This window comes from Glandiceps talaboti, chromosome 4 (genome assembly GCF_964340395.1).
Source record: "Glandiceps talaboti chromosome 4, keGlaTala1.1, whole genome shotgun sequence".
Classification (NCBI taxonomy): Eukaryota; Metazoa; Hemichordata; class Enteropneusta; family Spengelidae; genus Glandiceps; species Glandiceps talaboti.
Window position 1 is genome coordinate 10,098,109 of NC_135552.1, and position 66,585 is coordinate 10,164,693.

Consider the following 66,585-nt stretch of genomic DNA (forward strand, 5'->3'; position numbering starts at 1 on the left):
TGTAAATGGAGTATTAATTTTTTTTGTCTGACAACCAACAATATATTCACTGAAAATTGCTGAAATACCAATAAATAGACATTGTGCATGTCAGTTACATGTAGAGGTCTATTTTATCCATAAGTAGTGTAGAAACAGGTTGAAAATGTGAATACATTGGGTCACTGATTTTGGGGTATGGACCCAAAAATCAATTTGCTTGGATTTACTATTCTCTGTTTGTAATGACATAAATATGATTCAATATTGTTCAGGGTGTACGATATTACGATTAAGTCATTATATCTAATGACAATTTTTTTTTTTAAATGTTGTAGTTATGTGCAGTGTTAATCAATTTTATTGATGCTAAATCTAGTTATATAGAATTTTTTTTTAGTCAGTACATTTGTACTGGTAGGAATATTAATATAAAAACTCAATCAAAATATAATAAAAATGGTATTTTGTAATCAAAATAATATAACACCAAATAATATTCCTATGGAAGATTGTTTCATTTTCATGTGATAAAGCAATATTTGTAGGTGATTCAGTTTCCAAAAAGTGTAAAAAATATAAATGAAATAAATTTGCAATGTAATAATAAAATTATTCAGTGTTACATATGTGAAACATCAGTTTGCAGGGCTGAAACAGTAGTCCTGTGTCCATAGACTACCAATTCTTGTCATGTGGCCACCGTAATTTGCAGCTTGTAGCCCACTCGGGCTACCGGTATACCACTGATTATGTGATGATTTAAAGGATGGAAGATTATTGAGAGAAAAGTATTTTAATAACACATATTTCCAGTAGAGGAACTCTGTTTTCAGTTCAGGAATATAGGACTATTGTTGGTCACCATCCTTTGGCTACCAATTTCTGAAATTGGTCTCCCACTAGGACTACCAAAGAAAAAAGTTAATTTCAAGCCCTGTGTTTGGTTGTCTACTACTGCTTGTATACATGTATACACTAATCTGATGATATATCACGACTTTGAACCCCTATGAATGTGTTGGTTCATTAGGTCCAATAGCTGGTGAAAGGGCAGCACAACAGATGGCAGCACAGCAGGCACAGAAGCAGGATGGGGGTGGTAAATCACGTGGAATGATGAGTTCAATTTTGCCTGTCTATGCTATCGGTATTGTGGGTTATTTTGCCTATATTATGTACAGGGTAAGTATTTCCTTTAATGACAACAACCTTTCTACCATACTCAAGCCAAGTTATTGTCTATGAACAGAAAATATGGATTTATATACCCTGGTTTTTCGAGGTCACAACAACCCAATATATACATCATTGATACTCGAAAATATGAGTCAAATTGATCAAAATCACCAGTATTTTCCTATATATCTTAAATTTAATAGTTTGTAAAGTTCTTATTTTATTAGTCTGCAATATTTTTCTTTACTCAACCAGAAAATACTCATGATGTAATGGTTTTGACACGACTCCTATTAATAACTCATGAATTGCTCAGCTGAATGAAGATAAATAATGGGAACTGATATATAAAATTTAGTAGTCATAGATTTGGAGACTGAAATCTACACTTTTGATCAGTTGTGTTCTTGTTGTTAATTTGTAGTGACTAGCAGACTTGTGACTTAATGATATTAAGGGGAAAGGATACCTTGGGATTTCGCTATGCTCAATAGAAACTGGGATGTGAAATGAGATAAAACGTGTTGGTTTTTATTCACTTTCACTTAAAAATCAGTATCGAGCTGGCATCATTCAGAACTTATCGTAAAGTCATGTGATGTGTAGGCCTTGCTGGGTAATTTCTGGTAAATGTGTTGTCTATTTCTATTGTCGTAGTAATTGCATGACAAAACAACCAGTCATCAACACTTTTAACGGAAAGTTCTAACTGATGCCAGTTCCATACTAATAACTAAAAGTGAATGAAACCAATGTATATTGTCCCGTTTAAATCTAAATTTTTTATTAGACACAGTTAATTCAGAAGGTATCGTTAAGTTTCCCTACATTTTACAATTCTAATGATGTAGTGCTCACCCCACAACTTAAACCTCCTACTCCCATACAGACAACATTTTTTTTCCATTTTGACATTACAATGTAAGTTAATTTATTGTGCATACTGCACGCTTATTTTCACTACTATTTTTTTTATCTGTGATTGATCTTTAAATGTGTAGGCAGTATAGTAATCCCAGTGGAAAACATCACATTTCTTAGTACAGTAGAATATGAAATACAGGCAGCTGCTTCTGTTATCAGCTAAAAGGAAACTCCTTGAAAACGAGAGAGATGGAAATACATGAATAATTCATTTGTCTGTCTGGGACATGGCAGGTCAAAATGTTGATAGTACTGTGTGTCTGTGGTATATGATCATATGGAACCATTTCACATAATTTTCTACGAAATGTAGGAAAAAAAATGTTTTCATTGAAACTCACTTTGTTACTCAGAGTATGTGACAGTTCATGAACTAAAAATCTGAGAGTTAAGTTTTCAATTTTGTGTTTTACACTTTGAGACTGCAGAGGGACTGAGTAGAGTATATATAATCTTATCCTAATTAAAATTGACCTGCCTTTTCCGAATATTTTGAATAGATTTTGGAAAATAAATTTGTAGAGGTATCCAACAAAATAAAGAGTCTGGTAGTAGCTGGCACTTTCTTCTATGATTCAAGCTATTTAGTAATTTGCCATGAACATATGTTATATATACTCCACTAATACAAGTAAAAAGTGCAAACCTTAAACCGTAAACCTTTTGCTGTTACTTTGTTCAAGTAAACTTAAGCCCATTCTCAGTTAAAATCAAGAGAAAAAAATCAGGGTCATTGTACAGTTTTGTTCTTATAGATGTCAAAATGACAAAAATGTTAGTTTCCAATAGTGCTGCTGAATATTGTGTTAAATTTATGGAAAACTAAAAGATTTTGATTTCGTTCAAAACCAGATGGTGAACCCTAAATTTCTTTCATGGTTTCAAAAGGATCAGGAACAAGCTCTCATATGACAAAGTTCAGAGAGTTTTAAGAACACCACACCAGGAAATGGAGAAATTTTCACAAAATGTGTGCTCTGAAGAGTCATTTCATGATGTTACATCACTATTCCTGAGTGCCTATACCCTTCAGTGTAACATAACTCTCATAAATATTCAGTGAGCAACTTGAATACATTATTTCTTCTGACTCCCATGATGCAATAGGAGATAGCACAGATACCATATAAAGGTACAAAATCAAATTGAAGTTTTTCTGAAATCGCAAGTAATTGTAGGTGATGTAAAATCACTCTCCAGAAACCATAGTTTATGAAAATGACTTCATTTCCTGGAGTGGTGCTCCCCTTTACGAATGTGAAAATTGGTTGCCAAGGTGCATTCTACCCCTATATAATTGGCTAAAGCCTGATATGTAATAATGACAATCATACTTTTAAATTTCCATAGATTTTCTTCAAGGAGCAGGACCAGAAAGACCCTCTAACTGGACAACCTGTGCGAGGTGCATGGACTAACAGACAAACCAGCGTGTATGATGACCCAGTAGAGGAGAGGAGAAGAGAACAAGCAGAAAGTCTGCAAAGAACTCTACAGCAAGATTTACGCGGTGAAAGACATAGGGAAACCAGGAAGACACCCAAAACTCAAGTTCCTAGCAATAGTACGTCCTCCTCTCTTGTATTCAGCATTACTGTAAAGGGGAACACCACTGGAGGAAATAAAGATATTTTAATAAACTTTTGGTTCTGGAGAGTCGTTTCATGATTTCACCCCATAGAAATTAATACCACGAAACACCAAATTAAACTTTTTTATCACCTCTATTGCTCTAGCAGTACTGTGGTACACTGTTGACTCAAATGATGCATATTCATGACCATTTATCTGAAGGTAATAAGCAGTTAGGAGTCATGAATATTCATTGTTCATCTAATAGATGTTTGTGTCTGCTAAGACCTGTGAGGCAATGGTGTTCCACTGAAAGAACAATGAAGGTGAAATTTTAAAGCGTTTCAATTTGGTGTTACTTGGCAGCTGAGTGAAATTTATGTGATGTGAAATCATGAAATATCTCTCTAACCCAATGTTTATGAAAATACCTTTATTTCCTGGAGTGACATTCACCTTTGTAAACACTAAAAAACTGTGATACAATGTGTACAATGTTGAATATAAATCAAATCAGAATTTTACAACAAGTGGTTCATACAAATGAGTAGATTGATTACAAACTGTCATTGTTAAAGTAATAAGTGCCTTGGATATAAAAGTCAGAAAACTCTGAGCCAATTTTCAGTTAAACTCAATTTTCTTTTTAAATGGTTGTCAAAATAATATTAAAAGTAAGTCAATATGCCATGGAATACTATATTAGTTCTATAGGAAAATAAACGTTGTTGTTGAGTCTTTGAAAAGAAGAAGGTGGCCACCAAATTTCTTGTATTATTATATATAAGAGCAGATTCAGCCACAAGACTTGAACCTATTTTAACAAAATTTAACATGGCTGCCATAGCAAGCTAACAGTGACAAGACGGAGAAGAAAGCCTTGCAGGCTAAAATAATTACTTGTTTCTCGTTAAATTTTGTAACCATCTTCTTTGATTTCATACTTCGTGTTTCAATCCTTTTGTAGATGATGATGAATCAGAAATTGTTGGACTCCAAAAACGTCTTGAAGACACTGAAAGAGCTATGCAGAAGATGATGGAGTATATGAACAAGATGGGTGTAGCTATGAGCCAGGTAACAGAACAGATGGCCCAGAATGAAAACCCAGACAAGAGTAATTCAGCTAGCCACAAAGGACTGGTAGATGCCTACATGAACAACCACGACGAGGTCTACCACGATGAAGAGGATTTCGATGAGGATGAAGAATATGAGGAGGAAATTGTCGTTAAGAAAGTTCCCATCCGTAAAGTTCCTGTCAGAAGAAAAGTTCCTCCAACCAGGAAAGTAGTTGGTCGTAGAGTAAGACTCGACCAAAGCAGAGCCATGAAAACCAGGGATTATCCTAGGAAAAGAGTCGTATATGTGCGGGAGGTGGATGATAATGAAAGTGATGATATACAGGATAAATTTGATGACTATGTGAAGGAAGATAGGTATGTTGACCATGATGAGGATGATGATGATGATGGCGAGGATGAGGAGGATAATCAGGTGGCGTATGAGCATCCAGATGAAGATGCCTATGAAGATGAAGATGATGACATGGATGATGAGGATGAGAGAGAAGATGGAGATGATGATGATGATGATGCCGATGTTGAAGAATTAGGTAGCGAGACTCTCTTACCTGAAAGTGACTCACAAAATGTAGAATCGGAAAATCTACGGAAAAGGAAAGTTCAAGCTAACTCTCAGGAAAACGATGATGCATAATTGTAAAAGGTAGTCCTAGTCTAGTATTAGGCTTTTATTTTCTGACAAAAAGAGAATGATTTCACCCACCAATGGAATTTTTATTCCATTTTCATGATGCATTGTATAACTGTTTGGGTATGTACTATGTATGTAGTACTGGGCAGTCAAATCCAAAATTGTTTGTCTTAGTGTTATGAATATGTTAAGTAAAGCGCCCTGAGCTGTAACGGAAGTATTATTTGTTTTGATCAAACAACTTATTATATATTCACTGAAAATTGTTAAAATACCAATAATTAGACATTGTACATGTTAATGAGAGGTCTATTTTATCGATAATAAGTATAGTAGTAAGTTGAAATTGTGATCATGGGGGTGGAGTGGGGATGATGCTGATTTTTGGGTACGAACCCACAAAAAATCAATTTCAATGGTTTTATTGCTCCATACTTTGTGTACTGCTACACAAATATATTTACCCACAGATGATTCAGGACGAATTATGTTATGAGTAATATCTCTTAACAAACTGTTTCAAAACACATTCCAGTTGCAGCTAGTGCAGCTTTAAGACATTGATGTGTGTCTTTCTGAATATGCTGCAAGGACATATTTTCTGAACTGTGTGCATGCAGTATGCTACAATCTGTGCATGCACAGAAATATGTTCCGAAATATGTGTAGGTTTGAAGAAAATGGGGACTTGAAAATATAGTGAGATGTTAACATAGCTACACGTCTTCCAGGATAATGCAATGCATCATGGGATTGGAAGGAAAATGAAAAGTGAACACTTTTTTTGTAAAAATGTTATTACTCTGGTCATTGAGACCACAGTTTACTAATAAGATAGACACAAACTAAAACTATTTTGGTTGACAGATTACACAAGTAGGGGATAGCTGTTCCTCTGCTGTGCGATTCTAATCACACTGTGAGCAAGATAGTGTAAACATTGAAAGTCCCAAAACAGTACACTGCAAGTTCATGGATCTAGTTTTCAGAGACACCTCCCTACTGAGACTATAATCAAACCAACTTTCATTCAATGCTTATCACTGTTATATCAACATGTTACTACATTTGTTTTAGTTTGTGTCTAAGTTTGTGACTGAGTAAATGGAAACCTCCATTACTAGAGTACAGTTGTAATAATTAAAAATCAGTTCTGATAAGACAACCAAAATGTTATTCCCCAGGTACATGTACCTGCGAAAATGTTTCACCTGTTCACAGGGTTCATCAGAATGTATATTTGCTTGTTCTATTAACAGAAACAGGCAAAATATTACTTGTAGGTAATATAACATTTTGTTGTGCAATCAGAACTGAAGTAAATTATGTTTTACTGAGCTGAGGAATATACTCAGCTGTATTCAATGAAATTTAAAAAGGAGCTGAAAAACTAACACAGTGTCAATCTTTGCAGTGGTGTTATTTCTAAGGACTAACAGCACCAAAACCATTCTATGACATTGAAACATGGGATGAACTAATTGTGTACATCACTGAAACATTGGGTGAACTAATTGTGTATCAATAATCCGTTAATTATGCCAAGTACCAAAATGTAAATATACTTAACGGATATCTAATATTTGGCATTCATTATAATGGATTTTAATTGATTTTTAATGTATTTGACATTGAGCTTGTCATGTTTGTTTAACATTGAACGCCTGGGTTTTTAATCGATTTGTCCATTTCGCATGCAGTGATATTGTTGATTTCTTTTGATATGCTCTTCTCTGAAAGTATATAACAGTATCACACATTGTGTGTTTCTTATTTCATAACTAACAATGTAGACAAAACTAATGATGTAGTTTTCATATTTAGGAATAATTGTGTGTGTGAAGTAACTGTGTGCAATAAAAATCTTATGGTACTAAACCAGATTCAATTTATAGCTAAAATTTAATGTACAAAAGACATAACATTAACACTTCCTGTCATATTTATTGTATTTATTTCTGTTAAGTAGGAAATGTGCAATTTTTCGTCTAATAAGCATGTCAAAAGAATGAACATTTTCTTATACAGGCATAATCTGTACACTCGTTATAGTAAAAGATATTTGATACTGTCAACAATGACGCTTTTTAGCACAACTGACCATCAGGCATGCAATTAAAAGTGTTTGTGTATGTATGTATGTATGTATGTATGTATGTATGTATGTATGTATGTATGTATGTGTGTGTGTGTGTGTGTGTGTGTGTGTGTGTGTGTGTGTGTGTGTGTATGTATGTATGTATGTATGTATGTATGTATGTGTGTGTGTATGTAAAGTGGTGTCTTTAATGTGTATATGGGTACCGATACTAACATTTAAAACGTTAAAAATGAGCATAGCAACTATAACCAAACCCATAGTAACAGTGTAACTAGGGAGGAGCCAAAGGAATGTATCATTTCTATTGGTAAATAATTCCTGAAGTCCCTAGTAGTAGTCGCCATGAGGAAGATCATAACTCAATCTGAGTTGTAACACAGATTTCAGTATACTAGTCAGTTGTGCTACAATGCAATTGGCAGTGTTTAGTAAAATGTTGGACAGACCATAGAGTGAAATGTTTTTAATGTAACTTACAGAACAGTCTAAAAGTTTTGTAGAGATTTTTAGAAATAGTGTAGTTTAACTATAGTGTGCCACTTTTAGTTGACATGTATGCAATTTTTGAAAGTCTAAATTTTAATATAATATTTATAGTACTCTTGCCGTGCCTGAATAGTAATATTTTAATTTGCGTTTCACTTTAATAATTCCCGCTTGTATATTTTTCTTATTGCATAGATATTTATTTTTAGGTCAAAGTTCAAGGTGTGTTTATTTTTTTTTCTTTATTCATATATTTGAAAAAAATGAATAGAAATGGATTAATTTGTCTAAGAGTACAAATTTGTTGAGTTTTTAATTTGATATTGTGTGATATGTACCTAGTAGTCTAGATTCCATTTCCTTGTTAACATATATGAATCTAACTCAAGAAGAAGTGAAATAAAAGCAACTACAGGCAAGTAAAGACGAAAACCAGTGTATCGTTGGTAAAGTTTTGTGGTTATGAAATACAAAATTTCAATAATGAGCTGTGTGTTTGTTAACGTTGAGGGCAGTATTTAGGAAAATCTAACAGTTCCTCGGGTCAGTGTTTTGTTGGGGTTCCCTACCAAAATCAGGTATGAAAATCTACTGATCAGAACTGAGTTGTACTAGTCTGTAAGGTACGCTGTATGTGACGGGGCGCCCTCACACATCAATCAACCCCTTTCATGGATAGAGCAGGCTGGTTAGGGCAGAGCAACATGAGATATCTTACAGTTTAAAGTTATACCAGATTTCCTCCCCTTTTTCAAGGGTCCCCAACCCAAATTATGGTATGCACCAGGTATGAAAATCCATGAAAGATTTACCAGATTTCTTGCCGCTATTAAAGGGGAACATGACTCATAAACTAGGAGTTCTAGACGCACCACCAAGAGGATGCTGTAAATCACAGCCTCATTTACAGCACCATCCAAGACGCACCACCAAGATGTTGGTGTAAATCACAGCCTCATTTACAGCACCGTCCAAGATGCACCACCAAGAGGATGCTGTAAATCACAGCCTCATTTACAGCACCATCCAAGATGCACCACCAAGATGTTGGTGTAAATCACAGCCTCATTTACAGCACCATCCAAGACGCACCACCAAGATGTTGGTGTAAATCACAGCCTCATTTACAGCACCGTCCAAGATGCACCACCACCAAGAGGTTGCTGTAAATCACAGCCTCATTTACAGCACCGTCCAAGATGCACCACCAAGAGGATGCTGTAAATCACAGCCTCATTTACAGCACTGTCCAAGACGCACCACCACCAAGAGGTTGCTGTAAATCACAGCCTCATTTACAGCACCATCCAAGACGCACCACCACCAAGAGGTTGCTGTAAATCACAGCCTCTTTTACGGCACCATCCAAGACGCACCACCAACAAGAGGTTGCTGTAAATCACAGCCTCATTTACAGCACCGTCCAAGATGCACCACCAACAAGAGGTTGCTGTAAATCACAGCCTCATTTACAGCACCGTCCAAGATGCACCACCAACAAGAGGTTGCTGTAAATCACAGCCTCATTTACAGCACCGTCCAAGATGCACCACCAACAAGAGGTTGCTGTAAATCACAGCCTCATTTACAGCACCGTCAAAGACGCACCACCAAGAGGTTGCTGTAAATCACAGCTTCATTTACAGCACCGTCAAAGACGCACCACCAAGAGGTTGCTGTAAATCACAGCCTCATTTACAGCACCGTCAAAGACGCACCACCAAGAGGTTGCTGTAGCAGAAATATGGGCTTTGACTTGCCAGAATGAGGGACATGTGCTGGCACTGAAGCCTTTTTCGACAACTGGGTGCACATATAAAACAAATCTAGTATTGGTTATAACTGAGAGATACATGGCCTGAACTACATCAAAATATATTGTTTACACATGACTAAATTTGAGTTGACCTCGGGGTTGAATGAATGAATGACCTGCCATGGTATACAATAACTTTGTATGTAGCAGTGAATTGGATTTCAAAGTGCTTATTGCTGACTTTATTTTCAAAACAAATGAAAATTTGTTCAAAGATGTGTGAAATGGAAATGAACACTCGGATCCTTTGTGACTAGACTGCAGATTGATGAATTCCTTGCCTTGGAAACAAGATGGTGAAACCCCAAATTTCTTTAATTTGTTATTTCCCATATGGCATAGTTTGGAGAGAATTGAATATTGTTGCCCAGATGGTCATGTTATGGATAATGAATTTAGTTAATAAACAATGTTTATTAACAAATGAATGTTCATAGACTCTGGGCTGACAAGATGTCAGCTAAAATTTGGGGATTTGTTTTTAAAGATATTTTGACTATGAGGAGAAATTTGTTTACCTGATATGGGCACATTTATCAATCAGTGTTCAATGTATGGCATACGATCTAGCGATTTCCTTTGGATGTTATCATCATGGCTCCATATGCAGTCAGGGTAATTTGTATGTTCAATTCCTAGCTGTAGGATTTCATATGCACAGTGAAAGATAATGTGCATACACTCTGTGTGTGTGTGTGTGTGTCATGTGTGTGTCTGTGTCTGTTAGTCTGTGACCCCATGTGCATGGGTTTATAACTTGTATTTGCATGTCATTGCTTGCTCGCATCTTATAAATCATTTGACAAGAACCACTGAGATAGCATCATTTTTGCTTGGTGCTAAAGTGCAATTTAAGCAGAGATGTGTAAATGTTGAGTTGTCCATACAAGACGTAACATATGCTAGCTTGATAGCAGGAAAAGATAACTATTCTGTGTAGTGTGGTTAAACTATTGGTGTATGCTAGCTATAAAGTTCAAACTGCCCTTTTCACTATCTTTAATATCTCAATACAAGAACAGTTCTTCAAATTTTTTACAATGCAAAGGTTGCATCAGCGTTACTAGAATTTACAGATGAGCTTTCTTCATCAAAGCTCTGTGTATTTGATAGTATAGCATTGAGTTTTTGTTGACCTAATCAAAGTATGTTGGTAAGAAGGTTAGAATTGTAATTTTAAAGACTAGTACATGTAGCTGTAACACAAACTGTTTTTTTTGTAACTTGTTATTTTCTACTTACTTGATTTATCCTGTACTTGCTGGAGCATGTACATATGACTGCTCGTAAGCTGTAAGATATATTTTATTGTTCTGCCCTAACCACTTTCTCTCAAGTGAGTGCTGACAGAGAGGGCAGTACATCACATTGTATCTTACAGACTAGACTGCCTGCAGATTTTACATGTTAGAGTCTTGCAACTGTACCATTTAGTTGGCAAACAATTACATGATCTGTGTATCATTTATTTGGAGTGTTTACACATGGACAGCAAGCCTGTGTATAAAGTACCATCAACAAGAAGCAGTACTGTTAGGTATTGCTGTCAAAATTGTCTGTGACCTGGCTGTTATCAGAATTGTCTGTGACCTGGCTGTTATCAGAATTGTCTGTGACTCCATTGTTAACTAAAATGTCTGTTGCTATGTAAATTGTGTGTGACCTACAAAGGGTACATGTAGTTGCTATCTACAATGAACAATCGAACTGTGGACAGCTCTTCACACATCAACACTAAACACTATTAATACAGTTGATTAGAAGGTATAAACCATTTCCAGGAAAGGTTTGGTGTATTTTTTAAGTAAAAAATTAACAACAGTCTTACGAGTGTATAATAAATAAGGCTGCTAAAAATATACATCAATGTTATTGTGGCGGACTTTACTACTAATGGGAACTGCAGTACTGAGACGATATTTTTGTAATCCCTTCAACTATGTAGTAATTCAATTCACCTTAAAACTGTCTGTAGTGCTGTAGTCTGCAGTGAGGAGTGGACTCTTTAGAGCCAAGTTGTAGACGTTTGTGCATTTTGCACATCTTGTTGTTCATCATGCTATGTAGTTATTGAGCAATCCTTTGAAGATATTATACCACAGTTCATTTTTTGTTGACATTAATATCACAGTGTGCAAATAACTGAACTTATCATTGAGGTCTCTTTTCCCAATGATAGCTTGATCAACATCTACACTTCCTGTTTGTTTCATTGATTAATTCCAACCAGTTTTGTTTTGAATTGACTGGAAATGCAGCTAGCACATTGTAATTGTAGAATTCCTTCAAATAAAATATGAACTTATCAAAATAGTTTAAAGAACGTTCCAATTTACTGTGTGTCAGAGGAAGATGAGAGTAACCTATCACTCAAGAATTTTACACATGCTTAAATTTGAATGAATTTGTTTCCTAATGGTGTTCATCTTGAAATTATTGGACGGTCTAGTTCATTGTTCATAAGTTTAAAAGGGAATGTCCCTCCCAGATGTAAAGGTATATATTTTTCTAAACTTTGGGTTCTCTGGAGTCATTTCATGATTTCACACCACATAAATTTCACATGATTAAACCAAGGAACATCAAAATTGAAAGTCTATTTCACTTTCACTTTTCTGGCAGGGGTCCACTATTGCACCATGGGACTTAGCAGACATACATATCTATTACTATGACATGAACAATGAATATTCATGACCCCTAAGTGCATATTACATTCAGGTAATCATGAATATTTTATTGACCATCTAGTACATATAACATGTACATGTCTGCTAATAGCCCTGTGAAGCTAAGGTGGGCCACTGGTAGAATGGAAGACTTCCAATTTGGCGTTTCTTTACCATCACACAAAAATTTTGTGATGTGAAATAAACAGATGACTCTCCAAAAAACATTTTGTGTAATACTTTTTATCAGTCTGTTTCGTTAGCGCGTTTGCAACATTTACAGTAATATTAGACATGGTTTTAACCTCAACCAAAATAGGGTACGCGGTTAATCAGCCATCCACCAGTTGAGGGCTGGTTAAATCCGCCCAGGGCGCTAACCTGCGTCAATACGGTATAATGTATACATAGAACAGGAAGTGTCAAATCATCAAACACAATGACTTAATAATAATTGTTATTTATACTGGATAGTTAAACACTTGTCTCCCAAGAAGTCCTGTGAGGGCCATCCTTCATTGGTTAAGTGTTAATGCAGGAGGAACCGGAGTACCCGGGGAAAACCTACGTTGTTCAGTAGAGTCAAACTGAACGACACTCTTCTTACTTTAACAGCGTGGTAAATTTAATCGAACCCCAAACCCCGACCACAGTGGTAAGAGGCAAGTGGTTTAACCACTTGGCCACCGACAACCTAACTTCAGTTATCAAAATCTACAAGTCATTGAGAATGACATGTAGTCCCCGCTATGATTGGGTTTTAAGGAACTGGCAATTTATGTTGTCATTTTCTTGATATCACTACTCTGATCATGCAACAACACTTATGAACCTAAATCAAACTGACTTAGATATGTTGTGTCTGCACGTGTTGGACATGGAACATGCCTACTCATGTTGTGTCTCCTTGTTGGACATGGGACATGCCTACTCTTCAAGATGACGTCATGGAATAAACCATTCAACAATAAAGGATGGGTCGGGTATGGGGGGGGGGGGGGACCTGTTCAAGCATGACTGACTTATGGCTTTGGACATGAAAACTGCGCCAACAAAAAAATGGATATGCACATGTATGTCATAGAACACTGTCCTAATACCAACTTTTGAATGAGATCTGTTCAAGCATGTCTGAGTTATGGCTTTGGACAGGGAAAATTTGCAAACAAAATGGCTGCTAGGCGGCCATATTGCCCCTGTACCAAGTTTGAAAAAAATCGGTCAAGGCATCTCCAAGAAACGGCCCTGGACGGACGACGGAACCCAATCCATAAGTCACTGTCCCGGACTTTGTCCGACGGGGACTAACAAACATTATAATTTGATCACCATTCCTGATTGTTTTATTTGAAGGTACTCGGCTCTTAGGAGTTATGAATATCCATGCTCTGACTCCCATGAGACAATGCATGTCCATTACAAGGCCCTCCACTGAACAGGGAGTGGGGGAACCTGGGTCATTTATTGTGAATACTGTACATATGTTGTAAAAAATCGTCCCATGACTTTCCAGAACCAAATGTTTAGGAAAATGCCTTTATTTCCTGACTGACTGACTGACTTCAATTCCCTTCTCTCTTAACATTACCATGCAAAACAAACAAATTAGACTGCTGGTAAATATCAAAATCTTTAATATTAAAGTTTATTCAGAATAGTGTTCAATAAGAAGGTACATATTCAGATGATATGACTTCTAACAAAAAGCCTGGGTGGAAACCTTCAAGAAGTCATCACAAAGACTGTAGCCTAATTTAAACTTTGCCCCGGTAATGTGGCTATGTTTAGCAGTTCGTTTACTGTACATTTCATCAGGTGATGGTTTTATGAATGAGGAAACAAGCACTTTATGTAAAGGTTGGACTAAAGGAACTACCATTTCATTATTGGTGGACAGCTAAAGGCCTGAAGAAGTTAACTTTTAGTTCGGAAATTGTTAATTTACTTTATAAATTTGTCGGTGTCTGGAAAATTGCAAGAAAAATTCAAAGTGTTGGCTCTTGAATTCGGATGATATGACTTCTAACAAAAAGCCTGGGTGGAAACCTTCAAGAAGTCATCACAAAGTGTAAGCCTGATAACTTTACCAAGTATGTATGTGCACTTCAAAATCTGATGTACGAATACTGCTTGATATCATTATTTCCTGCTTATTTCCGTCATATATTGTTTTTGATTTGTTGTTCCGGGAGCAACCAAACACAACAACATGTATACTGTAATACAATGGACAACTCAAGCAAAAAAAAAATGTAGAAATGCTACTAGTGAATAAATAGCTGTCCAGAACATTGGATTTTAATCAGACTGGGGCACTTCATGAGTTCAATCTACCAATGTTTTTTAAAGTTAGTTGCATAAACAATTGAAATATTAACAGATCTTGTTGCCCAAATGCAATAAATAAGATAAATTAAAGTCTTTTGATAAAAATAACAATTCCATTCAGTCAATGAAAAATAACACCACTAAAACCCAAAAATACAAAACCAAAACCTTTGAAATGATATGAAAATATCCCTAAAAAATTCTCTCTTGCATTACACTTGCAATTCATGACTTACCCCCTTCCACTGATATGCTTGCTTGGTACATTATTAAAGCCTGTCCAATCAGCTGAACAGAGTAAACGGCTGGATTCAAGTTCAAAGTCACGTTACCCTTATTTTCTCCTCTTTCAGACTATTTACAGTACATGTACACAAAAACATTTTGAAGACACAAAAAAAACTCTTACAAGGTTCAAGAGCTTCATAATGGCTCTAATCCGCGCCCAAATTAATACTAACACTAGCACCACTAAATTTGATCAATTGAATTGTACAGAATACCGCAACCAAAACGATGAACTTGTACTTGTACATTCTACATTGTTGCATTACAGGATAGGTTATATTTCCTATATCACATACATGTACCTTACGCTTGCCATCCTGTGGCCCTTCTCAAAATAAGACAATGAGTAGCTATTGTATTCATAACATCAGCAGCTAGCTGGCGCATTAACTTTGGTAATGTTCACCCATCTCCAGTAATGAGAAACATGGGAGAATCAGCATGGGATAGCTCTTACTATTCTGTAATTACTTAGGATGTGCTATTTTAGCACAATTCGCTCTGACCCTCAAAAATGTAAATAGGAGAAGTAAAGTCCTAGTATTTGTGACAATATTTTATACTTGGTGCATCAAGTGTTTAGGTTGCATGTGATTTTCCATGTGAAGAGCCAGGTCTATGGAATCAGAGAGCCAGGTCTATGGAATCAGAGAGCCAGGTCTATGGATCAGATCAGTCTGCTACAATGATATATTTGTAAGGTTTGATTGAAAGCATAAACAATCTGTGACATGGACTGCAGAGTCTTGCACTGGCCTTTGTGTTTGGAAGATAAGTGTATTTCATTAAATTGGGACTGGTGCACAAATGATACAAAGGAAATAGTGCTACAAATGACCTATTATACAACATATCGTCTTTTTTTTTCTATTCAGTAGCTAGTTATTTCATTGTGACTTCACCAGGGTCTTTGAACGCTATGGTTTATATTGCTAATCTGAAATTGAAGCTACTGATGAGTAAAGCATGCATAACACAATATTTAGTGCAATGTGGAGCATCAACATTTTAACATAGTGACAAAGGTCTCATTTTCAAATTGGTAAGACTGGGTCTGTGAACTTAGAAGTTAACAGTAAAATTTTGACTTTATTTGAACCACTTTCTCAAAATATTTCCCTTCATTAAAATTGGTGTCAGTTGTATATGAAAATCTGGGCTTGTGCGATGTTCCCAGTGAGAACAATTTTGCACTGGTTGAAGCTAGCAACAGAGTATTTATTTAACTGGCCATATACTGTAATGTCCCAAATCTCTTTCTCAATTTGCTGAAGTTCCTAAAAAGTGGTTTAGGTAAATGTTTATTGTTTGCCAAATGTACTAGTTTTACCAGTCTCTGTATTACAACTTACCGCTTTGTGCAAAGCAGTCTACGCAACATCATTGAATATTATTGAACCTGTCATCATTTTTTTCCCTTTGTGACCATTTTCGTTTACTGGAAGCATCACTGAAAATACATGTAACATGTATAAATTACGAGTATTTGGGTACAGACAATGTAACACATATAGGCGTGGCTTATTTGGTGAAGACACTATTTTGAATAATGACTTGGACATGGGGTTTGTACGAGATAAGACCAACTGTTTCTGGTATTGAAAGTGTTGTGTCTGTTATATAACCCTAATTAATTGGTACTTCCGTGAAATCATGTTGCACTTAAACTCGCATAATTACTACCGGACTCATAAACAGGCACCCAAGCTCTAACTGAGCGGTGCTTTTAAATAGAAAAAAAAATTGATGGTTGGTACGATTCTAATGATTTTGAAAAGACTGTACTTAGCATGAAACTATGATCTCAGCTGTAATATCACTACACTGCACTACCAATAAGGTAGCATCCTGCTTAGATCTAGATTAATGTTTTTTGTGAAGGGTTATATATGTAAGCATGTAAAATCTACCTGAGTTCTTTGTCTATTTCACTGAGCTTCTTAACCAAAATCATGGTGTGGAAATCTACACAAGTTTTACCAGACTTCCCTTCTCTTTTACAAGGGTTCCCTTAGCTAAAAACACTAGATTGTAAGTAGCTGCTACAAAAATGCACTCTTGAAATCCCATCTCAATATTATGCAGCATTTTTAGCTGGACTCATCAATTCTTAATCAAATTGATACATTTCATGCAAATCATTTGAATTTTAATCAAGACAAAGAGTTTTCCGTTTTTTTTAAAAAGAAAGAAAAAAAGAGTAAATCTCATGCAGATGGCAAGTTTAATTACTCACCATATGCTAAAGCTGCTCTACAAAGTAGATGTACAAACATTTAAACCCAGTAGACAAATGCCCTGCCAAAATACATCACTTTTTTTTTTTTTTTACATAGCATTATGTTTTAACAGCTGTCAGAAATGCTGGGAAATTCATGCATACAATAAATAGGAAATCAGTCTGTCATCATATTTCAGTTTCCATTGCACTTCCTGCATTTTATATTTTAAATAAGATTTCAACATGTCTTGATAAAAATTCTGCTACAAGTGTGATTGCACCCATAATGTTAATATTTCTTACGTTCTTTCACTGCATCATTAGAATGCCTTTGGAGCTTGATGAATTCCATGGACAAGAATCTGTTTTGTCTTTTTCCCCAAGATGATGAAATTTCCAAGACTGTCATATCTTGGAGTAAGGTCACTGGAATCGTAAGAAAGTCTGTCCTTCAGAGGTTTGCTGCCCAATGAATTGGCAACGAGTTCTTTTCCTGCTAAACGTTTCCGAGGATTTTGCTAGTTTTAGCTTTGTGTTGGTTTACTATGGCAGTGTGATTGTGGAGTGTTTTCAGCCTGAGTTATTGTCCCTGTTGGAGAACATACAAAGCTACTGCTGCTAGTTGAAAGACTGGCCATATCGTTAGGATTTTGTATAAAAAATCCCTGATTTCCAACTCCTGGACTCGTCACATGAAGGGATGTAGTCTTTATGCCAGCTACTGGGCTCACACACACATTGCCCATCGCTTGGTTTTGTGGACTGACAATGTGAAGATTTTGAACGGTTGGTGACTGGGGTATAGGTATGGGTATTGGAATTGTAATTGTCTTTGGTTCCATATTTTGAGTGGTATTGACAACAGATGAGACAGTACTGCTGCCAGGAATAGTCAGTGTAAGTGGTTTATTGTTTAATGTCTTTGGTTTTTGTCCTTGTGTTAACACACTAGATGCAGCAGGCAAAAAGGAAATACTTGGTACTTTATTAACAGAGACATTACTAGTAACTGACTGTGCTTGTAATGGTGCATTTCCATTCACAATTTGGACTACAGAGGGAGCACTGGCAGTACTGCTAAGTGTGACCATTGAGGGCGTTAGTGTAGAGACCACAGGTGTTACACTGGTAGCTGGTATACCCGCCGTTGACTTGATTTGTGCCAAAGTTTGGTTTTGTCTCAATATCGGTATTGTCTGTGGACTGATTGTAGAAGCAGTATGTGATGCCTGGCTAGTGATGGACTGCTGGAGTAATTGTGAACTGATAGTTTTTGACACTGAGGGCTTCACATTGGCCAATGAAGTTTGGTAAGATTGCATGGGCTTTATTCCTGTAGCAGTAACCACTGAACTGCCACTCAATGTGCTTGTAACATTTTGAGGGGTCACACTGATTTGTTCTTGGACAGTTGGTTTTTGTAGTGTTGGCACGATTGGTTGCTTCCCTGTAGGTAGCTGCAGTATCTTGAGATTTGACTGACTCAAGGTGGCAAGGTTGTGTGCAGATCCAGACCCTGTGCTGCTAATTAAATACACCGATTTACCAGGTGATGCAGTAGATGCGATGATTTGTTGTAAAGGCATATTAGTTACAACATTACTGGTGACTGGCTGTCCTGGTAAACTAGCTACTGATCTTTGCGTGCTTGTTGGCAACTTAACAATGCCGGATGGAATGGTGATAGTGTTAGCACTGGGTGACAACATACCAATGCCTGCCGTTGCTTTTCCAGGTGTTGTCGGTGTTGTGTTAATAATTAGACTTTGTTCTGGAGCTTTACTGTGCCTTGGTGGACTGACAACCACTGCTGTACTAGTAGCTGCCGGTTGAGATGAAGCAGGTGCAAGTAGTAACTGTGATTGCTGGATCTGACTGGTACCTGGGCTGACTTGTGATACACTACTTCTCTGTGGACTCTGACCTGTTGAAGTTTGTGAAGTCAACATAATTTTCTGTGGTTGAGCCATTTTGTTCCCTGTCAAGATGATGTTGTTTGGAAGAACTAATTTACCTCCACACTGAGCAAGTAATTTAGGATCTATTCCAGTAATTGTGACCATTTTGTTTCCAATCATGCCTGTAACTTTTGTGCCACTCGCTGTGGTACCGGTAGTAGTTGTTTGTATAATTGGAGATTGGGGAGTCGCAATTGATGACATTGGTACTGTCTGGATTTGAGGTGAGGCCAGAGATACTTGTGTCGATGGTAACTGTTGCGTTGGTTTTTGGATCTCTGGTGATAGCTTGATTTGTTGAGTTTGCTGTTTGGCTGGCACTGGACTTACTACCTGTTTCTGTTCTTTTGTTATTGTGACTGTCGGCTGTACAGTTTGGGTAATTTTCCTCTGTGTAACTACTGCTGGTGTGCTGGTTTTCGGAACTTGCTGAACTTGCACTGCACCTGTTTGAGGTTTGACATAGTACACCAAATTAGTTGACTGCTGTTGTTGTTGTTGTTGTTGTTGTTGTTGTGGTTGCTGCTGCTGCTGCTGCTGTTGCTGTTGCTGAAGCTGTTGTTGTGGTGGTTGCTTGGTGCTGGTTTGTTGCTGATTGATGATTATTTGCTGTTTTGGTTGTTGTTTTAGCTGTTGCTGGGGTTGTGCGAGGCCTTGTATTCGTATACCCTGTTGTAAAAGTGATGCATAAGGAATGAGTTTACCACCTATCAGCACATACTGTGGAGACTGAGTTAAGGTTGAAACTTTCTGCGAAGATATCTGCTGACCTGGCTGTACTTGTTGGGTAGACACCTGTTGCTGTTGTTGTTGTTTACCAATTACTGCTGTAACTATGGGTGTTGCTGCAGCAACAGGAATTGCTGATGCACTGGTAGAAGCTGCAGATGGAGATACAGTAATGACTGATCCTATATTGCCAACTTTAGTAGCTCCTGTAGATTTGATAATGCTAGTATTTCCAATCAAACTTGACGAGTTTGTTAAAAGATTGGATGTTGTAGCAAGTTGGGTGTTTAGTTGCAATTGTTGAGTCGGTAGCATCTGTAACAGCTGTTCCCTCCCTTGCTGCTGTTGATTAGTAGTGGTGTTTTGCGACTGTTGCTGTTGGGATTGTGCCAATACTTGCTGCTTTTGTTGATTCACTCGTTGACTTGTTTGCTGCAGTTTCAGTTTCTGCTGGGCCATGGTTACTTGTTGATTCTTCAGTTGATCTTGCAGTAACTGAAGATGTATAAGTTGTTTCTGCTGAGAGGTCAGTTGTGGTGACTGCAATAGCTTCATAAGTTGATCTCTAGCGACAGGATTGGCTTGCGGTTTGTCTGTTTTGGTGTCTAACACCAAGTTATGCAGAGATTTTACAGGACTAAGGGTACTTTGTTGTTTCTGGGGTGATGACCCATCAGAGCTCGATGCCTGACTTGTGGGAAGACTTGCGGTACCAAGCTGGGGAGATGATTTCAATTGATCATGCTCTCCCTGATCTTGCTGTAGTTGCTTTTGCATCCTCTGTATCTGTAACTGTTGTGCCACAGTAGGTGCATTAAGCGTGACAGTTGCTGTGTTTCCTGCTTTCGTCACCACTTGTTTTGTGGGTGAGAATGATGAATTGGATATAGGCAGAGTGGACATAACAATCCCTGAATTAACCTGTGTCACTTTTGTTGCTGTGACTGGTTGGTTGGCAGTGGCACTAACCACTGGTAGACCTTGCAGTAATTGACTTGCAATACTAGATCCCGTAGTAGTTACAGCCTGTGCATGTGTGCTTGATGTGGACTGTAGTGACAAAGGCCTGGTAGCACTGACTGGTGCAACAGAAATGGTTCTTGTGGCAAGAGTAACTTGTGTAGTGTAGGATGCAGCAGGTGCTGTTATAGTGGACTGTAGTGTAGTTATTGGCACTTGAGGTCCTGGTCCAGCAGTTCTTGATACTGTTATTCCTGGCTGAGCTCTTAGCAAAGCAATCAAGGATGTCAGACTCATCTGTGTTCCAAGGGAAGTAGTTGGCAGAGTTATAGTTGTGGTTCCGCTAGCAAGGGCTGTAGATATTGCACTCAGTAGAGCAGCTTTAGCCTGTTCCTGTTCTTGTTTCTTCTTTTCTCTTGCTCTAGCAGCTCGGATTCTCCTCTTTTCTCTCTCTTTATTTAGTCTGGCTTGCCTTCTTGTTGTGGGTCGACCATCACCTATTGCACCATTGACTATACCTTCTACTACAAGACTATTGTCATCTGTTTTCATGGCAATACCGGGAACTTCATTGTTCACTGTGGCAGTATTTTCAGCCTTTTCTTCTTCTGGAGCATCACTTGAATCCTCATCACTATCATCAGAACTGTCTTCATCACTACTATCCTCACTAGATGATTCTTCACTGGCCCAAACATCTTCCACTGTCTGCAAAGGGTAAGATGAACAAATAAATTATGAGTTTCATAGGCCACTCCTTTCAAAGCATACAATGTATGTTGACACTAATATGTATACGTTGACAGTAATAAGTACATGTATTAGCAAAACAAGTTGTCAACAGTTAGTTAGGGAACTGTGTAATTTCAAAAAATTCCAAATCTCCTTTAGATATGCATGTAGTCAAGTATACAAGGAACACTGCCATATGAAAGCTAACTAGTACTAGTAATGCAGATGAAGAAAGACAATGCAAGTCAATCTCAGAATATGCCTTTGAATACTGTACTGTACACACAATGATAAACTTCAAAGGTTAATTTTCAAGTTTTATTCTTCATCTTTACATGCATTTTGTATTCTTTTAAAGTCACACAACACTTATTAACCATTTCACATAAATCATGAAATATGAGTCATAATTCAAAGAGAGTGAAAGAAACTACTTCCATATAAATGAGAGATAAATAAGTAAAGAAACCAACTAATCACTACATATAAACTGATCAGTGCACTGGAAATACATTTTTTAGTGTTTTACCTCAGATGGTGGAGGTTGGTTTCTGAAGTCGTCCCATTCTTTCTTCAGTTTCATCCTATTTCTGCTGACAGCTTTCTCTATCCTTGCTTCCCAAGGCTCAAGTTCAGCTAGTAAGTTACACAGCACTTGATATAGTTCCACTACACATCTCTTTCTTGCAGGTGGTTTCTCTATCTGTTGGACGACACAGATTTAAGATTAGAAGACTTGGGACTTTGTATAGCACTCAAATATGATAACCATGCTGTTGGAAAGCAGTGCTTTTGTTCAGGATAGCATGTTAATCTATCGCAGTTCCTCAGTCATAATACCGGGATTCCCCACCAAAATTATGATACAAAAGTATGCAATTTATGCAAATTTAACCAGATTAAAGTGACTATATGGATAATGATTTGGTATTTATTTCAGATTTTTAATTTACAAAATAATTTTATCATGGCTTCCTACTTGAATATGAAACATTATAAAAATTTTTTAACTTGCAACAAATGTATAATTTCTGAAACTGAAGCAAATACTCATTCAATTTCATATATTCTGACTTATCACATTATCAACATGATCTATTCATGATGATCATCTTCTGAAACAAGCCCAGGGGTAAGTAACAAATATAAGTCTAGAGCACGATCGATATAGTGACAAGTACAAATATAAAAGTTGCGGGAAAATTCTACATAGTACCTGGTACAAGTCGTTTAGTTACAAGCAAAGTCTATATTGCAAAGAACACAAAGTCCTGATTTTCCCACCGTCCACTGTGTATTCAACATGGCGGCAAGTAAGATCGACAATCCTGATGGTAAGAATCAGTCGATTTCTACTACTAAAAATCGAAAATACGCATTCCTATAGCGTGCGTTCTGGGAAGAATTGGTTGGAAGAACAACAGGGAAAATTTCATTGATTGATTCCACCGTTTGTTGGAGGAGTTAGCGAAAAACTTTTTCTACCGACGGATGTCCTATTCTAAAACACACGTCCCTATACATGACATTCACAAACCATTAGCGGTCCAAGTGCAACAAACCTGCGGGCTTGCCTGGCGAAAACGGGTGTCATAAAAGTTGTTTGCATCTCTAAAGCTGTTTGTAGCGTTACTTATAATAGCCTAATAAATTGATAACAACTGATATAAGAAGGAGATAAGGTTTGCCTCAATTGCAGTCCATGCAGACGGCCGAATAGAGGTTTTACAGCTGTTTACTTGTGTTATGTAAGAGCCCATCATCACATGTGTAAATATTAGTACTCATTGATAACATGTAAACTTGCTTGGCTAATGGCTTGTCCCAGTAATGATGAATGCATGTACATACGTATATTGAACCACTGATCTTCTATCAGCGTACTGTGGGGTTTGTTAGCTGGCTGGCTGTAAATATTGTGTGCATTACTTTTTACATAGAATTTGCAGGCAACATATGGGTTTGTTATTCTGTCTACATAAAATATAGTACTACTGTCAATATTGTACATGCATTCGTATATGGACGTGTGTTTAGAATAGGACATCCGTTGGTAGAAAAAGTTTTTCGCTAACTCCTCCCACAATCGGTGGAATGTCCGAATCGATCAATGAAATTTTCCCTGTTGTTCCTCCAACCAATTCTTCCCAGAACGCACGCTATAGGAATACATATTTTCGATTTTTAGTAGTAGAAATCGACTGATTCTTACCATCAGGATTGTCGATCTTACTTGCCGCCATGTTGAATACGCAATGGACGGTGGGAAAATCAGGACTTTGTGTTCTTTGCAATATAGACTTTGCTTGTAACTAAACGACTTGTACCAGGTACTATGTAGAATTTTCCCGCAACTTTTATATTTGTACTTGTCACTATATTGATCGTGCTCTAGACTAATATTTGTTACCTACCCCTGAAGCCATTTCTTGGTTATTATCAAAATGCTTGGCACAACAATCTCTTCAATAATAAACAAAAGAACATTACATGTCAAATTTCTTGGACACTTGTCACAAATTACGAACACATCTGTAACTATCAATTTCATTGCATGTTTCATTTACATGTAGTATCAAAGTTGAAAACCAATAAGTGCAAAAGGAAACAAAATATGTGCATTGATTAACAGAAGTTTACCTTTTTCTTTTTGCCTCTTCCAGTTTGAAGTGTTTCTGGTTCAGGTTCCGGTTCAGCAAATTTAGCGACGAATTCTTTTAATGAATCTAAGCCATCAACAACTAACTCAAATGGACCAATTTCAGGTAATAATAATTCTTCCTGTTCCTCCTCCTCTTCTTTTTCAGCTTCTGGTTTGGTCTCACCATCTCCGTCTTCTGGTTTGGTCTCACCATCCCCATCTGGTTTGGTCTCAGCATTTGCCTCTACTTTTTCATCAGCATCAATTTTTTCCTTACTTTCAGATTCTTTACTTCCTTCCTTTTCACATTCTTTCATTTTATCTTCATTTTCACACAGTTCAGTATTTTTCACCTTATCAGTTTCAGTCTTGCACATGTCTGTAAATGTTTTCTTGTCATCAACATCTGTTTCACATTCTTGTTTTGCACTGTCATTTTCAATAGTTTTTTTTTCATCTTTCACACAATTGGCAAGACTTTCTTCTGTTTTGACAGTTTCTATTTTTATGATATCCTCTTTCTTTTCACTTTTAACTTCAGTATGACAGTCCTTTAGTTCACCAATTTCCTTGCACTCCTTTGAATCATACATACTTTCTTCCTTCACATCTTTATTTTCTTCACCTGCTTCCTGTTTGACATCATCACACACAACTTTGCCATCACGTTCCACTTCACAATTTTTATCAACTACTTCTTTATTTCCTACATTCTCATCGTCTCCCTTGTCATCTTTATTCATCTCCTTCTCATCACTATTGTCTATTTCAGAAACTTCCATGTCACTTATCTTGTCACCATTTCCTTCAGTTTCATCTTTCCCACTCATTCTATCATCATCATCACCATCATCATCATTATTCCTTTCAGGACTCTCACAGCCTACGTTATCACCCTCACTGTTTGCAGACTCATCTATATGTTTGGTCTTGGTCTTTTTCCGTTTCTTTTTACCTTTTTGTTTCTTGTGCCTTTTTTTGTGTTTAGCACTTTTACTTGGTAGATTACTCGTATCTTGATATTCCTGTGTTTCTTCATTTGACTGGCAGTTTGGTCCATTAATTGTATGATCTGTATCATCTGGCTGCTTGGACTCTTCTTCTGCTGCTTGCTTCTTTTTCTTGGAGTCCTTCTTTTCTTCCCTTTCTGAGGTAGTGCTTTCATAATCCATCATCTCAAACCCTTGATGCACAGGTTTAATGACAGGGATAATTCTCTGAAAAAAGACAAAGTCATATTCAAAATTTCAGAACAGTTAACAAAATAATGCGCACAATATGACATACATAGGTGCATGTATACACATGTACTAGTGGTATTTGCATTGTATTATGATGCATATTACACATTACTGCATAAACACTCAGTTACATTTTCACAAACTTTGCTTTTTTGATATTACAGCACACATGATATTAACAGAACCCCTTCACTCATTAAAGTACTGTTGCTGTCAAAGACAAATATCCCTGAGTGTGACACGCTGACCGTCATGCACAATGGAGTGGCATTATAGCTGATAACTCAACAGAAACTGTTATATGCTGCTACAGGATAAAATGAGCTCAGTCACTAAATGTTTGAGTTTTTTATGTGTCAATGCATGCATCTCTGGACCTATGTCCATGTCTCCAGTCCTTCTTTTTGAAACTCTATTCACCCTCCATAACTTGTAGCATATAGTATTCTTACCTGTCGTAGTCTACTTGGTCTTTCCCTAACAACAGGTGTTACTGGTTTAGGGGTCCTTTTCCTTCTCACTTTGTGACTTTTCTCTTCTTGAACCGGTACTTCTTTCTGCAAGGGTGACAAGATCAGAGAAGGGTACATGATGTGATCCTGAAACTATAATAATCTGTATGGACAACATTTGGCTTCAGCAAACCAAGGTTGTTTGGTGGGTGGATACAGTCAAGTTTGACCAATATGTGTACCTTATACAATATTAACTTTATGAAAACAATAACACATTATCTTGACTTATTAGCCCTAATGAAATGTACACTTTTCAGTTTTCAATGGTACTCAATTGCCTCTGATATCAGAAAATGTACACAATCTAGTATGTTTATGAAATGTGCACAATACAGTGTTCATTGAAACTTAGTCATCAAAGTGTGTCTGATATCATGAAATGTACAGTGTTCATTGTAATTTAGTCATCAGAGTGTGTCTGATATCATGAAATGTACAGTGTTCATTGTAACTTAGTCATGAATGTATGTCTCACATCATGAAATATTCACACAACCTAGTAATCAAAGTGTCTGATATCATGAAATGTACACAACCAGTGTTCACTGAAACTCAGTGATCAAAGTGTGTCTCATATTATGAAACTGGCTACCTCAGTGACAATGAATAGTAATGGATACGATAGGATATAATTCTAAAGATTTATGACCACCCTAGACTTTATGGCTATCACTAACCTTCCTTTTCCTGCCTCTCTTTTTCTTTTCTTTTTCCTCTTTCTTCTTTCTTTTCCCTCTGGGAGGTTTAGCAAATGGGTCTGGAATAGGGGCCTGTCTGTAAATCCGAACGTCGGCACCACAGAAGTGAGGGAAATGAATGTATGTGTTACCTTCCTCATCATGACCCAGTGTTATTGCATGAAGTTCACTTAGTGGTAAAGAATTGATGCACTCCCTTATTGCTTGGTGGTTATCCTGTCAACAGAAAGGAGATTAACAGTGATAAAGTCGCACAGCACAGATTACAAGCCTGACCTTATAACCCTTCAACTATCATGACACAGTGTAACTTAGTCCGATAAACCAAAGCATATACTTGCAAGGTATGGGTCTGACTATCTATAACTTGAGAAAGATTTGACCAGTGGTAAAAATATTCTGTGTTGTAGGAGGTATTAAATGTATGCCTGTGAAATAAATGTCTGTACATACCGTAATATGACATAACCCCATGACATGCAAGTGCAAGAGTGGCATATTTGGGATATCTGTATAACTGCTTGCAGCGTTCTCTGCGGCAATACTTTCATGAGTATAATGAGTGAAATAGAAGCAGAAAACACTGCAAGCATGAGTGCAAATACCCCTGAGTACCCACACTGGCACATGCGCAGCATGGGTTTCTGTAATTATTACATATGTTTTCCGAAACAACAAATTTCCATAAAAATGACACTATGCAATAATACACTTTTATGCAGAACGAATAATCCCATCCTCAGTTGCATGCTGGTTCAAATACCACTAGCATGCATGTACGTCTGTGCAAATAATCTCTGGTACATACAGCTATAATAATGTAGTTTACTTACCACTAAAGTTTCTATAAGGCTTTTTATAATCCATACTTTCTGGTACAAGGTCAATTCATGAAAACTTTGCTTATCTAGTTTGAACCTTTTGCCAAGCACTTTGAAAAAAGTGGCATCAATTCCAAGCTGTGCGGCAGCCTACAGAAACATAGGAATGCAAAAAATAGATTACATTACAATGCATGTAGGATAACAAGAATATGCCATGGCATACAAGTACAATAAGATGTCATATATATCATATCCTCTTTTTTTGTCTCAAACAAAAAGTCACAACACTGCAATACCATATAAAATATTATGACTGATTTGCTTACTAAGTCTTTAGTACATTTCCGCTAGATTGCTACTGTAGTACTCTATGTAATAATCTACACTACAGATTACCACAATACCATCAACAACTAGTATTTTACAGTCTATACTGTATATACTCAAGTATTTTTGGATTATTTGGTCAAACTTTGTTGTGGATACCACAGACCCTACAGACTTCATTTTCAGTATTCTATGAAATTTTTATTCAAGCAGTCAGTGAACAATCAATAGTTATGATCTTAAGTATGTATTACCATCAGTGAAAAGATCATGAATATGGATTGTTCAACCACTGCATAAACATTTCTGCTGACTCCCACTATGACTATGAGGCAATGTGGCTAACAGCAAAGATCCTCAAATTGGGGACAACTTCACCTAGCTGTTTCTCTACAATCACTTGGAATGTCTTTGATGTAAAACCATGAAATGACTCGCCAGAAGCCAAAATTAATGAAAATGCCTTTAGTTGCTGAAGTGACATTCCCCTTTTAAAGCAACACTGACAGTCCTTTTGTGATACACATTCACTGCTTCACACACCATATATTCTAAATTTTTGACGACATTTTGGTAACAGTACAGTACCTGAATAGTATTACCAGACTTCTGCTCTACCACCTTATACCATTGTCTTACTCTCTCTCGTAGCTTAATTGCCCAGATACCATAAGGCATTGGTGGTTTCTTATTCAAGCTGGAACAGAAGGAAAATGAAAAAATTCAAACCACACACAAAATCCAATAAAACAATGACTAATGAAAATTGCATACTGAAAACACCTGGGTAAACTATAAATCATGACTTTCTAATTGCATAATGAAGAATTGACTCTTTAACTTTTTACAACAGCAGCAATCGAGGTTTCGGCTTACTAGAGTCAGACACGAACCAAAACTACTGATGCGACATGACATTGATATAAGCTATTGAATGGATGTTGGTTTAATTTTACTCTCAAAAGGGTGGCATTTCTGATAGCTAGTTTTTCTCAGGTAGCCACACATATCTTGACTATAGGATGATTATACACAAGAGACACCATTGTTGTCACCCCTTTGTGTTATCTATTACATCAAAGAGTAGTTCAGTTTGTGTCTAACTTAGTAAGTCAAAACTTAAATAAGTCACAAGTTTGCTTGCTGTTGTAGTATGCTATTACTGAAGGAGTTTACTGAAAATGGGAATGGTTCATACACAGCAGAGCTTTACATTATACTTTTTGGATTTCCTAGTAATATGAAGAATTCAAACAATGAAACCCTAAAATTTCAAAGTAGGACCACCCCCACCCCCACCTCTGTAAAAACCACAAAAGAAGATAAACCTAAAACTACATATATAAATGAAGAATTATACAATGTAACTGCAAGAACTCATAGAAAGATAAACATCACAGAATTACAGAAGACAAATAGGACTGTCTTCCTGAAACTAAAACACAATGCTGTTTAATATTCAGAGCCACATAAAACAATCATCTTGTAGACGTTCAGATTTATGAGAACTGTACTAACCTTAATCTTTGGAACGGTGTACTCAGTAATGATGTAATCACTTTGGCAAATGATGAACTCTCTCTAGGCATCATGAAACCCCTCTCTAACTCATAGAAAGGAATTTCACCTACATTTAACGCACTTTGGCAAATGTACAGAAAGTGACCTACTTGGGGAATCTGTGAAGTGGAAAGAACATTGGGTTAGATGTTAAATGTACTCTTCTTTATAAAATGCCAAATATACAACCTTGGCATGCCTGCTGTAAAAGCATTCAATTCATACTGGCTTGACTTAGTGTTCACTATTTCATCACGTTTCATAGATTTTGATTTTCAGATTTAGTATTGGAAGAAGCCAATATCATGTATCCTAGAATGACAATTTGAGAAGGTTCTATTTTGGAGATTTGTTCATCAGTGAATGATGAATGCATTGACAATACATTCATGATTGATACCTTGCAATGCAAGGACATGATATTCACAACATTCGGATTTCTAATCTTGTTGATGAAGTACATAACATGCTAAACTTCCAGGATCTACACTATCCAACACTTTCAACAGTCCGCAATCAAGCGTTTATACACACATCCTATTTTTTACATGATTTGTGTTTACTCATGAGCAAGTTCATTTCATTGTACATGTATGTGTCACTCCAAAACGTTCCATTTGTCATGGCTGAGACGCATGATAACAGCCTATTGTAGTGCATTCCTGCCAATGCTGATCAGAGACATCAGCAAAAATTTGAGATCCACTTCCAAACATTATTTTGACTGTGTCAGTAGCAACATTCATTTGTAACTAACTGTATCTGTGATGATGGAAAATGGAACCCACAGTGCCTCTCACCACAAATGTCATCAAACTTTATGGATAACATACAAACCTCCCACATTGACTTAAACTGTGATCCAGTTGGTTCTTCAAATAAGCTTGCCTCCCAGTCAATGCTCTCGTGGAATATTCTGGCAATTTCTTCTTTCTTTTCTCTTTCCCTCTGTCTCTTTTCCTCAATTTCCCTGAGCTCTTCTGCTTGTTTAATGTAAGCTATAATTGGAGAGTGCTCACTATTGTCAAGACCGAACAAGGAACGGGTAGCAGATCTCCTTCTCAGGCCTGAAATAAAAATTTAATGACATACATGTACGTAAATTTGAAGGGTGAAACAAATATCAACGAACAGACTTCTTTTTTTTTAATGTCACAAGTTTTTGAAGGATTTTCCTTACATGAGATGAAAACGTACATGAGTCACAACCTATGTCAAAAGTGCCATTTCACCGTGACAACAAAATAATGATAAAACAAGTGATACTTGTCTAAGGCTGTTACATGATATACATTGTATGTACAGTACTAAAAGCTTATGACATTGTCTGTAATGTGATAAGGTGTAAAAAAAAAAAAAAAAAAATTGTGTGGTTCCGATTACATTCAATTTTACAGTAGGTGGGGTAGGTAGATTTTTAATTTAATTTTTTAATTTTTTTTTTTCATATGTGTCTAGTTCAGGTAGTTATGTTTTTCTGTTGTTTTCATATGGTCTCTGTGTTATTGGCTACTTCTCATCAGATGTACACCCATTACAGATTGAAAGAACAGTTTATATTGTCTTTTTTCAGTTGATGTCAGTTTCCACATCCACTATTTCTTGTGAGACTTCACAATTTTCGCGATTTTCTTTACTTTTTTTCTCGAATATGTGAAAAAAAGTTTAGGGTCGGTGTGAAAAACTAGGTGGGGTCGGGTAACCTGAACCACACAACTTTTTTAATTTGGCCTAAGTGGTTATTGAAGTGTTTGTGTATTGAATTCTTATGTCTATAAATCATGGGTAGGATGAGTATTTACCAACCAACACTTTCTATCATTTACTCATTAATTGACAAATACATGTAAAATCTGTACTTGTATGTAGGATTTTAATTTGACACTCCCCAGTTGTGAATATCTTACATTTTTATCCATACTATTGTTTTCAGTAAATCATGAGGCAGAGTTCACCACTCTATCAAAGCCAGAGGACAACCCGATTCATATTCTGTGAAAATTGAGACTATAGTCAAGGTCTATCTTTAAGACTGCATCAGCATGCCAACTTGGTGGGAAACTGACTTGCGGCAATTTCTTGTGGTGTACCAAAATCTAGTGTTCTCGTAACTCACAAGAAAAACCCACTTTTTATCACTTTGATCACTGCAATAATATTTTCCTCATTAGTGAACATACAGTATTGTACTGCGTCATCATCAAACCTTAACATTTGATTTTAAAACTTGTGATATCTTGTTAAGGTGTGTTTATAAATATATTTTTGTATTCTAATATCACTGGTAAGGTTTCAACCATAATGTCAGCTGGATAAAGTTACAATGAATCAGATTTAAGATCAGTAAGTTTTCATTCAAAATGACTGCTATATATTTCTGCTATAGCAACCAAAGTGAAATTAGATAATCAGGCCAAAAAAAAAAAAAAAAAATTTCCTGTCAATATTTAAGTTTTGCAATTGTTTTCCTTGATTTTATTAAAACACACAAATCTTAAATAGCTGGAACTATTTCACCACTATAAATACCTGAAGGTGTATTGTTGGACTCGTCTTCACCATATCTGCCATTGGATGTTAAAAAGTGAGTGGTCTTCTCCCTGATATGTCTGCAAATTAGGAAAGAAAACCAAGAATTATACATGTAAATGTGGTATACCAAAACTATTTAGTATTAGCAATACTTTGTATCAGATCAACATTTAAAGTACTGCATTTAAATATTATTCCCCTCTACTTTCCTTCACTCAGCCAGGGAAATTATGAGTGACACACGGGGCTTTGTCATTACTTGTCGAAGATGAGTCACAAAAACCCTTGTCACAACTATTTCCTGGCTGAATGAAGAGAAATTTTGGAGAATAATATTATTATTATACATGTGCAAGTTCAATATTAGTTATTTAAGCAATAAACCACCCCCTGGGAATGGTATACCACTCGGTTGAGACCAGTGAACAAAATATATGCACGAGCGATAGCGTGTGCATATATTGAGTTTACTGGTCAAAACCGAGTGGTATACCATTCCCAGGGGGTGGTTTATCGCTATTATATTATACCAGTATATTGAAAATATCGGAAACAAGATAAGGCGCAACATTTTCTGGTTTCACTTGCCCCCCCCCCCATCCATGCAAGGACTACAACGTTCTAGACGAACAGTGAACATCAAAATTTGGACGTGTGCCAACTGTGCATTACCGCTCATTTTAGATGCGCTAGTTTGATGTCTAGACCAATCAGATCTCACGATTTGCGCCATCAATATAGTGGTATAATATAATTACTCATATACCACATCAGCACAGACACTGAATCAAATTTGTACATTATACACTTTTCACAGCCTCTCAAATGTGGTCTCTTTATTTCTGTGAAAATGGAGTGTGAATATGTAAGTGTATTGGGAAGTAGACAGCACATACATGTAGATCTCAAGGCATAGTAAAAACACTCAGACTGGTTTACATAGAAAGAACTTCATCAGGTCAGTAATACCATCATTTACTTGCATGGAGCATGTAGGATAGGAATCCATTGATACACTGTGATATATTACCAAAAACCTGATTGCATTCTTGACGCTACTTGCATGTTGTATTCTACAAACGGCCACTTATGCAAGCCATCATGCATCAAGTTTTTTTTATCATATTCCTTTCATTTTTCTACTTTTCCTTCTCAAAATTATTCCTATGCACTATGTACAGTGTTTTCACTAAGGTTGGTAACAGAAAGGGAGAAAGGGGGTAAAAATGGCAGTGTTCCCCTATAGACTCTATGGTAATTTTGTTTCGGAACCCAGGTAAAATGACATGGGAACCCAGGTAGATTTTACCTACTTACCACCCTTAGCAAAAACACTGATGTAAAAACTGCAAACCCTACTATGAAAATTGATGTTCAAGTACATTTGTATAATGTATTAGTACTACTCATGTTTGTAGTATTTTCTCTTTTACTTTCCCTCACTACTCATTACTGCATGTTGCTTCATTGGGAAGCATTCGTAAATTGTTCTACGTCAGATTGCAAGATTTTTTCAATCTCAATGTCTTTTTTTCAGTGGCGTGAAGAAGACATGCATGTATTTGCTACGACAGTAAAATAACCCAAGTTTTCTAAAAATGACAAAGAACCTACTAGAACAGGAGAACTGAAAATCAATGAACCCATACTAGCACAGATGATAAATTTCATAATCTTTAACAGCTTATAAGTTATAGTAAATTAATATTACATTTTCTCTTTTTAACATGATTCTCAAAATGGGTTAGGGTTTACTATGCAGAATTTGCAGCATCAGTATTTTTGAATATCTCAGGTAGCTTGCGTGCTTTCAGTTTTAATCTTCTGTCTTGCCTTGCAACATACTTTGAGCTAATAGTTAGTATCAGGGTTCATTCATTTTGATTTTTACCAAAATTCACAAAATTATGAGAGGTTTCATGTCATTTTCTAGGACACAAAGGTTCTTGTATTCAACTCATTTTTCTGGTGCATCTCAATAACTAACAACCATTTGATGTTTTGGCAGTGAAAAATTTACTTATAAGGCAATTTGAATCTTCAACATTTTATTGCAGATCAACCCATAAATTTCATTTTCAAGGAGTTTCCAAGAGTACCATTAAATTTTTTCTCAAGTCATGCTGGGTAGTTTGCATTTCTAGGACATTCCAGGATTGCATGAACCCTGTGTGTACATATCACTTACCTTGATTGTAAATTGAGTTTTTGTTCCAGGATTCGCTCAAGTTTGGTGCCTTGCTTTGATACCCAATGATCCATACTATTATATCTGTAGCAATTTTCAAGCATCAGTCTGAAATCCCTCACAAATTCAGTAACTGAATTATACTCTCTGTTCTCAAACTTTGACTCCACTGAAAAAAAAAGAAAAAGAATTTACAAGTGCTCTGTTTAGTTTAGTTTTTTTGAAAACAAACCCAACAATTTTGATTCAATGAAAGACATTTTTCACAAAAAATTTCCTTAATTAGTTATCATTCATGTGAAAAAAAGTGACAAATGATGATTGCCACATGAGTACTGATGATCAATTAGCATGCTTTCTAATTAACTAAACATATTACATTTCAGAAACTTTTGATCTTGAAGTTTTATATGATAACTTCAACCAACATCAATTCTATGAGCTGTCAGTCACACAAATATAATATCTCTTTCAAAAAAATTCAGACACATAATTTTGAGAGAATGGCTTTTCCTAAATGTCAGGGAATTGGTCAAAATTTACTGGATCCCCCAGGTTAATCAAACTTTGCAGAAGGGGCAATCCCCAATGTTGCTGTAAAGTTTTGCAACCACATTTTCACCAAGTTTTGAGGGATTCATATTGCTTTGTGGATATTGTTAGATAACTTCTTGACAAAATGTCCATCATGACTCAATGACATTTCATGTAATATGCTGAACATGATTCATGACCTTAGTATAACTAAACAAACAATACAGAGCTAGGAGGTCTTGTTTTGAAAAAACGCCGGGGATTCCCTCCGATTTTCGATTTCAAAAAACACGATCCTTTTCTACACGCCTACTCATCAGGCGCCATATACATTCAAAATGGTGCTTGCCAATACATCATTGGCACACTAGGGTCAAAATAACACACCCCACGAAACAAAGTAACCTTACACTTGGAGTTTTACTCACTTTTCCTGAGCCACATGGGTTCCTTGATTCGCTCGTGGTAGTCCCATAAGTTGTACTTCTCAACATCGACTGGGTCTAAAAATGGCCATACAATGGATTTGCTAGTTGACATGATGCTTAGTAAAAGCCGATAACCAGTTTGAAGTTCAGGACTTAGTTCAGGTTTAGGATCCTCAGTTACAGTAGCCATCGTACTTGGTACCTCGATGGCGTCCCAGTGTGGTGTGGGGATGTCCAGATAACTTTCACCGACGTCTAAAGTCGATAATGGTTGAAGACTAATTTCTTTTTCCACCTGATGATGTTCTGGCACAGACATTGTATCTCCGGGAGTCTCCATTGAATAGACAAGTCACATATATGAGCTAGGTAGCCGTAATATATGTCAAAATATCCTCGAGTCTTTCATGTGTTTGTAAATAAAAGTTTTTGACGGGAAGTGACTCTGCTCCACGACGAGTACGAGGGAACTTGAACGAACTTGTGGAAACGATGAAAGACAATGAAAATTCCTCAAAATTTGAGAAAAATATTATAAGCGACAGAATCGCCTCTGAAAATAGAATAAAACTCTATAACGAGCTCAAATTTTAAACTATCGAAGCATCTTAGGAAAATTACCGTCCAGACACGACAGGAATTGGTTAAAATTTGACAAAATTAGTAAAATATCCGTATTTCGCGAGGAAATCACCCTCCGCAGCCTTTTCGCTCGTATGCTATGATATTCATCCGCATAGCAGATACCGTTATCTCCAATAAATGCACATTTATTTTAGATTTGTTTCAATTTTAGTGAGCATTTACCTTTTATTTCATATTTTACCAAATTCTGAATGGTTATTTTGATATGCGTGACTTTAATATATAGAAAATAAGTTAAGTAGTCCTATGCGGATGAAAATATGCTAATTTATTGAGTTGTTGGCAAGGTCACGTTACCAGCGCATGGAGATCTCGTTTACATGAAATGTAGATGGTTTTTATTGAAATTATTTTCTCTCCGACAGAAAATTTCATTTATAATCATAACACGGCACTTTATCCCTTGCATACAAAAATTAATTTTCAAAACGTCATCACTTGTTTTAGATATTACAGTCCATTGTAAAATTGTGTCGGGGCTTCAACCCCCTGCGTTTGAATAGATTTTTCGTATAGAGCGCCACCATGAAGGTGTCAGAGAGATGGGTGTCAAGTTAGGTCAACTTGACCCAACACCACTCAAGCTATATCAGTTTTCCATTCACTCATATCCTACACGTAGTTTCTAGTCTGCGGAAATGGAAACATTAATTTGACACACCGGGATTTCCATGTGGTTCTTGCTGTAGCCATGTCATCGGCGTATCTAAGAAAGCATATCGATTCTCTGGCTGAAGAAGCCCGAGGTTTGTTTTGGTGCAGTAAAAATTATTGTTCAGTTTGTTGTGCATTGGGGAAAACATTTCATAATAACTTTTTATAGATCAAAAAAAGAAAGAAAAAAAAGCCCACAACGTATTGTTTGAAATATTACTGGTGCCTGCATATCTTTCTATAGATATTGTATCGTCATCCCTTTCAATGAAATATTCATGTAATGTATAATATCTGCATGACATTTTTTTTTCTGAGTGGGGAGTGTCTAGTTCAGGTTTTCCATTGTTTTCCATATGGTCTCTGTGTTGTTTATTTCTTCCTATCAGATGTACAGCCATTGGAAGAATAGTTTTATATTGTCTTTTTAAGTTGATTTCAGTTAAATTTCTCGTGATACTTCACACATTTTTTTCGATTTTATTATTTTTTCTTGAATACTTAAAAAGGGTTTAGGGTCGGCAGTGAAAAACTAGGTGGGGTTAGGTAACCGGAACCAAACAATTTTTTTCTAGGCCTAATAAGCTATCACAATCGAATGTATTTGCAAGTAACAAGTAACTTTCATCCATCTATTCATTCATTCATCCATCCATCCACCCACCCATTCATTCATTCATTCATTCATTCCATTAAATGTATTAAATTCCTCCATCCACTTGTTCATTTGTTCATTTGTTCGTTCATTCATTCATTCATTCATTCATTCATTCATTCATTCATTCATTCATTCATTCATTCATTCATTCATTCATTCATTCATTTATTACCTGTGCACCCACCAATAAAACTTCATATGCACAAAAAAATAATTTATGTAGTGTGTAGCAAATTAATCAACTTACACCATGGTGGAAAAAGTCTGAAATTTCAATCCTTCATGTGATCCAAAAATAAGACTGGAAAAAGTTATGATTGATATTCAGTGGTATGGTGGACACTTTCAAAAAATAAAATAAATAGGTATGGACGTTTTTTTAGAACAAAATAACAGGAGTAGTATACTAGAGTCTGTTTATCAGTTGGGTGATTAAAGCAAACAGAACAGCCAAATAACCTGCCATAGGCTCAGAACAAAAAGTACTGAATTTGCCAAACCTACACTAGCAATTTTTTTTTTTGCATTCACATTTAAAAGAAATAAAAAGTGAAATCTCAAATGAATGTGTAACACGGTGATCGACAGAATCCTGACTGGATGACATTGCAGCAGTCTCACCGATTTTAATTATTCACGAGCAATTGATGGGTAAACAATTGAATCAGCATAATTGCTGACAACTACTGCCAATTTTGAAGTTGCCGCAAAAGTCGCCAAAACTGAGATTTTGACAATTAAGTACCGTTTTATGCAATCAGGCAAGATTGTGTGGTCACACAAGATTCATTACTGGGACAAGCCATTAGCCAAGCAAGTGGACTTGTTATCAGAGTACCAATATTTACACATGTGATGATGGGCTCTTACATAACACAAGTAAACAGCTGTAAAAGTGTAGTTCACAGCGTAAGATCATTTCTAAGGAGTGAGTCAAACCTTATCTCCGTCTTATATCAGTTGTTATCAATTTATTAGGCTATTATAAGTAATGCTACAAACAGCTTTAGAGATGCAAACAACTTTTATGACACCCGTTTTCACCAGGCAAGCCCGCGGGTTTGTTGCACTTGGACCGCTAATGGTTTGTGAATGTCATGGAAGTTTTTTATTTGATATTTTAAATATAGAAAATTACAAAAATTTGAGGGGAAAAAACATGATTCAGTGGCAAGCGTACCTTACAGCTACTAGTGTGACTTTAATGTAATTTTATTGTCATTTTAGCAGAATTGTATTTACACCATGATGTTCCTGTTATACCAACACCACCATCACCACTAGGATTTCACAGAGAATGGGTATGTGCAAACCGTCCTGTCATCATAGAAGGTGCTATAGATGATTGGCCAGCATTGAAAAAATGGCAAAATTTACATTATTTAAGGTAGGATTTGTTAAAATGTATTAGACTTTATACATGTATCCCAAGAGATATTTTGCCGTCATTTCGTAGTTTTGAATAAAAGTTAATTTACAAAAATAATGAAACATTGTGTACACATCATTTTGCTGATGTCCATGGTAAGAAAAGGCAGAGAAAAGGCAAAGGATACTAAAATGAAAAATGTAAAGCCACCTATGAGTTGTCAGTGGTCAAGTAGTTAGCTCATATGCCTCTTACCTCTAGAGCTTTGCATTTGAAATTAAAATAATAACAGAAATAAAGAAAAATTCTTTCTGTGCTCTTGTCTGCTGTGTTTCCAAGACATGTACTTGCTTCTTGTTAGACTAGTAGCTACTTTGTCCATGATACATTTGTAAATCATATATACCAAGACATGGCAGGAAGGTATTCTCCCATCTGGGCTGAAGATACCGCTGTCTTAGATGCTCCAAAGTTTGTTACAGCAAGTTTTGTCCCATCAGCCATCAGATTGTTAAATCAATGCTAAGTTGTATTTGTGTACTAAGTGTATTTGTATTTGTATTTATATTTATATTTATATTTATATTTGTATTTGTATTTGTATTTGTATTTATATTTATATTTATATTTATATTTGTATTTGTATTTGTATTTGTATTTGTATTTGTATTTGTATTTGTATTTGTATTTGTATTTGTATTTGTATTTGTATTTGTATTTGTATTTGTGTCGCCTGGACTTTTGTGAGTTGTATACTACATATCCTTGAGGACCAATAAATAAATAATAAATAATAAGGGACACATTTTCCTTTCTTGATAAATTTTCTAATCTTTTTATTTTTGATAACTTTACTTTTTTCAAAACCCTGCTTTGAATGCATATGTTGGCAGGTCACTAAGATACAGTATTATCTAGTAAAATTGTAAGGTATGTTGTGATGGGGCATCCTCACACATCAATCAACCCCTCTTATCTTACAGTCTAAGTATTATCCAATTCTGATAGCATGGCATTTTACTTGTGCCAATTGGCAGACCAAGCAAGTAGTCTTAAGAACAAGCAAATAGACAGCGAGGCTATCAATCAGAACAGGCAAAACTATACTTGTAGGTAAATGTCATTTTTTGGTCTGCTTTCAGATCGGATAAAGTGAATTGGATTTTCTTTCAGGAATAAAATTGGCGAGAAAGAAGTCAGTGTAGCCGTCACACCAAATGGTTATGCAGATGCTGTGTATAAGAACTACTTTGTTATGCCAGAAGAACGACAGATGAAATTTTCTACTTTCTTGGACATTATCGAAAAGAAAATAGACTCAAAAAGAGTTTTCTATGTTCAAAAACAAAACTCAAATCTGACTACGGAATTTCAAGAACTCATTTGTGATGTTGGGGAGGATATTCCGTGGGCTACTGAGGCATTTGGGAAAGATCCGGATGCAGTGAATTTCTGGATTGGGGAAGAAAAAGCTGTAACATCAAGTAAGAAGTGAGGCTGTTAGATTTGTCATCAGTCACACTTCCTTGAGTGTGTTTATTTATTGTGGAGTGTCATAAACTAGATGTACATCCCTGGGAGTGAGGTTGTATGGTGGAACAGCCATGAGCCATCTGGCCTAAATTGCCAAAATACACACCTGTGATATACAGATCTAATGTTTCACTATGTTTTTTTTTTCACAGATCTGCCCATATGTCTTTGTAATTTCTGAAATTTTTTTTTGGAATGTTGACATTTGAATGTTGACATGGCATTTGTTGTGGACATGTCAAGGTGTGATGACCAAGGGAAATCCAACATGAAAGATTCATTGTATAAATTGATACTAAATATCCATCTTGAAATTTGAAGGCCACATAGCAAACATCTTATAATGTTGCACAAAAAAGATGTATTTTTATCGTTATTTTGAAAGTTAAGATTGTCAATATCAAATGTTCTCCTATTCTAGAATGAAGTCACAATTATAACTTTAATTTTTATTTTATCTTTAGTGCACAAGGATCATTATGAGAATCTTTACTGTGTTGTACGAGGACAAAAACATTTTATCTTGCTTCCACCTACTGATTTGCCATATATTCCATATGGTAAGTGTCATACACTGATCTGCCATACATTTCATGTGGTAAGTACCACATACTGATATGCCATATATGGCAAGTACCACATACTGATATGCCATATGTGGCAAGTACCACATACTGATATGCCATATATGGCAAGTACCACATACTGATATGCCATATTTGGCAAGTACCACATACTGATATGCCATATATGGCAAGTACCTCATACTGATATGCCATATATGGTAAGTACCACATACTGATATGCCATATATGGTAAGTACCACATATTGATATGCCATATATGGCAAGTACCACATACTGATATGCCATATATGGCAAGTACCACATACTGATTTGCCATATATGGCAAGTATTACATACTGATATGCCATATATTCCATATGATTATTACCACATACTGATCTGCCATATATTTGTACTAGTACTACACACTGATCTTCCATATTATTTCATCTGTTAAGTACATGTGTACCACAAAATATACCATATAATATGGTAAGTAGCACATACACTGATCTGCCACATGTTCTATTAGCACCACACACTGAACTGTCATATGCATATATTCCATATGGTAAGTACTACACACTGATCTACCATATATTTTATATGGTATTATAAAAGTTACCAGTAGTTATTTGATAGAGGTTTTAATAACAACTTTTAGATAAAATGTTATTTTTGCAATAAGTTAGAAAATATCTTAACCAAACAACTAAACAAACTGAAAAAAATTACTATGTACCCAAATGAAATATGAAATACGCATAAATCATGATTTGTAAACCCGATTTTGTAAGCAGAGCCCACAATGCATTGTGGGTAGCGTCCTCTCCTACTGCATGGAACATGGTAGGGCAAACCCACGTGATCAGTCGAGAAAGAAAGAAACTAAACGAAGTGCCGGGTAATTCATAAATGTCACATGTAACATAATTTTCAAAGCATAGTGTCCCCCAATTCCTTACCATGTGGTGACTCGCAAAAAAAGCTAGCGTTCTCTTATCTTTTTGACCCACAAAAAAAATTAATCTTTTATGAGTACAGTGACATTGAATGACACTGTCATTAGTTCATCACTATGTTCACTATCATTTCACAGGTATGTATCAAGCTGCAGTATTCAAAGAAAACAGCATTACAGGTGACTTTGAGATCATAGAAGACCACACCACTGGTCAAGTACCTTGGATTCCCTTAGACCCATTAGATCCTGACTTAGACAAGTACCCACAGTATGCCAAGGCAAGACCTATCTATTGCACAGTTAAAGCTGGTCAGACATTGTATTTACCGTCGCTATGGTTTCATCACGTTAGACAATCTCAGGGATGTATTGCAGGTAAAGTGTTGTCTGTTGTTTTTTTCAGCACCATTCAAAAACTGACTGACACCTTTCCATATGGTCATTGTATTCCAAACAATTGCACTAGGCCTTTGAAATGAAGCATGCCTTCTACATGAAATGTAGGTGGGAGAGGAATCTCAGTGTGATACACATTGGATGTAAACAGAATTTTTTTAACTTGTCATATTTTTGCTGGATGAATGACATGCAGTCATGTATATTTAGGGGTATACATGTACACATATACATACATCAATATATGTACATACATGGTTAGGAGGTATGACGACATCTACCAATGTAACAACAGTACAGTGAAAAGGCTAAGAGCTGTACGTCATAAATTATTATCATCAGCCAATAACAAAGTAATTTGTAATTACAGGAGAATACCACTCCAAGAAATAGAGACATTTTCATGAACTAAGAGTTCTGGAGAGTCATTTCATGATTTGACATCACCTACAATTATTTGTGTTTTTAGAGAAACATCAAGTTGATCTTGTACCTTTGTACATGGTAACTTTGCTATGGGCTATTGCATCATGGGACTCAGCAGAAATAATATATTCAAGTTGCCGCACACAGAATATTCATGAGTCTCAAGGTAATATGTAGCCTAGAATCAAGCCGTGTGGGAATTTTTGGCTGTTGCCCTTTCCCCTATGCGTTTGAAGTTTCAGCCTGAAAACAGGTACAAATTCTTATTGCATTGTGGGAGTCAGTAGAAATAATGTATTGAAGTTGTACAATGAATATTCATGAGGGATGTATAGGCCTGATTATAAACAATTTCTTTTCCTTTTTTCCCTCTCTAGTAAATTTCTGGTATGACATGGAGTATGACATAAAATACAACTATTTCAGATTTCTGGAGAGCATCGCAAACATGGCGAACAAGTGAAATGATATAATCAACCTGAATGTCAACAGAGACAGTTATAAATAGATGATCCACTGAAGGTGCCAACAGTCTTCGAAAGCCATGCGTCTTTACCACCCGTTTCATGTTTAGTATATTCACTGGCTCTGTATGATACAACCACAAAGAAACCAATAAGAAACTGCACATTCTATGCCTTAGGATAGCAAGATTGCAATTTGTTGCTACATTTTAGTCTAAATGGTATAAATCATTTAAACGTTCTGCAACTAGATGTAGACATGTAAGTGTCAACATTTGTACGTCTGTATTTGATATCTACATGGTAGCACAGTAGTTCATTTCATTTAGACAAAATGTCACAAGAAATTGTATTCATTCAATCTTGCTATCCTTAAAAGTGTAGCGTGTGCAGTTATTGATTTCTTCATGGTTGTATCTATTAGACAGTGAACAGTAACATGAAAGTGGCAGCAGTATGTAGGGGCTAAAACATGACAAAACTGCATAACCATCAAATATTGATACAGTTGTAGAGGATTTCTTTGTAATATTCACACTATCTTGTATTATCAAGGTTTTAAAACTGTTTCAAACTTCAAACTACATTGTAAACCATGAAGAGACTGGAGTGATTTTCATGTGTGTAGCACACCCTCGCATGACAACAATGGCCAATCAGAAAGTCCCTTTTAGAAAGTTCTGTTTAATTCTACAACCACTTTGGAGAAATAAGAGCTTAGCTTACATAAGAAGTGAATGCAGTCATTTTGAAATGGAAGCCTACATAATCACAGAACATGAGAATAAGCAAGTTGCAACTACTTATTCCTCCAGTTTCTACTTCTATACTGTGTAAACATCAGAAAGGATTATTATCACACAGGAGTAACGCTGGCAGCATCCTTTAGGTCTCACTCGTGTTCAAGTGAGCACGATCTATGAGATCGGTGATATCAATGCTGGAGAGGGCAGATTTGAAACTGTCTATTGTCTTTGCTTGTTGAATGGATAATGGTAAGAGATTCCATTCTGGAATTGTCCGAGGAATAAGTGAATATCTATAACAGTTTTTCTTAGCGATGATCGATATGATGAAAGAAGAACCAGGTACACTTCCCCTAGTAGAACGTGATGATGATTCTGGTAGTTTATCATCTTGAAAAGCATTAGTTTCATTATCAGAGCCACTTAGTGTGAGACAGCACCAAAAATACACATTTTTAGAAGCATATTACTTGAAGGACAATATTGAATATTGCTGAAAACACAACACATCTTGACACAGGCTGTAATTAAGATATTGATTTATTCCAGAATCTCGATCACGTAAATAACTGACAGAACTGACTGAATTACAATCATGGTATTCTGGTATTACAACAAACTATTTTTTTTATTTTGTGTACAAACTTATAGTGAAGACTTTACAATGGTGCTACAAGAAAAAGGAAAAAAAGTCTGAAAAAAATAGCACATCTGGAATGTCAAATCAAATAATGTAAATGTGTAAATAAATACACATGCAACAAAATCTTACTTTTAAGTGGTCATGTTTACATTTATGGAGTGTGCTACACTGACTTGCAGTGTTAAACAACTATGTATAGTAATGATGTATTGGATAATGAAATGGCACCATTACTTGCTAATCCAGTTGTGACACATATCCATCTTGCAAAAGTTGATGATAATGACATGTAATGTACAGCACTTGGCAGGAAATTCACCATTTAGCCAAACAAATATGACACGGTTCTCAATCATTTTTACAGAAGATAAGCAAAGTTCTCAGTACAACACCAATACATTGATCTAGTGTTCATATATTTGAACGTAACATTCAAATCATTACTGTGACCCTGTGTGGTTAATACTTTTTTCTGTACATTGGCTACTACTGGTACAATAACTATCCTCTGCAATTTTACCTTACGGCATATTCAGTGAAGAGTTCTGCCATGAATTCTTGCAACCACACGAAAATTCCCACTATGGTTTCATATAATGACACACGTCAAAAAACTACTCTAGTTCAATCCCATTTCATTTGTCTGCATCATATTCATTCTGAGTAAGAGCAATATATCTCTGTATTTAAACTTTACTATAATGACTAAAACGTAACATATTCCCCCTGTTTGTTTTTACATAAAACAGACTATGCGCCTATAGTTCCCATACCAAACAAAGTGACTGGATAATATTTAGGGAAATATAGAGCTGAAAGTTTTTGAATACCAGCCACATAAATGTAGTACAAATATTATTACATTTTTATCTTTACAATAATGCTATTTGAACATGCATACATACCAACCCACTTGTACATAATCTGTGGTTCATTCCCTTGCTAAATCATCTGAAGTCAAAGCACATATAGCTTTTTGTACAGAAGATAATGATGTAAGCTTTATTGTTACAGTAACTGTAACAGTATTTTCCCTGTGCTTTGGTTCAGGAAAGAAGAGTTGAGAAATTGTCCAAATTTGATCACAAAAGAGCGGACATTGATCTTAAGAATAAGCCCAGAGACTTGGCTATCTGGCTCAAAATAATGGCTTGACCATAGACCTTTATACATATGTAGGGTCTATAGCTTGATAGATGTTCTGGCAAATGGCACTATCATGCTAGATTGTAAGATACATGTTGTTCAGCCCTATCAGGCTTAGAAACCATGATGTAAATACTGGCTGACAGCTAGCATAGCACAAATGTCGTATCTTACAGACACGGATAGCCAAGTCTCTGGGTTACTTAGAGAATAAATACATTGTAAACACGAGTCATTATTATTATCATACAACAAGTTTAAAGGAATTCTAAGTTTTATCATGACAAAAAATACAGATTTTTGAACTACAAAATAACGACAATATTGAAGAATTTGATTCGTATAATTACAGCCTAACACATATCAATAAATTACATCTTGTATAATATTGTGTAATTATTTACAATAAAAAACATTCATTGCACAACTCTAACAGTACATTGTCTAGTGATTGGAGTCTAAAAAATACAACAAAGAAAATGCTTCATATTCCTACCAAACAAAACACTGAAATACTAACTTTATCTAGAGATAAATTGGAGGAATATTTTTTTATAATTCTTAAAATTACTCCAACTGAGCATGTTCCTTTAAATACTCGTTTTGTTTTTGTAATAAATTTCACTCTATGTTTGCATATAGTGGAATACCTTATTTGAGTGTGACCTTAATTATTTTCTCTACTGTACGCCTATATTGTCATCCATGATAATGCTTGGAAGCTTCGAGATGTTAAGTTTTGTACATAGAATTTCTATGTATCTGTCTGTAATCAGTGAATTTTCATACAACTGCCAAGGTTTTTTTTTTTTTAAATTATTCAACAATAAGATATTCCACTGTATGTCAGCTTGCCACAGCCTTGTAATTGCATTTGCCCAAAGTGAGTGTTTAACTCAAGTTTCCAAAATTTCAAACATATGCAGTGAAATGTGTAATTCACTATACACACACATTCCTACAATAGACTTGTATACTTATATTCTGTATATTAAAGTAAAACTTGAAAATCAATTCATTGACATATAAACCTAATGATTGGTAATTAGCAACATGATTACACAGAATGGCATTGTTCTAAAATCTAGCATAAATTGACTCAACAACAAACGACCTTGCAACAATTTCTCTACATTTGTTGATAGACTTTGGTCCAAAGAAAGAGAGATCTAAGTACAACCCTTGTTGGTTATTTGCCAAATTCCATTTATTCTTAACGTGGTTATCAATTTACATAGTAAATGGTATCACTAGAGGGATTTATCAATGTTGGGAAATTTTTTTAATTTTTTTTAACTTGAAGTAATTTGCCATACATTCTTTGTGATGGCAAATTGACATAAGTATCATCAATTTATTTCTTATGTTATAATCTACTTTTCACATGCAAATATCTTTTTTTAATGACTACACTATGTGCCCCCCCCCCCCATCCACCCATCCACCCACCCATCCATCAAGACATGAAAAATAAGTGAATTCTACAGTAAGATGTAATTTTAGAATAAATGGACTCGTATTTGCATAACAACCTAAACTATTTATGCAAATTAACTTAGATCTTCCATAATTATCTCAAGGGAGGGCGGGGGATTTTTTGAAAGTTTACAGCTATTGATTGAACGAAATACGTATGATCTGCTGTATGACTCTCATAAGAACAGTAATATGATTGTGTATTTATACAAAAATTGGTCACTTCAGAGCAAAGATATGTTACTTAGTCTTATGACTAGGAGAAAAAGCAACCTCAGTGAGGTTAAATCTTTAGCCTTTAATATGTTGAGTAATCACATTGCATTTCAAAGTAAATGATATACCAACAGCTTGAGTAGACTGTACGATACATTGTGTCGTTCCACCCTCACCACCCTTCTTGGTGTTGACCGATGTGTGAGGGCGCCCCGTCACAGTGTACCTTACAGACTATAGCTTGGGTATCTAGCATCAATTCTGCTTATCAAAAACATGTAAACTTTTATTGTAGAATAAGTATGATGGCTTTCATATTTGTCTGGCCACAGATCTTTATGTACTTCAATGATCGTTAATCACGAGAATCTTGGAGAAATGGAAAGCTTTACTAGTATAAGAAAATTTGGGAAAGAGCAACACTTTGTAAACTTTGTAAAACTAGTCTTACCAATGACACAGAGAAATTTAACAACTTTAGTATCAAGAGTGTGTGTGTGTGTGTGTGTGTGTGTGATAATGAAAAAGGTTTTGGCAGGAAAGTATTTGGTGTTCACAAGAAGAAAACATACATCAGCTAACAATCTGCTGACCACAGGAATTTGTCACAACACATGTACCTAGATTGATATGTAAATACATAAATATTTTCATTCATAAAATTAGACTATACAGCCTCTATGCTCTAATGGGTTTGGGTTAATTAATATTAATTATATATCTTACAATTGTAACACTGAAGTATTGGCGACACTGAAGTACACAAATGTCTGTGGCCAGACAACTGTTGTTTTTGCCATGGTCAGTGTTAAAACTAATCGAAAGTACCATTCCATAGTTGCATTCTTATGGCATACAAGTCAACTCCATAACCAGTCTAGTTTCATCCATACCCAGTTCAGCTCAATGTTGTCAGGTCGTTTTGTCTGTTTGATAGAGACAAACAAGATACAAGGAGTTAAATACTTTGTAATGCGATACAACATTTTTTGTAATATATCAAGAAACCAGAAGTGACAAACAACACTCAACAGAATAGTGGAAATACATAAATGAATTCTTTAAAAAAAGGTAAGTAAGTGAACATGCTGTATGCCATGCATCAACTAATTCATTTTGGTAGCGACTGCATTTTTTTCTTTGTTTGCAAAACACACCTTCAACCAGGGCTGCTGTAGCAATCCAATGTACAATTTCCTTAAGCAGAATTTTCAGATATATGGATGCGGTGTAATACTATACCAAAGTGACATTTCTAATTCTACATCAGGAGATTGAATCAATATCGTGCAATATACTCATTTCAAAAATTAATAATCCATTTTTGATGAGAACAATAAATTAACTGGAATTACAAATATAAAAGCCACCTGCAATATCAATGGTAATAGTATATTCAAAGGTCATGACCTCTGAGGAATCATGACCTTTGACCCAGGTTTAATCCCTTAAATGTATAGAATGATGCAAAAGTTTAAATTATATTCTAGCCATGGCTTCTATACAGTTTGACCCACTAAGTGCAAATTGTAGCTTGGTGTTGGAATGAAGCAGGAAGGAAATGAAAAAAAAAAGTACTGGATGCCAATAGATTAAAGTATGTACCGGTTCTGAGGTACTGAGGTCAGACCAATGTCCCTGTTTTGAAAAGTAACGACAAATGAAAACGTTAATTCAAATTATGCCAGTGGTTGTTTTTTCTTTTTTTGTAGGAATCCTGAGATTTATATGGCATGGCAAAAACATAGTGGAATGCTGTGCATGTTTGCGAACAATGATGAACATACAGTTTGTTTTAGAAGTGCATAATTTGAGTGTTAGTTGAATGGGCTCCTAGCTAACTACCATTTACACCATTTTGGCTTGTCAAGAATAGTTCTCCTGTCAAGAATAGTTATTCTTTGTGATCAAATACTACAAAGGGTGTGGAAGATATGAATATCACAGCCAGCCTCCTTGTGGTCAGAAAATGTATGTATACCTCCATATTGTAGTCTGTACTAAGTTCAGCCATGTTTTGTGTGGGGTAGCTCTTATCTCTACATGTTAACACTAAGTTGATCTTTTCCTTTAAAATTTGACCTTAAGAAGATCTTTAACTTGTATACATCTCATCAGCATATTCTGTGTACACAAAATGACATACTTCATACATCCACAGACAGACAAAAAACAAAATAGAACAGATCACAGCAAAACACATGCATTGACTTTGCAATGACTAGCACATTACAGGTTGAAATGGCTTCTTTATTTCTTCACATGAGAAGAAAGTGACAGCTAAAACTCTGAACAGAAACTGCATGATGGCCAAGTTACTAGGTAATGTTAAATGATATAGACTTCTTAATTTACATACACATATTTTGGTACAAGTTAATGTTAAATGATATAAGACTAATTAATTTACACATACATGTAGGGTCCACTTAGATTTAAAGTATGTTGAACACAGTGACAGAAGGTGAAGAATTGTTTTTTACTGATTTATAGTATTAAAACCACCAAGTACGCTAACAAGAAGGGAAAGTAGCTTATGTATGCATACAATGTTACAGTTATGGTATAAAGAGTATTCTCAAAGCTGCTGGTGCTAGCCAGTAAGTTAAAGACATCTGCAGGTGATAAATAGTCCAATCAATGCAGGGGAATTTTTGTAAACACCTGCATTCAGCAGGTGACATTTTAAATCTACTGGCATTTAAAAGGTGAAATTTCAACTTTACCTGTATTTGACGGACAAATTTTGCAGCCCACTTGTATATTGTCTATTTTCATGATAATGGGGAACATTTTATTTGCATTAATATTAACACTGTCATTAAACAAAATTGATGATTATTTGTAATCAACAGATAAACATGGCATTTGTGACAATGACTATTGAATGATAGGAATAATAGTTTCATATATACCACATGGTATCATTTCACTTTGTTCCTAAGTTCTATGTTTTAGGGGCATTTTGATCTTAAGTTTTAAATTTTAGGAGAGCATTTTGCTTCCAAAATGTAAAATTCAGGAGCATATATACCCTAAAAAAATCTTGCTCAAAGAGTTAACTTGCTAGGCTGAAAGTTCAAAGCTACTGTAAAAAATCTATTTGTACACATGTATAACACATGAAAAGAGGATCTACTACTCATCACAGAATTATATGTTGGCTAATTATTGTTAAAAAATGCTAATGTTTAATCTACATTACATAGGAGGGTTTTTATTGGTCATATAGCAGTAAGCTAACAATTGTCAGCCAATCAAAGCCATAATGCTGGGTCATTATACTGCATGTATATATTATGTATGGAGGGCTGGTATTGGTTAAACAGCAGCAAGATGCCAATGTCAGCCAATCAAAGTCAATAATGCTGACTGTTATACTACATAATGGTACAGAGTGCTGGTATTAGTTACACAGCTGTCAGCCAATCAAAATCAATATCACTGGCAGTCATTTGGCACTATTTATACACTATGCAATTTACTATATGCATAACGCTTGATTACTCAAACTGGATATTGACTATTACCTTGACATAACAAGCATGTCACACAATGTGAATGATGAGTTTACGTGATGAAATGGATGTCAATGATGGTGGTGGTGAGAGTTCTTCAACATTTCACGAACACAACAAATTCAACAAAAACATACAAGTAACAAAAACATACATGAACACAGAACACTACCGATCTACAGGGACAATCTTTTCGCCAGATGCAACATACCGTCTACCATGTTTTAGGTGCACAACCAGGAATAGGGCTCCAAATACAATGCATAGTGAACCAGTGACGATGTAAGCCACACCAAGGAAGATATTCTTGCCTCCCAGCCATGATGACGTACTCAGAATGATACGTTTGGTGCCATCAAAATCAGTCACAGGATAGGCTGGAGGTTTCACGAGTCAAGGAAATTATGCTAAATTGTTCCACCTTTAACAAGTTGTTTCACTTTTGAAAACAGTCCCTCAGAAGAAGTGAAGAAATGGAACTACAGCCTGCTTCAAGTTACTTTTCACCAGTGCTGTTTGACACAACCATGCAGAAACCAATGAGAAACTGCACATGCTACACTTTAAAATACAAATGTAGCAGGATTGAAAACTGTAGATAGTTTCTTGTGATATTTTAGCTATATAAAATAAACTAAAAATGTCACCATGCAGGCATCAAATGCAGATGTCAAAACATTGGTGCCAATGTGTCTGCGTCTAGTTGTAGTATTTTTTAAATGGTTTATTTCATAATAGACAAAATGTAACACGAAATTGTGAGCTTGCTATCTTGTGTAGGATATGCAGTGTCTTATCGGTCTACGTATGGTTGTATAAAAAAGATCAGGTGAACGGTGACTTGAAACAGGCTGTAATTGAATACATTCTGTGTGATTTGAAGTCTTCAAAGGACTTATTCACCTCAGGGTTCTCTCTGAACAAAGTAACAAGGGTGCCGAGTCCTCTACTAATTTCTGACATCACTTTTGATATAATGAATATTCTTACTGCAAGCCAGTTCACTTTAGCCTATAAGGATTCTTCTTTAGCCAATACCCTCAAGAATCGCCCTGACGAGAAGGGAAAATTTGTTTTTAAGTCACCATCATAAAATCACTATGGTTGAATAAATTTGCAAAGGATACCATACTCTATGTTGATTTCATACAAGCCAGCTGGCATACCATTTTGAAACATTGTTCCTGATTGATGCCGGATCTTCCTGTACAGTTTCCTGAAGTTTGGTAAGGCAGCAGTACGCATCCATACAATGAAGTCCTCATTCTCATAACCGTTGTTGTCTTCATCATTTTCATCCAACTCATACACATACTTATGCCAGTTGGGAGGATAGTATGTACCTTCCAATGCTGTTGTACATAAAACAGAATATATTGTAGTACAGCAAAAAATATTGCCAATGTCACTGAAGCACAACTGAGTTATAATGATAAAATAAGAAATATCGATGCACAGATGTAAATTTTACCGTTTACAGTATCTGCCATTTCCAGAGAGATTAGTCTACATAACTCCAGTGAAGCCCAAATAACTTTAAAATAATATATAGTCATCTTAGAGTCATGTTTCTATCACATGACAAGAGAGAATGATAAACCTACCTTCAGAGAGGTTGTATCCATCTGGGTTCTTGAACTTGGTACTTTTGTCAGTAGCCCAAGCAATGCCCTCATAGGTCATGGGTACATCCCTTCTCATGTCATCATCTTCACCACGATACACCATACTGATAGAATCTAGGGAATTCAAACACACATGACATTAGATTCTATCTACAAGAAGTCGCAGTCAAATTATAGGAACAAATCAGACAGGGGTTTATTTTATGGTGTGGTGTGGTGTGATAAATACTTGGCCATTAGTACTTTTCAACTGCAAGTTGCTTGAAACAATAGCAGAAACCCCTATAATCACCATATCGTCTTCAAATACACTTCATCTCACGACTTCTGACTTGCCTCTTTACATTATGTCTTTGTAAACTTACTATAACTAGATAAACTTACTATAACTAGATAAACTTACTATAACTAGATAAACTTACTATAACTAGATAAACTTACTGTCACTACATAAACTTACTATAACTCATCTGCAATGGTGTAATGTCAAGAACCAAGAAAAACATTTGTTTCAAACACAGAAATTCACTTCAATTTTATTATGTTTAACATTGACACTGGTTGATTTAATAAACCACTGTTAAATTCTACACTTTTGAGGTATTATTTTGGGGTGACCTGGTGTCTGTTATAATCTTAACATTTCTGTGAGAGCTGGTACAATACAAACAATTTTAACAGAATATTATTATATCATTATTAAATTTATTTTGCTACGCCAGCAATGGAATTTGGCGTTGATGCAAGCTTATCTGTGTAGGTTACTGTATCAACATAGAACTTAAACTTTTGAAACATGCACACAATTGATAATTACTAAATTAGTGAAAGCAAAACAGAAGCTTTCAGTGGAATATGGTAGGTGAAACCGGTTACTTATGTTTTTGGACAATATGAATATATTCAACAAATCTACCAGGTCTATACCTGGTGATTAATAATAATAAATGTATTGTATCGCCATAGTTACTGAATAGCTTCCTCTAGCACACTTTTCAATGACATAGTGTGTTCTTGTATTTATGTGCAGTTGCTTTGTGTGTGTGTATGTATGTGTGTATGTATGTGTGTGTGTGTGTGTGTGTGTGTGTGTGTGTGTGTGTACATGTAAGTATGTTGTATTTTGATCACATCACAAAAGAATGAAAGAAAAGACTTTCTATTCAATTTTGCACCAAAAAGCATTACATATAGTTTATGCAAATTCAAAGAAGAATACCTGTTTACATATAGTTATACTAATAAAACTATATATTTAATACCCTGTTTGAAAACCTACTGTGCAGTATTAAAATATTAGATAGGGAAGTTACAAAACAAAACAACATGTAAAATTCTAAGTCCAACAAAACCCCTTCTGTCCTCACTTGTACTTGTAGTAAAAGCAAACAGCTTTCACAGACAGCATATTACCACTTTTAATAACTAAATTGCTGATAAAGACAGATATTAATATGTTATCATTTATCATTATAGATGGCAATCATAATTGTAGATCAATCTATAATCTAAATGAATTACATGCAGTATGACCCCGCTACTACTTTGATGTGCAACTGGAACACAGCAATTTCATGTGACATACCAAACTTGGATGTTTCCCTATCCCTTACAGTATACAAATGTAGTAACCAATGTGTACTCTCTGCCAATTGGATATGATACTGGCACACAGCAATTTCATGTGACATACCAAAATTAGATGTTTCCCTATCCCTTACTACATACAATAACCAATGTGCCATCTATCAAAGCCAAATGTAATGTACAGTCTGCTGACATACTGCAATTTCATGTCACAAACCAAAATTTAGTGTTTCCCTATCCCTTACTGTGTGGTGATTCACAAGAAAGTCTAGTTTTAATCACTTTAACCCTTGACAAAAAATTTGTTGTTATCAACAGGCACACTGATTACAGGACAGCAACTACATTATGCAACTGTGTTTTTTTTGTCAAGGGTGGTAAGCACATAAAATCTACCAGAGTTCCCCAGTAAATTTATTGGGGTTCCCAAACAAAATTACAGTAGATTGTACGGGAAACCAAGCAACTTTTACATAACCCCTTCCCTCTGTCTGTAGCTGTTATAGGGGTTCCCTAACCTTTAGCAAAAACACTTTACAATATTCTGAAGTGTGTGCTTTGGTCCTGTACACATTATATAACAATATTTATAGTTTTGATATGTATTGCCACTATCTGACTACACCCTAATACCTCTGTTCTATTCCTGGTCTGTGAAATCTATATCCATGCATAATATATGACAACCTTTGTACTCTGACAATACAGCAATCAATACTGAGGGATTCATTAATTATATTTAATGTTGCCTCAGTGATAACCATGGTTACCACAAAACATTCCATGTTAACATGTATTTTGACACATATATAATCAATAACTAAGGACTCCTTGATATCAGTTTGAAAATAACCACTGTCGTTTCATGTTTCAGTATTAACGATATATAAATTTTAAACAGTGCAGGAGTGTAAAAAATGTACGAGTTTGACTTCTGAGTTCATCTACACTTTTTTGATCTGGTATTTATTTTACCTTTCTTTTTAAGTTAATCTTAAATAAATTTTCAATACAGTGTGTGATCACAATCTGAGTGTCATTAAAATTTAAATTGTATGGTTGTCACTTTGCCTTTATCTTACTGGTTAAAACGCAAGGTTTCACATATATTGAAATATGCAGTGTAATTATTCACTGTCAACAACGTCAGTTTTAAGTGTCCAATTACAACTGTTATTACACCTTATGGTACACTGTACCTTATTGCGTGGGGAAACCTAGCACACCCAACACACAGTGATGTAGCTAATTTCAAAAGGTAAAATTGCAAGAGTAGCCGGTACTATCATAGGTACAAGGGAGTGCCTCACAACGGGAAAATAATGGTTGAAACAAAAACATTTACAACAATTCCTGAAAAAAGTAACTAGCAATAATATACTGCAGAGATGCCGGTTGTTTTTTGCCAGCTATCACATCCCTTAGCTACATCCCTGACACATTGTCATAGGAGCAACTCAATGTCCTTGAACACACTATGAAATTAATTTTATGCTTGAATGAATGATACAATGACAGTGTGACAGTTGTTAGGGTTATGTTAGTTGTGCGTCTATGAGGCCTATTTACAATTATTGACACTACTACTAAGGACACTGTGCATGCCTTATTGTACTTAGGTTATTTCTATATACAGTATTTTACACGAAATGAAAGAACTTGTTTGTGTCATAAAATGGTCCACTTTATCGCATGATATCAGAGAGAGATAGACTTCAACTCTTCTAAATGCAGTAACAATACTTGGGGCTTTCAGTATTCTTAATTAAACACTAAATATTCTCCAGACTCCATTGATTATCTGTTTTAGTACCAGATTACTAAAGGTATGTGTAATTGGAAATTTGAAGTATTCTTCAGTGTTACATTATCATTTATTTGCACGTATGTACCTAAATGTTCCAGACTGCAAAAAACGTACATTCTATTCTAAGAATTCGAGTATAATAACACTGAGTGATAGGCATTAGTTTACATGATGTTGCCTAGAGTAAAATCGTGTGTGGATTTTGACTAGTGCGATTAACAGTTCATTTCATTCACATGAATAATGAAAATAACTAAATTAAAATCATAGGATATGAAGATTTCTATAAATCACCCAGCTTATAAGGTGAGCACCTAATCATTGTTAGAATGAGACAGAATTTGTAAAGCGTACATGTACTTACCGTTGAAAAAGCTGTTAGCAATAGCTCCACACGGAGCAACAGGCAGCGAGTCATTAGACCCTGGTGGGATAGTACTTCTAAACGGTTCACAATATTCTGAGAGCTGGGCACTACTCGTCGTTGTAACGCCAACCAACTGGTAGTCATCTCGAGATCGTACATAACGACGATGGTTCTGGTAATAGTTTGTCAGTCCATAGTAGACAAATACATTACCCTGTACAAGGCAGCAGAAAATAATAACATGTGGTGTGGTTGCTTGACTAACAAACTACATTCTGAATGAAACACTGACTGATGTAAATTAACAAATATTTTGAAAATATGAAAGTGTTACCATCAATGCTAATAATTAAAGGAGACACTGTAGATTTTACACAGTCAATGTTGCTTCTTGCTCGTAATGTCTTTCTGGCTCTGTAACACTCCATCAAGCAATTAAAAAATTCTTGTGTAAATACCCTATCATGTACATTTTTAGTAAATAATGCAAGGGTTAAGATAGGAACAGACTGCATGCAAGAAAAAATAGCTATCAGAATTTTCTTGCATTTCTTAACATTTTACCAACTACTTTAGCCTATAGGTACATTTCCATTGACTAATGTATATCTTTCCAAGGTTTGAAATTAGCTATAGTCCAGGGCATATACACTACAAGACATCATATTTTAGCTACCAAAATTATATGATGGTAGTCTGTTACACCACTGGAAATTAATCAAAAACTATCTAATTGCTGAAAGCCATACCTGACTACCAAGCCTAAAGTTAAATTGGAACCCTAATAAAGTCTGAAAACATTATGGGTGAATGGTTAGAGTGGCTGGTTTTGAATCGACAGGTTGCAAGATCAAGTTCCGTTTCTGCCATTTGTTTCTGAATGGCTAAAGTCCTTGGACAAGATTTGAACCACAATTGTGCCTCAGTCAACCCAGCTGTATAATTGGGGACCTGGTAGGATAGAGGTAACAATGTGAATGCTTTAATCGTATACGCTTAAAGAGGCTGCAATGGATGGTATGCTCCCAAGGGAGTTGAGGACGTAAAGGGCCGTTGTGCTGCTACAGATCCGAGCCAGGGTTAATATTGTAAAGTGCTTTGAGCACAGAGTGGGAAAACGCTATATAAAAACCAACCTTATTCTAACCATTTCAAGAGTTACAAAATGTAGCTTGTATACAGAAGAGGTTGACAATAAGCTAATTTTCATCCAGTTTTTGAGGCATTTCATACACAGTTTTTATACTCTAAAAATTACATGTCGGTATCATATCTACACACTTGTTATACTTAGTATACTGATATAAAACACACTGTTATTACTCTCTGAGAGTTAATGTGATGAAAACCATCACCATGGACATGTCTCAATTATAAGTGTCCTACATAAGATGACATTTATAATTTAAGGAAAATTCCAATCATATACATATAACATCACAATTCATGACAAGATCATTCCTGAGGGAAATCATTCACATTGGAATACCTCTTCTGTGAAATAAATTCCAGTAAAAATAATATTTTCTCTAAAACATACACAGTGAAAGGTCAGCAGCAATTCAATTTTTGTATTCAAATATGAAAAGACATCACTGTTCTACTTACCGAAAATTTTTTATCCACTGTAACCATCAACTGACATTGACAAGTACTTCCGAAGTTACTGACATTTTTAACAAAGTCTGAACATGGAGTAGTAGGGCTGATTGTCTGATTTCCCTGTGTGTAGTTAGCACGTATACAGTTGGTGTAATCTACCTGAAGTTCTCTAACCTGAAATTGGAAGAAAACATGATAAGACATCACATCACATCACAGTTTCTCTCTCTTCACGCTGTACCTAATAAAGTGTCCATCTTGCAAAAAATCATCCTATACACAGTAATACATGTAGGTCTAGTATCAGTATGGAACATACTGAACTGGCATCAATCAGAACTCGGGTGGAATTGACGTATAAAAGGGCAGGCCTTGATGGACAACTGACTTCAGATAACCAACGACTGCTTGTCATCAACTGTTTCTATTCTTATTGTAAATGTACAACAATACAAGCAGATCACAATATGGGATGTGATGTGAAATTTGAGAGAGTTCCATAAATAAGATCGCCTATGATTGTACACACGCAAAATATCAACTCAAGGAATATTCCAGGCAGTCAACTGTAGTTCTATCTCCTGTGTTGGGTTGAGGTGATGATTGAAAGCTTTATAGTGAATGAGCATGTCGTAAAAGTCTGGTCTAGATTCACTTACATTTTCTGATGTTACAAGCAGACCAACTCCTAGAGGGATAAATATTATACCTATGATGAAAAATGTTGGCAGTACTGTCCCTGCTGTCAGGATTGGTTGCCAAGCAGGTAGTCTCTGTTGTTTAAAGGCAGTGGCTGAAAAAAAAATACAAAAAAGTTATTACATCTGATCTCTCGGCTCAAATACATGTTTATGTTATCAAACAGTTGAAATAATTTGCATATAAGCCCAGTAGTTGTAACAGGCTATATCAACATTCTGATATTGTGTGACCTTTAAACTCTACAGGTCAGATCACAGGTGTATATCCACTAAGAGGAGAATACATGTATGTAGACATGTAAAGGGGAGGCACTTCATGATGATGATTTAATCAGGATCCTGAGTCTTGACACTCTATTGCAATTCTAAAGACAAACCATCAAGAGTAGTTATTCATGGTAGTTTAATTGTTGTAATGTTCACTGTGACCTTTCATCACAATAACTCAAACAACTGCACATGAGAACACATGGTAATACAAATGTATATCTTAATTAATTATATATTACTCTTGTACATTTTACATCAATTTTGTGTTTGGCTTCTCCACTGTAAGTTAGAATCAGCCAATACTAGCTTACTGCATGTAATCCACCCCCCCCCCACCACACACACACACACAAAGGGGGACTCTGGTCTACCCCTGCCTATTTACATCAGCAATACCCACATGTAGCCATAACACAAATCCTTTCACATACACTTTCATGAATTGTCTTGCAGTAAAGCAAAAATAAATTGTTTGTTTCCGATAACATGACACAAAATAGAGTGTAGGTAGGACAGAATTTTATCTTATTGTATTTTCTATTTTTTTGGAGATATTGTTTCAATCCTAAGGCAAGATACTCATCGAACTGGTCACAATACTTGTGTGATAGTTTGGTGAGGCTTACAAGAAGGAAAGGAAGGCAATTATATGTGAAGTAGACAAACACAATATGCAGACTGTACTGCATAATTTCAACTTTACTTAGTTTCTCTGAAATGAAGCATTCTTGACCAAAGATTCTTGTACAAGAAAATTTACACAAAAACAGAAGCAAATTCTCATCATTTTATCTTTCTGAATTGTAAAAAAAAATGTTAAGAGTCGGTGGCTTAGAGTCAGTCGGGTTATCGGAAACACGATATAAATTTACACATCACACAGTAATGATTCTGTGGTACTTGTCTAAATATGCTTATGAATGTGTGCTTCTTAAATGATTCATTTGGACATTTTTCATACATTACGACTGATATCATACATTACGACTGATATATTGTATACATTTACGTGTCATCAAAATATTATCAAATTTGACAATTAGTGCCACGGGAATTGTACCAAACTGTCAAGCTTACTAGATTTTGAAACTAAGTGATTCTGGCACAGTGAAAAAAGAAAAGAAGAGATGTGCATTATTGGGTGTGGTGTTATTGACACATGATAACGGTTTATTGATAGAGATTCTGACAAACTGTAATCTCACGACCTCTCTCTGATGACTCAATGTGGTTGTCCCAACAACATGTACAAATAGGACACTGGAATGTGTTATCCTTATTATAAATTGTCAAATTACATGTACCAACAGCCCACTTTCATTTAAGCTATTTCAAACATATCAAGAAGCAATGAATGTGACTACACAGCACTGTCCCGTTGTAGTCTGCAAATAACCATCTATGCGGAACAACCTTGTTTATTCTTCAAATATTCAGAGTTCATCGTCATGGGATTCACAGTGCGTTTCAAGCTGTATTTCCCTGTCTTACGTGACATTTATTGCGTTTTTAAGGATGTGGTTCTATTATTTGTCTCTCTTGTAAGTTAGATATCTAAGTTAGTGAAAGATTAAGGGTCAAAATGAACCGTCACACCTCGCAATGATCGCAGAGATACATGTATTTTGTCATTTTGATGGTTGAAAATCCGTCAACCTGTGTAACGTAATGAACCGAAAACACAGAGGCGGCCACATACAATACTCATGGAAAAATCGTAAGATATTCACCTTTTGGCCGTCTACTTTCTGGCGGTTCTTCTTCATCTTCGTTCTGATTTACTTCTGATATGTTATTTTCAGCTGGTGCTACAGGAGTAGGTTCACGGGTAGGTTTAGGTTCAGGAGTTGGTTGGCTGTCCGCCATCTTGATTCCTCGATTTCAACACTGACTCTATTGAGGCATTTTCGGGTAATTTAATTCTGTTTTGAATATATTATGTGGGACTTATATTAAATAATTTTCCCAACCCATTCGATTTTATATTACTTAATTTATAGATAAAGATATAACAACACATATATAACACATTAAAAATAAAACATGAAATCGAACAACTTGTGCTATGTATAGTACCATAATCAAGTATATCGCAGTGAAGCGCCCCCAAGAGGTAATCTTCAAAAAGCTTCTTCCCCGCTTTCTTCCTCATACAATTTACAAAATATTTGATCCTCCTACGAGCTCAGGCTTAAATGTTTACGAAAACAAACATATAAAACCCAAAAAAAACAAAAAAACAAACAAACAAAAATATATCACCATTTGATAAACATGACAAATATGATCGATAATGTAGAATTAATAAAGTGTAACTTTAACAAATATAGAAAATTCTCTATTGTAATTTTTGTTCAATAGACAAACTGACAACTAATATAATAATAGTACACAATTTCAGTTTAATCAATCATACGGTGGCGTGTTAGTGTCATTGGGTCATTTTGAATTTCTCTGACGTTTTTACTTTGTATTTCTCAGTTACTGGTCAATTAAATTTACAGTACATGAGATTTCAAATTGAATGTCTTCCGTAAAGAGCAAAAAATAGAACAAAAGTGTTATTACTGTCCCTACACGCATCGTTGGAATGTAAACCCCCTTTTAACAGTTAGTTAGTTAAATTTCATTCATATAGTAAGTTGTAAATCTAAAGCTGTGTCAACAAGTGCGATTTTTACCATCATCTGTCTACACTACATTTACCAAATCATGTGTGTGATGGTGCTTTCATTTGACTTCTGTACGTACATGAGATACGAAGTGTGTTAGAGTTATTGTGTAAAACCCCTTTAAGGATAACTTACTATGTCTGCGGAAATTATGACCTAGTTGAGTTCCAATTAGCTGTCACGTCGTGGCAGGAGAACAGCACCGCCAGCGTCAGAGCTTTTGAATGCATTCGTTCAGAATCAAACTTCTGTAACATTGCAAATTGTATGGAAAGCTTTAGCGTGGAGGACTTACCAACGATGTCCATGGATTTTCAGATTTTATATTTAGTAAAAAAAGAAATGATAATATTTACATATTCAAATGTGAAAGTGGTCAGTAATTTTCCTCTATTAACTATATAAATCTTATTGTATTGTTAACTTTAGCCCTTCCTTATTTTAGAGTTCATCATCCTCGCTGTCAAACGTACCGTGTTAGATATCTTTGTGAAAATGTAACATGTCCGACCGCAGTCATCGGTCACCTATACAGTTGCCATCTCAGTGATCATGATTTCAACGTTACTGCATACTTTCTTCAAGCTAGTATTTCGACCACCCATCATTTCACACAGTTATTATAGTAATCTGTTTTGCTAAACTAGAAACTTTAGATTTTCCCATTTCTGTTAATGATTATGTAAGTTTGTAGAAATTAACAAGTTCAATAATGTTTAGTAAAGTAATCTAAAAACCCAACATATAAAAAGTCATATTCAATACACCACGTGCAACCTGGTTAGTCGGTATGGCTATGACGAGCGCCACCACAAAATTCTCTGATAACTTCTTTCGGTAATTTATCTACGTTTTCATCACATAGGAATGACTCATTTGAACTCCTTTTGTTGCGTTTGGCGTTTGTCTTACTTGGTTAAGTTCCATGTCCTTTCTATGAGCCATTAGAACATTGTAGTCCTTAGAGTCACGGTGTATACGAAAAGAAAACAATACTTTTTTTTTAAAAATCATGAGAGTTCTTGGTGTTGTAGATTTCTGACTGGGATATAATGCACATCTTTTAAATTAAAAAAATACTAGTTTGACACAGGCAATTTATTAAGTTTGATATATTACTTTTCAAGAAACGGAATAGTCCAATAAAATGACATCAAGCTCCAACTGCGACGGAATGTAATTACCATAAGAATACGTCGAAACGAAAGGGCTTAAAGTTACAGGATTTGCATTATTTGTATTCACGTCACGGTCTAACTGTTTATACTGGTCTACCGTCAGGTGATACAAAGTGGCCTCACATCCGAGTCCATATGCTGCCGACTCAAACCAATCTATCATAGCGACTTGTTTGAGTGTATATATATGTTTGTATAGTGTACTCGGAACGTTTGATGCTAGCCGGGGTTAGATCGTAGTTGGACTAGTGTACATATTACACAGAATGTCAACGAATGCAACGTGGACCCCTCGTACTGCACACGTCCATTCAAACTTTTAAACGGTGTGTTTACGTTAGAGGTGGTATGACTAAGTGGCCTTGATAACGGTAGGTGGTGATTTCGGTTAAATACATATTATCGGTCAAAGTTGGCAACCCCAGTTGGTGTTTCATGTACATGTAAAAAGGTTCAATGTATATATATTGTTTCCTTACAACTCATTCTTGTACAAGACTTGAGTACCCACGGGAGACCTGTGGTACTAGTATTTGTAAGTTCACGAGTTTGAGAAACGGATTTCTCGGTACAGTGAACGTCAACGGTTCAGTCGAACACGGAAGCACTATTACGTATGGCATACCGATAAGACAAAAACACTAATCTCGGTGGTTTATACGGTCGAACATTTCAAAATAGTCAAGTTATCTTCTCGCATGTACCCACTCCAAGATGACAAACAGGTAATGTCTTCATATTTATTTAGTTAATGTTTGAGTCGGTTTACTATTTATATGCCTAATTTATTTAGAAAACAGTCTGACTGTATAAATATATATCTCTCTTTTTTAACCGTGTCACACTATGTCAATACATAACTTTGATATTAATCAACCACTCAATTGTAACGCCAAAAGAACATTTAAACTTATAATGCAAACATGATTTCGAAATCAAAACGAACCTAGACTTTCTGGGTTTTAAAAATAACGTTTGTCAGTTTGAACCTGAATACATGGAAACTTGAGACATAATTATGTCCCACCGTTGTAGTGATGTCAATAAGTTATTGCAATAGATAACGACTGATTGGCTTAAATGGTCTTGTTCATTACAAAAGTGATCTACAGGTTCTAGAAAAAAAAACCAGCGTTTAATTTTTATTTTTTTTAAACAATGAGACGTGAATTGATATCTATTACAAAAGGAGAACAAACCTTTGAGTAATTGTTAGAGTGTGTATTGTTATTATTAACAGTTGATAACATACCTATTGTTTTAGTGTTAATTAAATTGACACAGGCTTGTTGATTTCATAACGGTTTATATAGCGCAATCTCATCATAAAAAGTAATATGCACGAGGGAGAAAAATCGACGTGAAAGTATCACGAAGAGTTATGTGGATTTTGTGTTGTCATTCCAGAGGATTTTCATAAACGACACGTTGCACCGTGACGAGAAGTAATTAATACTACTGTATTTTGAATGCTAACATATGTCAACCTTTACAAGTCCATATTGAGGTCAGAGTGGTAATAGTGGTGTGACTCTACGTTGTGTTGATTGCATACTGAAATCAACAGCTGATTAATGATGGTGATAATATTGACGGGGTTTATACGTGCAGACGTTGGAACACACGCATCGAGACCCGGACCCAGACGGTAGGTCTAGCAACGTGAGACCATAGTCCCTACACCAACGTTGGTGTAGGGTCTATGGTGAGACCTAGCATAGAGCCAGCCAACCAGGACGTGGGGTCTCTACCATTGACTTTAAAAATGCTTCGCGCTCCAGATTAAAAGTTTCAATTCGGTGGCACCGGTAGTTGGCAAGCTTTGTAAAAAAATTGACATGTTACCAATGATTATCCGTATTATTGAGAATTAACAGCTCGGTATGTTATCTTGCTTCTAGTCAGTATGCATTGAGTACCCAGCATAATAAACTACTCAGTTTCTTTATTTCAACTAAAAATAGACACTTTGCTATCACCACGCGATAACAAGGGAAGGCATCAAAACTTATTTATATGTTGTGGAGAAAATGATATGTTCAGGGTCCATGCTTGGCTTCAGTGACACGTATATATTTGCCCAAGTTGAACTCTACTACAGTGGAGACTTTCAAGAATGACGAATAGTTGGTGGACTTTAAAGAGACGGTAAAACAACCGAGGTCGTGATTTTTAAACAAATCCAAACACAGTGTACAATGAACGAAATTCAATACAACACAAAACCAAACACAGTGCCGCATATCTCTCTATACATCATGTCACGTGACTTGGAATCTCGATGCATATACCCCATGAAGTAACCTACATCAATTTGAACTTAGTGACGATGCTATTAATAAAGACAAACATGAAATGACTTGATAGAACGATTATTTATCGATATAGGACACGATATGACAACTGTTGTTTCCCACGATGTAGTCTCGGCATATGTAGAAGTATGAGATTAGCTACTCACTCCACCTACTGGAATGTCTTGATATTATTTGCACTCCATGCTTAAAGGCCAAAACTAGCAGCAGAAACATGTATGATGTAGTACACTAAATGTGCCTCGTAGAATATAGAATGCAGAGTGTGCCTCGGGGACGAATTTCACTGAAAATCAAATTTGTTCAAATCTCTCAAAAACTTTGCCATATGGAAGTTTGTTTCTGGTCCTCTTAAAATACTAAAAGAAATTTGGGGGTCCATACGCCCGCCTTCTTGTTTTCAAGCAATTCGACAATCTTTTATTTTTCTCACAGAGTATTCAGCGACCATATTGGATTCTAAAATGACTTAATTTTGGTAACATTTTGACCTCTATATCAAAAATTTTGAATTGTGACTCTTGACTTATTTCACTTTAAGTGTATTAAAGTGTTATCGAAACTGTAAGGGGAGTTAAAACATGTGACATATTCCTCAACTTTTTCATTACCATATTGATTTATGGGAGGAGTGTCAGGAAGGTAGGGCATGTATGGGACTACACTGGTTTTTGGATTGTTTTTACCCTTGGCCGAATTAAGTATAGTTCACCGACATCCGAGATGATCGTTTTTAACAGAAACGTTTTATTATAAACATACGTGTGAAAAAGGTCAGGTGCCTAATTGGATAATTAACAAAAAGGTGCATGTGACATGATATACAAGGTTGCCGAGATGTATCACCATGACCCATCTATATATACACCATACATCCCACCTTGATAAACTATACACAGTGGCGCCACCCCTGAAGGGGAAAACTGACCCGGAGCGATTTTTTCACCGAGTATAAAATCGCTCCAGGTCAGTTCTTCAAGGCAATTCCTGATTTTGCCAGTTCTGTAACCCGTCTTTTTTGTGTGAATTAAACATACCGTGTTACAAAATTGATATATATTCACAAGAATCATGAGAGTTTATTATCCACATTTTTTCGAAACTTTTTGAGTCGTTGAAAATACGTTATCTGAGAATGCGCTGAAAACGCTGCCGAAAGTTGGTCGTTTTGAAAAACAAAGATTCGTTTTCATACGGAAACGAAGTCGGTGTGAACGGGCGAAAATGGGGAGATTCGAAAACGGTCAGGTGTCTTGTAAACTATCGAAAACTCAATATTAAAAAAAAAACGCACAAATTTGTGCCGTTATGTTCGCGCATGTGCAAATTGTTCCGTCTTCGATGTTTCAATGTAAACGGTGAAAATTTGTCAGTCTATCGTGTAAACACATAAAATGCATTAAAGCGAATATGATATTAATTATTGAATTTTAGAGTTTTATTTGAAAACGTCGTTGTATAAATACAGTAAAGACAGCAATATTCGATTGACAGATATTGATTTATTTTACAATGTTGCAAAGTTTGGTGGAAAGAATATCGATTTTATCCCACCAAAGGTTACAATCATTGCACTCTCACTGTTTTATATCACTTTAAGGTCACGTGAAACCACGTGCACATGACGTGCATTAACGAGAGTTGTCAGATCGGTTCATTCTTCTGTCAGAGTGTTACTATTTATTTCACATGAAGAATTGAATTATCTAGTTGTAACTATTGAAACATCACTCTAACCATCAGATCTGTAGCAAAACAGAATGACAAATTCGATCGATTATGTAATTTTGGGTGCACCCAAAAATTGCCATTGATATCTAGTCTGGAGGCTATCCGTGGCTCCAAATCTCAAGATTCATCCCGTCTGCTAGCTCGATGAGAAATGGTGAACCAAA

The 66,585-nt window shown here is 35.8% G+C and overlaps 5 protein-coding genes across 7 annotated transcripts in view; 3 read left to right on the forward strand and 2 right to left on the reverse strand.

Moving 5' to 3' along the window:
* Positions 1-7,476, forward strand: part of LOC144433998 (uncharacterized) — an 8,738-nt gene extending 1,262 nt beyond the window's left edge. Inside the window, exons 3-5 of the mRNA XM_078122434.1 lie at positions 1,013-1,164; positions 3,433-3,646; positions 4,622-7,476. Coding sequence (XP_077978560.1) covers positions 1,013-1,164; positions 3,433-3,646; positions 4,622-5,373 — 1,118 coding nt within the window. The 3' untranslated portion in view covers positions 5,374-7,476. The remainder of the gene's footprint in view (positions 1-1,012; positions 1,165-3,432; positions 3,647-4,621) is intronic.
* Positions 7,477-13,945: 6,469 nt separating this feature from the next.
* Positions 13,946-35,486, reverse strand: LOC144434134 (uncharacterized). Its single transcript, XM_078122590.1, has 14 exons — positions 35,147-35,486; positions 34,185-34,353; positions 31,994-32,073; positions 30,302-30,531; positions 29,423-29,583; positions 28,493-28,601; positions 27,587-27,724; positions 26,733-26,969; positions 25,993-26,097; positions 24,299-25,516; positions 22,188-22,361; positions 21,056-21,634; positions 19,788-21,016; positions 13,946-19,742 (listed from the first exon to the last, which is right to left on the reverse strand). The coding sequence occupies exons 1-14, from the start codon at positions 35,484-35,486 to the stop codon at positions 17,804-17,806; spliced, it is 6,708 nt and encodes a 2,235-aa protein (XP_077978716.1). The 3' UTR covers positions 13,946-17,803.
* Positions 35,487-36,389: 903 nt separating this feature from the next.
* LOC144433650 (bifunctional peptidase and (3S)-lysyl hydroxylase Jmjd7-like) lies at positions 36,390-42,869 on the forward strand. The gene is made up of 6 exons (XM_078121995.1): positions 36,390-36,537; positions 38,334-38,490; positions 39,646-39,956; positions 40,470-40,565; positions 41,671-41,910; positions 42,735-42,869. Exons 1-6 carry the CDS (start codon positions 36,483-36,485, stop codon positions 42,818-42,820), a joined length of 945 nt encoding a protein of 314 aa, XP_077978121.1. The 5' UTR covers positions 36,390-36,482; the 3' UTR covers positions 42,821-42,869.
* Positions 42,870-46,820: 3,951 nt separating this feature from the next.
* LOC144433648 (cell cycle control protein 50A-like) lies at positions 46,821-60,396 on the reverse strand. 3 transcript variants are annotated; one of them, XM_078121992.1, is made up of 9 exons: positions 60,256-60,396; positions 58,214-58,347; positions 57,561-57,728; positions 55,950-56,166; positions 52,171-52,305; positions 51,694-51,918; positions 50,778-50,943; positions 48,654-48,686; positions 46,821-47,974 (listed from the first exon to the last, which is right to left on the reverse strand). In XM_078121992.1, exons 1-9 carry the CDS (start codon positions 60,389-60,391, stop codon positions 47,947-47,949), a joined length of 1,242 nt encoding a protein of 413 aa, XP_077978118.1. In that variant the 5' UTR covers positions 60,392-60,396; the 3' UTR covers positions 46,821-47,946. The 3 variants fall into 3 exon arrangements, with proteins under 3 accessions (XP_077978118.1, XP_077978120.1, XP_077978119.1); XM_078121994.1 differs by lacking the exon at positions 48,654-48,686; XM_078121993.1 differs by lacking the exon at positions 48,654-48,686 and having other exon boundaries at positions 50,721-50,943.
* A 2,209-nt stretch (positions 60,397-62,605) lies between these two features.
* The window catches only part of LOC144433545 (ras and EF-hand domain-containing protein homolog), a 43,718-nt gene continuing 39,738 nt past the window's right edge, over positions 62,606-66,585 (forward strand). The window contains exon 1 of the mRNA XM_078121860.1: positions 62,606-62,746. The gene's annotated coding sequence lies outside the window, so the exon portion shown is untranslated. The remainder of the gene's footprint in view (positions 62,747-66,585) is intronic.

Coding starts and splice junctions, on each gene's coding strand:
- LOC144434134 (XM_078122590.1), bottom strand. CDS start 35,486: ATGGAGACTCCCGGAGATACAATGTCTGTGCCAGAACATCATCAGGTG. Junction 26,970..27,586: donor GCCTTATAGAAACTTTAGTG/GTAAGTAAACTA, acceptor TTCTGTTGACAG/GATAACCACCAAGCAATAAG. Junction 26,098..26,732: donor AGAGAGGCAGGAAAAGGAAG/GTTAGTGATAGC, acceptor TCACCCTTGCAG/AAAGAAGTACCGGTTCAAGA.
- LOC144433650 (XM_078121995.1), top strand. CDS start 36,483: ATGTCATCGGCGTATCTAAGAAAGCATATCGATTCTCTGGCTGAAGAA. Junction 36,538..38,333: donor TCTGGCTGAAGAAGCCCGAG/GTTTGTTTTGGT, acceptor TCATTTTAGCAG/AATTGTATTTACACCATGAT. Junction 41,911..42,734: donor ATCTCAGGGATGTATTGCAG/GTAAAGTGTTGT, acceptor TTCCCTCTCTAG/TAAATTTCTGGTATGACATG.
- LOC144433648 (XM_078121992.1), bottom strand. CDS start 60,391: ATGGCGGACAGCCAACCAACTCCTGAACCTAAACCTACCCGTGAACCT. Junction 56,167..57,560: donor CAGTGGATAAAAAATTTTCG/GTAAGTAGAACA, acceptor TGCCTTGTACAG/GGTAATGTATTTGTCTACTA. Junction 48,687..50,777: donor CACCTAAAACATGGTAGACG/GTATGTTGCATC, acceptor TTTTCAAAACAG/GGACATTGGTCTGACCTCAG.